Source organism: Chrysemys picta, chromosome 4 (assembly GCF_011386835.1).
Source record: "Chrysemys picta bellii isolate R12L10 chromosome 4, ASM1138683v2, whole genome shotgun sequence".
In the NCBI taxonomy this organism is placed as follows: domain Eukaryota; kingdom Metazoa; phylum Chordata; order Testudines; family Emydidae; genus Chrysemys; species Chrysemys picta.
This window is the reverse complement of record NC_088794.1, coordinates 77,089,136-77,161,224: the sequence shown is the minus strand read 5'-3', so window position 1 is coordinate 77,161,224 and position 72,089 is coordinate 77,089,136. Positions and strand designations below refer to the sequence as shown.

The 72,089-nt window shown below is 41.0% G+C and overlaps 1 protein-coding gene and 1 long non-coding RNA gene across 2 annotated transcripts; both read right to left on the bottom strand.

Annotated features, from left to right (window-relative positions):
- Positions 1 to 33,930: 33,930 nt before the first annotated feature.
- LOC101932024 (uncharacterized) lies at positions 33,931 to 51,100 on the bottom strand. The gene is made up of 5 exons (XR_010600598.1): positions 50,877 to 51,100; positions 45,006 to 45,070; positions 37,799 to 38,184; positions 37,094 to 37,195; positions 33,931 to 36,981 (listed from the first exon to the last, which is right to left on the bottom strand). It is a non-coding gene; the product is annotated as an uncharacterized LOC101932024 (long non-coding RNA).
- A 16,353-nt stretch (positions 51,101 to 67,453) lies between these two features.
- On the bottom strand, positions 67,454 to 69,985 carry LOC135983106 (uncharacterized). Its single transcript, XM_065592778.1, has 2 exons — positions 69,018 to 69,985; positions 67,454 to 68,023 (listed from the first exon to the last, which is right to left on the bottom strand). The coding sequence occupies exons 1-2, from the start codon at positions 69,592 to 69,594 to the stop codon at positions 67,548 to 67,550; spliced, it is 1,053 nt and encodes a 350-aa protein (XP_065448850.1). The 5' UTR covers positions 69,595 to 69,985; the 3' UTR covers positions 67,454 to 67,547.
- Positions 69,986 to 72,089: the final 2,104 nt, after the last annotated feature.

Sequence of the window (72,089 nt, the reverse complement as noted above, 5' to 3'; positions counted from 1 at the left end):
CTAGTGTAAAATTATTATGGTAGCAACTGGTGATGGATGAACTTTAAAAGGATCAGTTTGGATAGAATAATCATGTACAATTTTGTTCTTGCTTATCCCAACTTCTTTCTTCTGAAAATCAAGCTGAAATACATGACAGAACAGACTTCTTTTAGACCTTTCCAGTATCTCATACTAAAATAAAATAAAATAAATTAATGGAGATATCCCATCTCCTAGAACTGGAAGAGACCTTGAAAGGTCATCGAGTCCAGCCCCCTGCCTTCACTACCAGGACCAAGTACTGATTTTGCCCCAGATCCCTAAGTGGCCCCTTCAAGGATTGAATTCACAACGCTGGGTTTAGCAAGCCAGTGCTCAAAACACATTGAAAAAGAAGGGTGAAATCCTTGCCCTATTTGAATCGATGGTAAAATTCCTATTGACTTCAGTGGAGCCAGGATTCCACCTGAAATATCTAACTTTCAAATCTCAAAGTAGTTCCATGATTGTACAAGTTTTGGGTGAAGTTTTGCATAGCAATTATTTAATCATAACTCATTTGCCAATGTTAAGGAATTATTGTCTACTTGCCAAAATTAGATGTTACTTAACCCACTAATATGAAAGCTCAGCTTCAATTCACTATTTATCTGGCCTTTTGTAGAATAGAGCAGTGATTTTCAACCTGTGGTCAGAGGACCCCTGAGGGTCTGCAGACTATGTCTAAGATTTCCAAAGGGGTCCACACCTCCATTTGAATTTTTTTAGGGATCCACAAATGAAAAAAGATTGAAAACGACTGGACTAGAGTATAGAGCCATGTTGTGTCATTGTGCCACATTGATATTAGAGTTAGGCCCAAATCAAAATCCCAGAACTAAACTCCCTAAACTTTGGGGAAATTAAGATATTAATCCAAACTTTACAGCTGAGGAGTTTCACATGTCTACTGGGAATAATGCAAGTGAATTGGGACTTCCACAGAGGGTTAATACAGAGATGAAACTCAGTTGTTCCACTTCAGAAGGGTTTGTGCAAAACATCCTTAGTTGTGTTCTGCCTAAGTTCATCTATTCCTTCAGTTCTTATTGATTGGGAGTTATTTCTTTCTGCTATGGGGAGAACTAGCCTCAGAATTCAGATATATGGTGCTCTCTACTTTTTCAGTGCATAAACCCATAAATTCCATCTGTGAGATTGTTTCATCATTTTGTTTTATTTTATAGAAGACTAAAATGACTACATCATTAAACTCTGGGATAAGTAACAGTTTACTCAGTTCACATTTTTAAATAAAACCTAATATAGCACTGTGTAATCAGATCATGTCATTCTAGATGGTTTTCCCCATTGGTAGGGGTTTACTTCATGATATTTTGCATTCAAAAAGAAAACTGATGGTTTGGATTATAGTACTCAAATTAATTTCCTATTGTTGCAGTCTCAGTGTAATTAGAGTCAATTCTTAGTGTTTCAGAATAATCTCTTCTCTTTTTGATTTAGGTCTATTACTAGGTTTAATCCTCAGAATGATAACTTTAGTTCATGCGCTTTATGTTCAGTTACATCCATGCGGGATCGATTTAAACCATTTTAGATGCATCTCCCCATGTTATCGGTTCATTACACATTTCACTCCACATCTGTCCTCATGAGCTCAGTGCACATCATCTTTAATTCACTTATGACACTGCAGCATTGTTTCATATTGTCTTTGACTCCAATTCAATCACTGAGTTCATTTTCCATCATCTCTAAATCTATTCACATAATTTGATGCTACACCCATATCTGTATAATCAACCATCATCATTTTAGTTTATTTCCTTTTATCTTGGATTCAGTTATCAGCACTGTTTTTGTTCTCTTCATTTTCCACACATCTATCTTTTTTTTGAGTCAATTTCCCTGGGTCTGGATCAAACTGATATTGTTTCAGAATGTGGGTTTAGTGCCTCTCTTTCTACACTAAATTTTCATACTTATCCACTGACTGCATATTATTCAGTGTTCACATTTTCCTGTCTTAGTGCAAATACCTACCAGTTTGTGTTGTTTTATGTCATTTGGCATTCAACTTGCCACTGTTTAGGTTTAGCCTACATCAGTGTGAGTAAATCTCCTCGTTTTATAGAATTATGTCATAGTAGTCACAATTTAATTCTCCTTCTTGTAGGCTCAGCTCTCATCACTTTAGATTTAATTACCACCATTATTAAATCAGCTTAAATGCATTTAGCTTCAGTTATATCTTTAAGGTTAACTTTACATTGTTCCATATTCATTTTCTGTCCTAGTACATTTATCTAAATTTCACACCAATTAATCTTCAGTTATTCTTATTCTAGTTTCAATCTTACTGTCCTACTGTATCATTTCATATGGTTTAAGATGTGATTAGTTGTGATTGTAGAATCAATTTACATCTTTTCCATTACAGAGATGTAAGATGAGTAACTGTCCAACTTTTCAGTTTATACTCCTTAGCTGCAGCTTTAGCTCACATCAGTTAGATTTATAGTTCCACAAATATTTTCAACATACCTTTCCCTCAAAGGTAGCTTTAGAGGGAAAAAATGGTGAATCTAATTCTGCTAAATTTTCACTGTGAAATTGAAATTTATGTTCCAAACTGTGAAATTTTCCTTCCCTTTTTCATGTGGCCAGTTTCATTCCTGGTGTAATTCCATTTGCATCAGTGGATTTACACCAGAGATGAATATGACCCACAATGTATTTTTTACAGGATAGGTATGATTTTTTTTTCCAAAATGCAAAATCTGTTATAGGGTGGAGATTTACTACGTTCTGCCTCAGTGCAGGGGGCTGGACTTGATGGTCTCTTGAGAGCCCCTCCAACCCTACTTTTCTATGATTGGCTAGAACCACGTGCAATGGAGCACTGATTGTGACTGGAGTTTTTGGACACTGATGAAAGACTGCAACTAATGACAATAAGTTAAGTCTACTATTTTAGCTTCAAATCCTTTAATTTAATGGCTCAGTTAAATGCAATATTAGGTTCAATGCCTAGTTTCAGTTGTGGTTAATATAGCCTCACTTCTTAAAATAATGATGATGGCTCTGACTAGAGGAATATGAAATATTTGTAATGCAAACTGAAACAACTCAAAATCTGAATTTCTCACAATTTGCTACAAATTAAAAATGGACCAATTATGTTTGAAACTTTGTCACTTTTTAGTTTTTGTTGTATCTGAATGAATATCAGTCAACCCTATGCTGAAAGGTGACTTTAAAATTCAAAGTTTGAAATGCAACTTTGAATTTTCACAGGTTTATGCTATCCAACAAAGAAAATCTAGTTCATTGACTTTTGCAACAAAGTAATATTGTGAATATGTTCATGTTAAATTTTCCAGAAAATCTTCACCACATATGAGCCCTTAGGTATTTAATACCAAGAGGCATTTATGCATCTGTTTTATGTTTAGGGCACTTTGGCAAGTTCTATTAGACACAGCTAAGTGGATATATACAAGTAAAAGAAATAAAGATGTGAATGGATTGCAGGGCACATAGAGTCATAGGATATGTATACACTGCAATTAAACACCCGTGGCAGGCTGGTGTCAGTTGACTCGGGCTTGCGGGGCTTGGGCTATGGGACTATTTAACTGAGGTGTAGATGTTCAGGCGTGAGCTGGAGCCCAGACTCTGAGGGCCCTAATAAATAAAGTTTAGACCATGTATAATGTGTTTAAAAAATGCAGAATGAAAATAACTACATCAAGTATTTTAAAAATTTAGAAAGAGAAATAACATGAGACATAAAACAGTTATGTGGGTTTTTTGTTGTTGTGTGTATGTGTGGGTTTTTGTTGTTGTCGTCTGATTGGCTTTTGGGGTTTTTGTTTGTTTGTTTGTTTTACTTTTCTAAGCCAGCTTTATAGGTAAGAACTTAGAAGGAAATAATTTCATTATCAGTGACGCTTGAGCTTATGCTTTATAAAATTTTCTCTGTTGCCTGTCTTTGGAATTTATGAGATACCAAATCCAGTTAGGAAAGTAATTTGAAGTAGTGCTTCGGTCTTAATGCAAGGAAGTAGTAAAACCTGTAATGGCATCTTCAGTAGTAGATCAACATGACCTTCCATAATAAAAGCTAAAAAGATGTGAGGCATTTGTGCACTGCTAAAGTTAAATTATTTTATACATTACAGTATTTTATTTTTAGATATTTTTATGTAGTGATATATCTGGAGCAGATGATATACTTTCCTCTCTTCATTCAGCTAACTCAGGTCCTTTTTTAAAGGCCACGTTACAGAGTACAGTGAAGTGTGAATGACAGGGTGGGAAGTGGTATTAAGGAGAGGAACTGCCAGTCTGGTTGCATGTAGAAGCTGTATTAGAGTAGCTGGAGATCACTGGGATATAGAAAAGTCTCAGCTGAGCTAGTGAGAGACAGCAGTGTAAAAACTTGTCCAATTATTGTCCATGGCATCAGTGTATCTCTTAATGATGGAAAACATCGGAGGGCCAAACAGAGCCAGAGCCAATCAGAAGGCTCCTTAGAGCCAGAGGATTGACCAGTGAAACAGCCTGACACAAAGCCACACCATGATTGGTCTAGAGAAGAATCCCTGGTAACCATTGAGGGAAACTCCCAGCAAACCCAGCCCAGCCATTTATCAGCCTACAACCCCTGTGAATCTGTGTGAAAGGCCAGGGAAATGAATTTTCCCAATGGTATTTCCTGAGGACTTTTCACCTTTTCCCCAAATTTTGCTTTCAGTTTTAAGTCTGAACAAGCCCCTATAAAAAAAAAGTAATACTCATTATTTGTACAGTAGCACCTAGGAGACCTGTCATGGCCCAGGACCCCATTGTGCTAAGCTCGATACAAACACAGAACAAAAGGATGCCTCCCCTCCCACAACAACTTTGCCCCGACCCTCACCCCAAATCATCAATCAGCCTGGGTACACTGAAAAATTTGCAAAACTTGGTATTTCAGGTTTAATTACAAATGTTCCATCCAGTTCTATACATAGCACTATATACAGAAAAGCTCCTCACACAAGTGCTCTTGTGCTTGTTTTCCCATAGGATGACTCTACCCAGCTTCCTTTCTCATCTTAACCAAGCTTTCATATGAATACATTTATTTTTGATTATAATTTGATGAGGAAAATGTCAGCAAAATTAAATCAAATCAAGGTGGCAGTCCTTTGGGGAAATAGATATACATAATACAGTTGTTATTATTATGGTTTTCCAAAAGAGCATAAAATGTCACAAAAAGCTAATGCTTACCCTTTTGGAATATCTCACCTATCATGTTCTGTTTGCTCAGTGACTCCTCTGTGGCATTTAGCGCTATGATATTTATGAATATGCATGCTTTATTTGAGGATGGGCTACAGATATTCTGTTCAGATATAAACTACCAGCATCTCCTCTCACCATATACTATCATACTTGATTAGCAGTGGTAGTAGAATATTAGTAAAATGAAAGAGTGCATTAGCTTCCCCATGCTCCACCCCTTCTGCTGGTCTTCCTGCCGTCTTGTTATTCCCCCAGGTGACATTTATAAAAGAAAATGCAGCACTATTAACATTTCTGAAAGATCCTTAACTATCAGCATATCAGAGGTCAGTTGCTCCATCTGTTCCCCTTAATTAGTTTGTCTTTAACTTCCTAATGTTCCAATCATTGTGTGTATGTGTGTGTGTGTGCGCGCGCACACGCACATGCATACGCTCTGTAACACCTAATAAGCAGGATCATGGGTTACAGGATAGATATTGCTTTACTGAGAGAAAAAGATAACAGCTTAGAATCGGTAGCAGATTTGTCAGTGACAGAGAGCAAATGTCATCTTAAACCATGCTCCAAACTAGAGCAATACAAAATATCTTAACTGAACCTCAAAGTAAATACAAGTGAGACTTGGATATGTGGTTCTCTTAAAGCAGTTTCAAACTTTGGTCTATATTCAGGAAAGTTCAGTAACCTTGGACCCAGGATGTTTCCACAGCTGCCCAACTTGTGAATATCAGTCTCTCTCCTCTCATTCCCAAAGAGACAACCTTTCCACCTATTCAATGAGCCTCATGCCAATTTTCTTACCTCAGTTGTCATCAGGGAATGCTAGTGGCCCTGTCATCATCCAGTGCATATTGATAATAGCTATGCATTGGGTAGCTATCATCTCATCCTCAGGTGGATGCTTCCCTTCCTCATGATCCCCAACATATTCTTCAGAGATTGCAAAGTATGTGCTGCTGCCTTCTCATCTTCTAATAGTTCTTCAAAGGAAAGATGTTTCCTCCTCTTCAAATAATGCAGTGGGAGTGAGGAAGCAATCCTTCTGTTACCAAGAAGGCTCCATTAAGATGAGGCTGAGAGAAACCCCATAATTCCTAGTGTGGTCCTTAGGGAAGTCCTGGAACTGCTAAAATATTAGTGTGCCTCTGAGTATTTCCTGTGAATTCTAGCCAATAGGAACACAGCAGATTAATATTTACATTATCGTACTATCCAGAGATACCAATCATAATCAGGACCTTAATCTAAGAACTATTTTTATTAACTACTTTTATTACAGAATTTCAATACTGGGAAAAGCATACATACAATACCAATTGTGCAGATGGAGGACTGGCACTCTCTACTCACTTGTTATTATTAGGGTTGCCCATGCAGTGGCTCTCCTACGGTCTTTAAACTGGGAGAGTCCTGGTCCAAAATCTCATATAATGGCAGAGAAGACCCAGGTCCAAGGAGGAAAGATGTAGAGCATGAGGAGACCTCTAGGATCCACCTGAAGACATCTGATATATAAAGTGAGGGGTTCCTAGAGTTTACTGAAGGAAAGGGGTAAAGAATAGGGTAAATGGGTAAAGAATGCTTCCTATGATGGGAGGGGGGTGGGTGGAGACTGTGGAGGTTGAGTTTAAAAGACTAATATCTCAAAGTGAATCTGTAAGGGTTAGTTCACTTTTGACTAGGCTTGTGAGAATGGGTAATTTCTTGGTTCACTGGCGGTACAGAAATTTTTTTAAAAAAATCATTTTGGGTTGACCCAAAATGAAACTTTTGGGAATTTTTTTGCAAACTGAAAAGTTGAAAAAGAGATTAATTTTTGGTCAAACAAAACATTTAGTTCTTTTTCTCCAATGATAGTTAGCTGCCTAAAAACCTTTGAGGATCTGGGCCATAATTTTATTTTTATTTAATAAACTCCAGTTGCTTGTTCATGTAAGAAATAATTAAAATAGGACAGCATTTTTCGCTCTCTGATGTGAAATTTTATGCTCTGTACAAATTGAAAGAGAACCTTAAAATAGTAATAGGCTCAATTATATTTGAAATATGACAGATAATTGTGTAATTTTTCAATAATGAAATAATTAGTAATATTTTGCATATGTATACAGTAATTGCTTTCATCTGAGGATCTAAAAATGTTTTACAAACAATAATTAACTACGCCTCCAAACACCCCTTTGAGGTAATCATTATTATATGACTTCTATTCATGGGGAAACTGAGGTTCATATTGGTGCAGTGATTTTCTGAATATCACACAGTGAATCAGGAATGGAAGCTGTCATGGTTTTTTTTTCCCCCAAGAATACTGAAATTAATAGGGTCTTTCAGTAGAATGACTATTTAAGATTGGGAGAACAAAATAAAACAAAAATCAAGCGCAGTGAGTCTCTCTTCTGTGAAAGACTGCACTAAACTGAACACAAAAATGGCCTGCTTTCTCTCAGAATAATAGGGACCTTAGAGATTTAAAGATGCAGGATACCAAAAATAAATGCAGCTAAATAACCACAAAATCCAAGTCCTGTATTACACTCCCTTGCACTAGTCACTATGGTAACAATATATAAAATAATTTCTTGTGATCATTATTATACTCTTTCCATACAAAAAGGTGGCATATTTTAAATAGGTAGAAAAGGCTTCTGGTTTATATAATTTATTTCTTGCTCTCATTGCCTAAACATGTCTGAATACTGAAGTGTATACACCCCTACCCCAATATAACGCGACCCAATATAACACAAATTCGGATATAACACAGTAAAGCGGTGCTCCAGGGGGGCGGGGCTGCGCACCCCGGCAGATCAAAGCAAGTTCGATATAACACAGTTTCACCTATAATGCAGTAAGATATTTTGGCTCCTGAGGACAGCATTATATCAGTGTAGAGGTGTATTTCTGCATGTCAGCTTGCTAGTAAAGATATGGAACATGCATTTCTTTCTTGGAGCTCCAGAGCTTTTCTTACTGTTAGCCTCATAGCTGTGTTCTAATATTCAAAGAGTTATAGAATTAAATGTTTCTAATAGTAAAAAAATTAATTTTGAATCTGTCCCTTGGCAAATAATTTAACATACTGGCAAATAAAGTCTTTTTAAGAAAAGATGTAGCCTGAGAGAAGAAATGTATTCTACTGTGGGCAGCTTTGCATAGAACTGTCTTTGGGATATACAGGACTCAGCTGCACCACAGTAGTTATGTGTTTTGACTTCCAGAATAGAATGTGAGGTGCATTGCTTCTGTGCTGGAATGTAGGAGGAAGGTGTTGCAGCTACTAGTGCAGGAGGTATAAAGTGAGGAAGCTGAAAGGCAGTACCAAAATGAAAATTTGGACAACAGATGATGTTTGAATGTGTCAAGGGATCTGTGACAAAAAGAACATATAAAATGAGATGAGTTCTAACAAAAACGTCTGAAAAGAAGGAGAAGAAAAAAAAGTGAGACAGCAAAAAACAACAAAACAAAACAAAAAAGAACACTAGAATAAATAATCCCCTGCAGTATGTCATTAACACCAAACTAGATCCCTCAAGGATACTAGGAATAACAGGAAAGCAATTAATTTGAGCTTTATTCTCATTAAAGTCCCTTAATTACATTTTTGAGATGAAATGTATTTATGTGAGGGTCATGCACTTTTATTTTAGGTATTGTGTCCTCCAGGTTCTTTGCCTCTGGAACTATTTGTTCCCTCTTGGGGGAAAGTGATACCAGCCATTTCTAATGTTAGCAAAAGGCAAATATAAATTCACCTGGAAATGAACAAAGATTCCAAAGCCTTGAGGTGCTGCATATTTCAAAAGGGCTTGAGGCAAAGATACTTTTTTCTGAAGTGCTGAATTTTATTTGCATCTATTAAATTTGCAACAAAGAAAACAGGAAGGAAATAGATAGGGAAGGGGGCAGGGGGAAGGGTGCAGAATTTAACTCAATGATACTAATTTGAAAGATCATACAATAGCACTCTGCATTTCAAAACCAAAACAAGAAAAAAGTCATTGAACTTTCTTAAATAGATTCAGCTGAATGAGAGATTAGGTCCTGTAAAAGGAGTTTTGGTGAAAATGGGCAGGAATTACTGAGAGGACATTTCAACGTGGGGTTGATGCTAGTAAGTGGCTCAGCTTCAAAATGTCAAATTTATTTTTTCATTTAGTCTTGCTAAGAATTTTCAGTTTTATGTGCTTAGAATGAAGACTCAGACAGGAGGTACTCCAGCCTTGTAACTGTATATATCTAACCTCCCTAGTTAAAATCCAAAAAAAAAAGGATTGGAATTAAAAACAATGCAGCTTTTATTTTACATCTCAATATTTCAAACATCCATGTTTTCTTCAGCAATGTTGTTGATGGATCACTACAACAGAGTAAGGCGGTGAAAGAGTGAATTGCAATATATACAACTATTACAAACAAAAGGTTTCTTATCACCTAATGAAATGTAACTAAATATATTGGGTCTGATTCTCCTCTCACTAACAACTGTTCAACACCAATGTAACTCAGATAACTTCAGTGAATTTACTTATGATTTACCTTGGTGTAAATGAAATTAGAATCAGGCCCATATGTTGTAACAACACAAACGGCAACATAGTGGCCCAACTATCGGAGCTAGTGACCACATTTCACAGCAGGTGTCAGAATGTTTTTTAATCCAGGTACTCAAATTTGGTGTCCTACATATAATATGTAGACTGTGAGCCAAATACTGCTATCTCTTATACTGCTTTTACACAACTGTATAACTTCATTTGACTTCAGTTAATTCCTCCTGATTTATACCAGAATGAAATCAGAAACAAATGCTACGTAATATTATACCAAAATCTTGATAAGATTGTGATAATACCACCAATCATTCCATGTGGTTAACTGACTTAGAGGAAATTATTGCAGATGTAGGTTTTTGTTACTTAAACTATATTTTAGACCTGAGAAGGGCATAATATCTCTGAAGTGTCCAGGTCACTAACATATCTTATCAGACATGCCATCTCTTAGGCATAAATAACTGTTATCCTTTCCGATCAGTTCTTTTACTGGCCTCTGTATTCTCTGCATTCTAACATGTTCATCAGTGGAACTGGAAGTGTTTCAACCCAGAGATTTCACTTTAGGTTGTGTGTGCATATTTATCCATTCAGTTAGCAATATTCTGTATAGTGCTTTAGGGTCCATTTAGAAAGAGGTGATATAAAAATGAGAGATACAAATAGATGATGATGTCCAGCAGAGACACATAGGTCTTGCCTTTCCAGCAACCAATGCTCAAAATAAATAGCACCACATCAAAAAAAAGCCATTTGGCTATTCTTTGTAGTGTAAATATTTTCCAGTAGTATTTGAATGACAAAGAGAACAGTAAAAAAGCTCATAAAGTAACAAAATACAGAATAAAAGCATGTATAAGGATAATGAAATGAGGATTACTCTCTTTTGTGTGGATCAAAAGATCTCCTGCATAGCACCATTTATGTTTGCATCTAGTTAGCTAGAATTTGTGGACAAATCATTCTATCTTTCACAAATTAAACTAATGTTTCAGACTGAAAGGCTTTGGTTTATTGCAGTATCATACAGTGCAGAAATAGACTAGAAAAAACAGACAGATGGCTTAATAAATTAATCTATAAGCAGCAGAACAGCATAAGGATAGTCGGTGACATTGGCAGCATATTGTGGAAGGTGGTGGAGATGTGATATAACAATATTCATTAGGAGCAAACATATGAAGGTGAAAGTCTGGGGTGAAAGGAGGTGGAGGACATGAATTAGAGATCTTCAATTTATTATAGAGATAGGTTAGAGCTGCACAGTTGAGATCCAGATTTGTATCTAAACACCCCTGTAATGTTGTGTTGTTCATATCTAGGATTTTGTTTCAGCTCATTATGGAAATATGAACAGGCAACAAAAGTTTATATTCATATTTAGATACAGAGCCAAACTACCCCTAAATCTCAAAGTGGTCTGATCTGTCCCCAGCTCTAGTAATAGAGCATTACAACATATCTTACCATTCACAAAACAGGCTGCATTACATTATAGGCACTTAATTGCTCCAAAAGGGACATTACATTGTACTGTAGCATCTTTGGGCCTGATTTTCCTCTCACTTAGAATGATAGAAAGATAAATCAGCAGCAGGTCCAATGAATTCATGGGAGTTACACCATTGTAAAACTGTTTATGGGAGAGCAGAATCAGACCCAATAACTCTACATCAGTATAACTGGGTGAGACTGAGAGCAGGATGCCACTGTGAAGGAGATGTTCCCAACTACCCTTCAGAGAGAAACTGGAATTCCTCTCTAATTAGCAACTCATGTTCTCACCATTAGATTTTATGAACCATGAAAGAACATTGATCCAACTTGCAGGTGTTGGCCAAAAGTTCTTTCAGCACTGCCAGAACCACAGTAGGCAACTCAGGCAATGAAGATCCTTCCTGAACAGCTTCCATCTCCACAGAAAATGAATTTGTAAGTAATATTTTTCATGAACAAAAGACAGTGAAAACACCACACAGTTAAAAAACACTCAATGCTGCCACTCAGTGGAGACAGACAGGGTTATCAAGTATTCACTATGTGTTACAGATCATTGATTGAAAATCTTTCTAACGAGCAAGCCATAGATGCCCAACAAGCAAGCCTTTGCATGCCTCTCCTGCTGACAATATCTGAAGTTGGGATTCTACGTGAAAGGGCTTGTTGAGGGGAATGGGGCAGCTGTTGATGGGAAGCAAGGGAATGCTAACTGGCTTCCCAGCTGTTTGAACAAAATCAAACCTGTGATTTCCAAACTCTTGGAAACAGGTGCTGAAGTTTGCAAAAACATCAGATCTCAAATCCTAGGTTCATTGGGATTGCGTTTAAAGGTCAATACAAACATTTCACAACTATGGTTTAGACACAGAACAAAACTTGTTTTTTTCTGCATAGTTTTGTTTTGAATTTTTGAGTTCATCTAACAGCACAACTCATAATGAAACATATTAGGGACCCACCCAAACCAGAAGTGGGAGGAAAGCCTCATAGGTTACGCCCCTGTATTGAAATTTCTGTACTAAAGGGCAGTACGCAATACAGCATACACTCCCTGATATCCTTAACTGGATTTTTTAGATTATTCTGAATGTGGGTGTGTAAGAGACAGAGGCTACTTGAGGGAATGACTAAACTCTTTGTACAACAACCATGGTTATCCTATGTCTTTTTATAATGGATTCTTATTGAATTAAGTAAGTTAGAGTTAAACTTTCTAGAAACATTTTTCACTAGTTGTATTGAATGAAGAAGACTACTGTAGTTTTTCTCATTTATAATGATGTAGTTTCAAAGACCAAATGGTTACATCACAATTTAGATACTGCCTTGGAGTCCTCCTAACTTAGCAGAGAGTGACTTTGCCTGTGACTTGAGTCCACAGCTCATAAATAAAGCATGAAGAATGTGTGACGGTTAGTAAACTGTAAGTCATCTGGGAAACTCAGTATGTTTCTTTAAAAAAAAATATGTTTCTTTTCCAAAAGTGCTACATTGAGAGCCCTGGAAACTCCAGTGCTCATTTTATTCAGAGAACAGCTACAGTATTGGTTGCAGCAATGTACGGTTTTCTCACACTGTCCTCCCACTATGCCTCCATCCTAACATGTCTGAATAACCTCATGGGGAAGGGGGTTGGAAGGAGGAAAGACCCCAGTCCAGGACTCCGTTTAATTTTTGGTGTCTGCTTGAACTGCCAAAAAGGGTGTCAGTTAATGCCAATTGAGGGGGTTGTGTTAGGGTTGTGAATGCTTGTCATAGGAAATTAATTGTATTAATTAATTGATTTATTAAGATTTAAAACTACACAAAGATGCTTATCTCAGGCTTTAGGAACCCTAATAGCTTTCCTAATTTTACAATACAATGACATCCCAACACCACTTAAATAATAATTCCAAGAGGAACTCAGCTAGATATTTACAGAAACTCATTCCACCCCTTCATCATTGTACAAAGTATACTCTCCATCCTGTTCAAAACCCCAATCAAACAGGTGTCTCTCAGAGCATGCCCAGAAGGTCCCCACATTCAGGCTATTTCAGACTGACGGGAGGGGGGAAAGGTAAAACTTCTAGAGTCCTAGCATATGGCTACACATCACTTAAACACTCAAGATTTGACTTGGGCTTGCAGAGTTTGGGCTGCTGGGCTGTAAAATTGTGGTATAGCCATTCAGGCTTGGGCTGGGGCTTGGGCTTTGGGACAAACACCCCCCTCCCCCCGGGTCCCGGGCTTTAATGTCTACACTGCAATTTTATAGCCTCACAGCCGACAAGCCCAAGACAGCTGGCCCAGGCCAGCTGCAGGCATATAACTCACAGAGAACATCCTGCCAGCTGCTTACTCTCTTTATAATGTGGGGGACCCCCCCCCAGCTCAGGTGCCTCTGCTGATTGCATCTATGGCAGTAAGGCACAGGAAGAGATGCAATCCCTCAGGTAGGCCAATCCCAAGCCATGTAAGGCTTTATAGGTCATATAACCAACTCCTTGAACTCCTCCCAGAGATCAATAAGTAGCTAGTGCAGATTCCAGAGTATTAGTGCCATATGATCCCTTGAGATGGCCTGCTCAATAAGCATTCTACACCAGCTTCCATCTCTGAATAGTTTTAAAGTATAGAGCATGTAAAGCACATTTTAGTAGTCTAATGCTGAGGTAACAAAAGCATAGATACAGTGACAAGGTTTGCATCCAAAAGGGAAAAGAGAACTACTTATCATCACTTCCTAACAGGACCTGAGAGTCAATGACCTAACAGGTGAAGACTATATCCCATCATGAATCTCTTAATTAGTCCCCCACATGTATTCTCAAAGTGATTTTCCAGTCTGTGTTCTATAGACCTGTATATGACTTCTGCAGGTGAGCGACTCTTTCTCCCATAGGGTTTTGAACTGTTGTCCATCACTGTAGTATCTGACCACCTACAAAAATTATCCACCATTATTTGTTCACATTTTAAAATGAACTTACTTCAACTGTGTCCATACCATTTGTATTCACTTTCATCAGTATAATAGCAAATAAACTGGCTGGAGTTTTCCTGAAGCAGCATGTCACAAGCCAGTAGTGAAGAATAGTTATAGAAAGTGAATTTTGAATATATATATTGTGAGTATTCACATGGGAAGCCTGATTCTGGGGGTTATATTACATTCATCCAATCAGGTAACACAAACTTATATATATGTCCAATCAAAAGAGCTTGAAATTTTGAATGTCAAGTATTTAGAATGAATTGCTTGGAACAAATTACAAATAAGGGATCATCCATAGAAAATATTTGGGAAATAATTTTGAATTGTTAATAGATTTGAAATAATCACAATCTCTGTGTGAACAATTAATAATCAGAGAAAAGAAGCTAAATTCCTTGAAGAAATAATTTATTATGGATTATTTGCTCTGGTCTAATGACTGCTATAGGTTGCAGTTTTTGCTAGCCATCTCACTAGGTTGCTTCAGCTACTAAAGCCAGTAGGAGCTCATCAAAGACCTCCAAGTAGTCATTACCTGTCTACAGTATGACTCTAAATACTGGATAATTTTGGTGCAGGCTTTTAAATTGGCATTGTGTTTTGGTGAATTGGAATAGAGTCTTCATGAAGCTCAAGTGGGATGGATACTGAAACCACCTGCAGTCTAAAACTTTTATCATCACTGTCACTGAGGCATTTATCCCTTTCCTTCGAGGACATCGGCAAACAGTGTTCCAGTTATCTGGCCCATAGAGTCTCGCTAATAATCAATTGGTGATGAACTTCTCATCTAAAGCAGGGCATTTACCTATCAAGGTTAGTTTCAGCATCTCCGAATATAAAATGGTTCTGTCCTTTGTCACTTTGTCCTATTTTTGACCCTGTGCCTTCTTTTCTAAGTATAAGAGATCCATTTGGCATAAGCCCATGGACAAAACCATCATGTTTTCATTACAATTAATTAGCCACTTTTCATATATATTTTCAACCCAGAAAGGTACATATTTTCCCCTAACTGTGCTACAGGGTGATACCTGGACAGTGTGATAGTGAGTATTTACTATTATTTTCACTGAGTACAATTTAAAAACTTGGATTTTTGCCAGATGACACAAGATTTTTGATGACAGTCACGAAATTGGGCCAGTATTCTGAGTAGAGGATTAGGGTTCCGGATACCCTGAATTCTATTCCCAGCTCTGCTACAGACTATATACCCTTGGACAATTCATATCACCTCTCTGTCCAAGGAGGCACAGTTGAGAAATTTAAACAATTTAAAGCAGTCTTGAATCTGCTCTGATTTCCACCTTGAGACCAAACCAGACCCAGGATTGGGGAAGCTCTAGCTTGTGTAAATGAAAGGGAAATATAACCCTCCATATACAGTGATCACACCTAAAAAAAAACTTTCTTCCATTGGGAAGTATTCTACTCCTTTGAGAGATATCCCTATATCTAAAGTGGATCATACTTGTGAAAATACTGCTCTACCTCAATATAACGCTGTTAATTCTTACCGTGTTATAGGTGAAACCGCATTATATCGAACTTGCTTTGATCCACCGGAGTGCGCAGCCCCGGCCCCCCCGCCCCTCCGGAGCACTGCTTTACCGTGTTATATCAGAATTTATGTTATATCGGGTCACGTTATATCGGTGTAGAAGTGTAGTAATCTCTTTCTGACCCGTATGACTTTTTAACTGCACAATGTATAGAAATAGAAAAAATAGAAAATATATATACATAATCTCAGATCAGTTTATTTTGGTGGCACCATCTTTCACTGAGATTACTCTAAAATGATTTTCTCTATATAAAGGTGTTTATCTTATGTCAATTGTGAGTACCTTTTATGCACCAAAGACTCCCATGAAATCCTTCCAACTAAAATGTCATTTAGCATTTTAGAAGTTGAAATGCAGGGGTTTGCTTAAAATGCAAATGTTCTTTTCGTCAATTTTAGAGAATCATCAAAAATGAAATTTGTCAGGAAGCCTACGAGTGGGATTCTCTTCAGCTTTCCATGGGTTTTATTGCACTTCACATTCTTTTATTTCAGATGGATTGATTTTTCCTGTTTTTCCATTAGCTCATTCCTCCTCCAACCCCCAACCCTTCAAGTAACAGGGGGAAAGAGGGAGCATTTTAACAATAGATATTACAGAGAAAAATTGCAGCAATAAAGTAATTTCCCAGCTGTGTCTGTGTGCTGTAGAAAGTGAGATTGACTATGGGAAAGCAAATGCTTGGAACTTTTTTGTTTGCTCTTTTCTTTTAAACATAGTGGCAAAAAAAAGGAAAAGTATGTCTAATGCTGTTTGGACTTGATTGAAACTTTAGTGCAAGAATCATGCATGAAAAGAAGAAAGAGTTTGACATGGGCTCATCCATGGTTTTCACTTCATTTATTCTTTTTCTTTCTCCTTAGCTAGCACTTCAATTTAATTCTGAGTCCTTAAATCCACTTTAAAGCCTCAAAATAATTTTGCATGGTTTGAGGATCAGAGAGGCTTGTGAGGAATCAATTTGCAGCAGGGCCTACAGAGCATGTATTCAGAAGTGGAGGCAGTGAGATGATGGACTTTGAGACATGGTCCACCAGAAAATGTTTGCTGTCAAGCATCAAGTGATGAGATAGGGTGTGATGATGAAAAAAACCACATGCTTGAAGAGAAGGGATTGAAGGTACAGTAGCAAAGGATGCTGAAATTCAACAGAGAAGAAGGTATGGCATTGTTTTCAAAAGATACTGCATCTCCAAGTGCCAAGCCATTTTCTAATAAACAGGGGTGGGTGAACCTTACATAAATTAGATCACTTTGGATATGAAGCTAAAAGTTTGATTGTTTATCCAAATCTTACCTGACCTACCCAGCATTCCTTGACCTGCAAAATTGGTTAGAAAGTATATTGGATAAATCATGTTGCAAGATACAAAGATCAGAAAGTGTACTTTCAGTCAAAAATGGTTTTTATTTTAGATTAAGGAAACAACATGTAAGAACAAAAGTAAAACAGTGTGTGTGTTTTCCTTGGAATGGTTTGCGCTACCCTGAATACAAAATGGTTGCCTGCCACTATAAACCACAGAGTCCTTAGAGCTCTAAGCATGCAGTACACAGAAACAAAACCAGATCACTTTTCTGTCTCTTAAATTCCATAAGCACTAATTGTAGAGCGTGTAAAGAAGAGGGAAACTTGACTGAGCTCCAATGAGACCTTGGATAAAAAAAAAAGTTCTGAGTAGGATTGTCAGGCCAGTGTTTCATTGCTTTTGGAAGAGAACTGGACTGAAGGGAGTATCTCCTAGGACTAGGCCTCAGGAGCCCAATGGGGTATAGTTGCTTTTACTCAGCTGTGGACTTTCACTAGGGGCTGGGTTAGAAACTGTTAGGTTGATCTTTCATGGTACCTGTTAAACTAATTGGTCATAGGCTATTTGCACCTTTTACTTTATGGCAGCCCAATTAAAGCAATCCTCTGTTATCTCTTTGGAGTGTGTGAGTTATAATGGGGACCCACTGTTGGCTAGAGCCTGTACAGCCTAGCCTTTGGAGCACCTACAACTCTTGCCTCTGGGTTTGTGGTGCCCTGAGCACACTACCAGGTACCTGGAGGGGACTGGTGTACCACATCACTCACAGTAACACCTGCAGTGGGGTCAGTTACAGTATGTACATTAAGTATACATTTATATACTTAAACAGTGTCAGGATATTGTTGGTTTAGTATTGAGCTCTGGTTCCAGCATTGTGCTATTATTTTGTTAGTGTTTTGCAAGGGCATTTTAGAAGCTTTTCTGCATACGTTTTGCTGAGAATTAATGATTTTTCCCCCCTAAACTGGACCTTTGCATTGGAAGAAATTAGACATGGTTTACAATGTTGCTAAAAATAATTTTAAGTCCATTCCTTTAAATGATTGTAGTTAGCAATGTTTATCTCATAAAACAAAAATTTAATATCTTCTGATAATTAATTCACCCATAAGTACATGCATTTCCTTAACCTAATGTGCATGGAACGCTATATGATATGCTCTAATATGAACAAGCAAGACTTAATAAAAGCTGCATTTTCTAATGCTAACCAAATTGCTTGTAACCTTGACTTTCAAAACCCCAGGCAACTTTACAGCAAAAATCCCTACAGATAAAAGAAGAAAACAAAGGTAAAAGTTTTTATCATGCTTCATAATACTTAAAGTCTTAAAAATGACTTTTGGGTTCTTATATAAATAGAAGAAGAAAACACATACACACAGTTACTTTGATTCTCCATGAGTTGATCTCCAGAATCTCATATGTCAAAACACTTAAGGTTTCTCTGAAAAGTGTGGTGAACATGTGTTCCCACAATGGGAGGGTGGAGAAGAAGGATTTGATTGTTGTTGTTCTTGACTTACTCAAGTCTTTCTTTCTTTCTTTCTTTCTTTCTTTCTTTCTTTCTTTCTTTCTTTCTTTCTTTCTACAGGACAAAATCTTCAAAGCATAGAAACAATATCAACACAGGTCATAAGAGGTTAAGTCAAAGGTTAGGTCAACTGGAACATCAGTTCCGGGTTAGTTGTTTATCAGAAATCTAGCCTTACAAATGGGTAACAAAAGATCCAACCACCATTTCCAGAAAATTAGAGTTAATAAGCCTGATTCATATCTCATTTAGCTTAGTAAATCTGGAATAAGTCCATCAAAATAAATGCCAGTGCAATATTTACATAAGTGAGAAACAAATCAGGCCCAGTATTGATAAAATGAGGTAATAAATTATCTACAAATATCGTGTTCATGTACCAAAAATACCTGCTCTATCTATTCTTTTGTGACGTAAGGTAGTACACCTCTACCCCGAAATAACGTGACCCGGTATAACACGAATTCTGATATAACGCGGTAAAGCAGTGCTCTGAGGGTGGGGATGGGGGCCTGCACACTCCGGCGGATGAAAGCAAGTTCGATATAACGCAGTTTCACCTATAATGTGGTAAGATTTTTTGGCTCCCGAGGACAGCGTTATATCGAGATAGAGGTGTATATAAGTATTTTATTGTTATTTTATTCTTCTATTTGTTGGCCAAGTGTTCTATTTATTTAACATTGTTCACAATGCTCATTCATGTTCGGGCCTAACTTTCATTTTCAGTTCAGATTCCTCAGTGGGTTCTTACGCCTTTCCTGTTCCCCTGTGTCAGGAGGTGTGCAGCACAGTATGCTGACCACATAAGGGATTCACTGCTGGTTATTTATTATGTCGTCTGATGGGTTTCTGATGCTATTACAAATTGCTCAAGCTTTGCACTCTCCACTTATGATACCATCAAAAACCCTTGATTGATTTAGGACCTGGTAATACATCTATCCCCAATTACATCCCATTATCCAAAATGCATTGACAGTAAAAATGGCCTTCTCCACAATAAACAGTGTCAATCTAATTTCTGCAAGTGTTATTTAACCATGATTGTATTTTTCCAGTTTTAATGTAGAACAAATTACTAGTGATCTATGGTGACATGCAGCAGGTAATGCAGGTACATTAACAGCACAGCATAAGCAAAAGATTGTACACATGAAGTAATAAAGCTTTTCATTTTTATGTGCATGAGACAAGCTAATGTCATACCTCACCATGAAGATTTTAATAAATACGATAAGTTCAAAAGCAGCAGGAGATAGAATGAAAGGAGAAGGAAGAAAGGTAATTGACAGGTTACTGTGATGTCAGAATTGTGAGGAGAGAATACAAGAACCATTGTTGTAATTATTATTTTTAGAGCTCATGTGTAATGGGATGTTTTGGATTTTTCTGCTTTTCTGTTACCTGTTAAGAAAGACTATTTACTGAAATTGTCATCTATTATATTAGTGTGATTGGATCCACCCAGTCCTCAATGTGAGGTGGGGTCTAATGGGGTGTTCACCCCATAACAGGTAGAGCAGGTTAAATTAGGTCAGTTAACTAGATCTCCTGCACCTGGGCGGAATTCTAATCTTGAAGGACAAGCACTAATTGATGATGAAGTCCACCTGGGCAGGGACAGGCTGAGGTTGGATAAAGCCAGCAAGCTAAGACCAGAAGAAGAAGCAGTCCCTCTCTGGAAGAAGGGAAATGTGTTTGAGGCTACAGAATCTGTCGAGGAACCAAAGAAACGAGTAGTCTATAATTACACCCTGAGGGAGTTGAGCTAGTAAGTCCAGGGTGTAGAGGATAGAGCAAGGAAGTAGGAAAGAGTTGAGGGAAATAGTGACAGGGATTGGGAGCAAGCAGTTCGGACATGCTAAACATAGGGTCCCTGTACTGGGACCCAGAGTAATGAGTGGGCCTGGCTTTCCCTACCAGTCACTGTGGAAGTGTCATAGGACCTGGCCTTGGAGCAGAAGACTGTCTGGAATGGTGTACGGACAGCTAACCCAGAGGGACTTTGATACCCTGGAAGTGAAGGGTTATATAATGACCTGGCCAGAGAGCTGAGTCATGAATAGGGAGCACTGCATGTTCTGGAGAGTCAGGATGGATGTGGGGTGAGCAAGTTGTCACAAGGAGGGGGGTGTCAGACCTGAGTGGAGCTAATCACTAGATCAAGCTGCAAGGGTGTTTACAATGGTGAGTGAACCCCTTGACATGGAGTGATAAACCAATAAGCTCTTTGACTTAGCCAGCAGCAGCTTGTGGTTAATATTTACCAAATTTATTTCCCCACATATGTGGTGACTTTGGTTCTAGCCATCACAAGAGACATTGCAAGGAGGGTTAATAACAGCCAGTAGGGACACATAAGTAATGAATCAATGGGCACTGACAAATAGTTACAGTACAGGTCAGGTTCAGTAGCCCAAGGCACAGCATGGCCAATAAACCAGTTCAATGGCTGCATGTCACTTGTAGCTGACCTTGCAATAGAATAATAATAAATGTGTTCTGCAGTTGAAATTTACTATTGACATGGTAGGCCAAATTCTCCTTTCAGTCACATGGTATAAAACCAGAATAACTTTACTGAAGCCTGTGATGGGATAAACAAACCCCACTCTGGAGTTAGGAAGCAGCTCTGTGCCCAGATAGTACTGCCTTGCCACTCACGCAAAGCCTACACAAGCTGGGGGTGGAGTTTAAAAAGGGAAGCAAAGCCAGTCAGGGGAGGTGGGCTGTGGAAAGGAGCAGACCTCTGCTCTGAGCTCTGGGGAAGCACATCTCAGGAGCTCTGGTTGCCTGAGAGCTGGTAACATAGACCTAATAAAGCCTACAAAGGAGACACTGGTGACTGATTGTGAAAGTCAGAAACTTTATTTGTAGTTGGGGGTTCTGAGCTGCAGAAGAAAGAACAGATCACACAAGATGGAACTGTAATTGAAAAGGGGGGATTTCAGGCAGGAAACAACCTTCTGTACCCATGCCTGACCACTAGGTAGCACTGGTGGTAAGTGTTCCCCTTTACAAAGCTATTAAATAATTGTCCACAGAGGGTGGCTTACCTGCCACCCACACAATATAGTGACAACAAATAGTGCAGCTCAGTTTACAAATAGAGTGGCAGTAAGGAAGAGAATGGGACTTGTGGGAAGACCCATCCTGTGTGTCCCTTCACACTGGCCTTACAGCTGTTCCAGGTTAAAAGTTATGTCAAAGAAGAATTTTCCCCAACAATTACCTAGCATATGATTATATATCTGGAAACCTGTAGAGAACCCAAAAAGTCAACATCCGAAGAGTAAAAAAAATATTTCAGATGGCTTGACTGTCCTGCCACTGAGTCTACATCATATCTTCTGTCTGCTCCTATCTCAGCCTTCTATTTGCAAACTAAAGGAAATCAGCCGGGTATGAGGATGCTGAGAGGGAGAAAAATAAGCAGGCTGGCATATCTAAGTCTGCAACTGAGTCATATAACACTGTTATACAATGATCACAGACCGTTCTGCAAGGTTTGACATAAAAATGTGCATTGTCAACAAAGGCACTAAAATATATTTAATACTATTTGTAATTCAAATGACTGTAAAAAAACTCCAGGAAGCCCATGATTTTGGATTACCTACTTGGGGAATCAATTAGGGAAAGCTAGCTAGAGTAACTATGACTCCTGAAGGAAGAGGAGAGCTTTGCATTTATATAGTACCTTTCACCTTGAAGTGATTTACAAACATTCTATTAAACTGCTTATTTCACTGATGGTGCATCAATAGTACAGCAGCGAGTAAAGTTCAAGAACACTGACACCGTATGCCTACGTAACCAGCAGAAACCTGTGGCAGTGAGTCTCAGAGCCCAGGGCTATAGACTTGGGTTTGCAGGGCTCACTCTATGATGCGAAAAATAGACCTTCGGCTGGAGCCTGCCTACCTCCCTCTGCTTCAGAGCCCCAGAATGTCTACATCACTATTTTTAGTTTCATTATGCAAATTTGGCAAGCCCAAGTCTGTAGACCCAGGTTCTGAGACTCACTTCTGTGGGTTTTTGCTTGCTGTGTAAATGGGACTTACAGGCCAGATTCTTAAAGGTATTTAGGCATCTAAAGATACAGATAAACTCCTAGTGGGATTTTCAAAATACCTAGGCACCTGATTCTCATTGGAGTTAGTTCCCTTTGAAATCAGTCTCACTGGTGCTTTTGAAAATCCACTGGCTCCTGTCTGCATCTTTAGATGCTTAAATACCTTTAAAAATCTGTCCCTCTGACTCCTCTTCTAGTAATTGTTGTTGTTGTGCCTTGTTCTGAATATAATACTGCTCTGATGTTGCAGTCAGATCAGGGCCCCACTGTGGCAGGCACTCTACAAATGCACAGCAAGACAGTCTCGGCCCCAAAGAATGTACAGTCTAAGTTAAGAGAAGACAGAAGAAATAGGTATAACAAGCAGATGCGGAGAGTAGGGGAGGGAGAGCAGTGGGTAATAGGGATAGGAATGTGTGGCTATGTAGATTAGTTACAGTATCTGCACAATTTGTAAGGGTTTTTTAAAGATATAAGTAATCAATTGACATCACTGGTACCAGTAATCCTGGCTAGCCACCTGTCTAACTCTGCTAGTGTCTCAAAAGTGCTTCGCATATTTATTGCAATATATATATGTTCCTACATGTGTCTGAAAGTTTCCTGTAGGTAACATATAGCTTTACATATACCTTCTTTTCCAGTCTCCATACTTCTAGTGTTAACCTCTCTGTATCTCAGTTTACTTAAGTGATATGTAAAAGGTCACACATCAAGGCAGTAGCAGAGCTAGAAATGAAACCCAGGCATCCTGACTCCTATCATTCTCTTGCTTTTATGAATAGACTGCACTCCCTCCAGAATCTCAGTTTTTCATTTTCAATTCAAGTGTCCTAGCAAAAATGTAAAAAACATTAGGGGCGGGGGGCACCCCAGTACCATAAGGCATGCTGGTCTAGAATCTGATATATAGTGCTAATGGGCCAGATCGTTCCTTGCCATACAAATCCTTTGCATTCCTTATTCTCAGCTCTTGCTGTACTTTAAAGCCATCAGATTATTTTGAGTGCCTGATGATGATCCTTTTTATAGTGACAGATTTATGCCTCATATAACATGGTCCATTAGAGTATATACTATGTTACTATAGAGCTAGGGCCACTACTGTTGAATACAGAAGTTTTTGTAAAAGGGTTAGGTACAGATAATTGCCTTCTAAATAAGAATCTCTAAAGAGACTACTGGTCCCAAACTCCTCAAGGTTTTAGGACTTGATGCAAAGCACAATTCAGTAAATTGAAAGACTCCCATTGATGTAAATGATTTTTGGATCAGTCCCATAATTTAGCAAAGAGCACTTTTGGGGCAAATGGCTTATAGATATAGAATTGTTATCACAGTCCTTTCAAAAAAAAAATCTCTCCAAGGGATCATTTTGTGCTGTGATTCCTCTTCATGCATGGCATCACATGGTGAGAATTGAAGAGCTCAGTGGTGTGAGAGTTACTGATAAAGAGAGACAACAACCACTATCAACCAGGAAAGTACTGTCAAGCCAACTGAGAAAACAACTAAAATGTATTTCAGTACAGAGGGACTGGTGCCTCATACATTCAACTGCTCAGTGCTACTTTGTTGCATCATTACCTCCACTGGAGAAGAGCTTTTTGTTTGCTTGCTTTTCTAATACCTTTTATCTAATTTATATAGGAATCATAATATGCACCCAGATAAAATAGCACAAAAAGCAAAGCAGAATTTCAAGACTTATTAATTTTATTCTACTTCGTAGTAAATTTGCATCTGATAACATTACGGGCCATTATGAAATGGAGCTGTAGTGTCGTGCTACTCTTCCTTTAAAGCATTTTACAAACAATAATTGTACCTTGCAACATACAAATTGTTATGTTCATATTAACACTGCACTGGAGAATCAGAGAGAGGTTAAGATACCAATGGTGAGAAATCTCAAGCAAGATGCACTCTGCCTAAACTAATCTCTTCTAGGGCAACTTTGGACAGAAACACAAACCAGCAAACTGTCAGTTCAACTTACAACTCTCTCTATACATTTAGTCACATAATGTACAATGCCAGATTCACTGGTAAGTTTAACTGGCCAATTAAGTAAGATGTATACCTTATTTGTGTCACTGGAGCTGTGTAAAACAGCCTCAAGTGTATAGATGAATCTGGCTCATGATATCTAAACAGTCTGAGAAGCTTGATTCCCTTCTACATGCAGACAATTTGGGCTACATTCATCCCCAAGTAACTTCACTGAAATCAGTGGAGTTACAGTAGGCTGGGATGAATGAATTTGGTTCCTCATGTTCATATAAACAATTGAACTCTTTCTCAATTAATCCATGATGATCCATGACTATAAACAGTAAGGATTTTATCATTACCCAGATTTTTGATGAAAGATAAAATAAATATGCAAAATATCATGTATATGAGCTCAGTTTAACTACATTAGTAATGGACAAACCTCAGAAGCTGAAGATGTTCAGTCTGGCTGAACACCCAAAAGATTTCTTGTTTGACCTTGTTTAACCTAACTTTCATTGCACTGGTCCAGCATTATTACCTTGATATCAGCGGTGTGATTTGATTTACACCAGCTAAAGATCCTGTTTATTGAATCTGTAAACTTTGTGCTTAATCTTGCTCCCACTTAAATCCAAGGCAAAACTCCCATTGACTTCTAAGGGACCATATAAGAGTGTAAGTCTAATGGTACTTAGATTTCTAGATCCATTTTTGGAAATGGACCTTAAGCTGCTAATTCACTTTGGTGCTTTTGAAAATGTTATCCCTTGTGCTCTTTGCTACGAGGCTGCTTATGCCACAGCTCTCTTCCTTGGCTCATAGTCCAATGATATTGTCACTAGGTTATTTTATTGAGGGCTTAATCCTGCTTCAAATTACAATTGCTTATGCTGTCCCACTGACTTCAATGGGAGGTCTTGGGGCACTCTGAGTGCAGGTTTGGACTCCTTAAGGCCCAATTCTACCTTCCCTTATGGCGGTATCAATCAGGAAAAACTCCACTGACGTCAATGGAGTTCAACTAATGTAAAACTAATGTGAATAAGAGGAGAATCCGTATTTTAAACTGTAAACTTTTCAAAGCAGGGACCTCGTCTTCATACTTTGTTTGTAAAGAACATCACCTCCAATAACACATTCTACATAATAATAAGAACAGGAGTACTTGTGGCACCTTAGAGACTAACAAATTTATTAGAGCATAAGCTTTTGTGGACTACAGCCCACTTCTTCGGTATGCATCCGAAGAAGTGGGCTGTAGTCCATGAAAGCTTATGCTCTAATAAATTTGTTAGTCTCTAAGGTGCCACAAGTACTCCTGTTCTTTTTGCGGATACAGACTAACATGGCTGCTACTCTGAAACCATTCTACATAATATATACATTACTACTAATTATTATTTTTATTATTATTGCTTACTTAGTTTAATAGATATATCCGCAGAAGAAGTGAATAGGTAATTAAATGTAGGAGACACAGACCATCTTTCAGTGGGTCTGTTCCTTCACAGGATAATCTATTTAAAATTCATCCAGGTATAATGCCTATTAAAATTTGATTATCAGAACTTAATATTACAAACTACATGAGTATTAATTCTTTACTTTTATTGCTATCCAAAACCCATTGATGAAGTACTGTAAGGGTTTTTTATCTTGGTGCCCTGAAAACATTCTAAATTCACTACACAGCACAGCACCAGTAGCCCTGACTGACAGTGTATATCATGCCATGCATAATCATCCTAGAGTTTGCAAAAGAAATATGTGGGGGAAATATATAAGTCCAGGACAGCAACTATGAGTTTAAATTAAACCATGCTGAGGACATGATAAAACTCTCAGTGAAATTTGCAAATTTCTTATGCTATCAAATTTATTAATAACAAGAGGCCTGGTTCTAATCTCTCTCTCGCTGAAGTAAATCAAACTTAATTCCATTCAAATCGTGAGAGCTACAATGGTGGAATTGCTCCAAGATGAGAATTAGACCTAATATTCTTTTCGTATTGCTATAGACCACATTTGTTTTTTTCAAATATGTCTATTCTGATTAATAGGAACCACTTAAAAATACTATCACAATATATTTTAGCAGATGGAATTTTATAATGTGACATTTTAAAAGAGAGAGACTAGATTTTTATTTTGTTTATTTTGGTGTAAATTCAGATTAGTTCCAATGAAGTCAATGATAACTGGGTTATGTTAGGTTCACACCAATATAGCAGAAGTTGGCTCAATTCTCATGTTAGGCTGCCATTTAATACTGCCTCCGATATATATCCGTGTGTTGTAATATATGTATATAAACAAGCAATAAACCTTCAGATATATACACATACAGTTGAAGGTTTATTGCTTGACTTTTTAATTGTTTTTTTAAGTGTTGAGCACCCTTACACTCTGTTTATTGCCTGAATCACAGAGATTTGGGATGGGGATGGGGCCTAATGATATTCTGGTAAGGCTGGAATTTTACGTATGATTAATAATACCTTATTCCATGACTGGTAATGTTGAAGTCAGTACACCCACTCATGGAATAAGGTGCTAATTAGTAACAATAATTGTGTCAGAAAGTGACCTAGCATTTAAAGTTTGAAGAAATGTTCATGGAAATATTTCCATGTTACTAATTCAGCTGTAGAATACTGTGAAAGACATTGTATTTCCTCTCTTCCAACAGCAGTCGTTATCTGGGGACTTGCAGAGGCACGCTGAATCCATACTGTTAAGAGAGGCTTTTTAAGAAGGCTCAGTAATAACATGTATATTCATTAGGAAAAAAATCATTTAGTTTATCAGGAGGAGGGTAATCACCTTAGTATGCAGATTTTTGCAAAATGTTTTATACAGTCACAGATTAAGCTTGTCTATATTTAGCCCAGGTTTGATAGATCCATCAGGCTTACATGCAGTGGAAGGGGGGAGGGGGGGAGCCTAAAGATGAATTTGCAAAATGCCTATGCACCAGATTTACAAAGGTGCCTAAAGATCCAGATAAGTGCTTAGTGATTCTTTAAAACACATTTAAGCATCTCATTTACTTCTGGGGGCAAAAGGAGACTCTTCCCAACCTCCTTCCCACGTATCCCTCTCATAAGACCCGGGCATAATCACAATAATAATTATAATACCGAACAAAGAAAAATATTGCAGAGATCCCAACCAAGTTCAAGACCCAAGCATTGTAAGATCTTCAGACTAGGGATTGCCTTTTTTATCTTCTGTTTGTGCAGGGCCTGCCTGAAGATCTAACAATGTTAAGGCCTTGATTCTTCAGTGGAACTCTTTGTGCTTAATGTTAAGCATGTGCTTAGGTATCTGCAGGATTAGATCTAAACAGCTGCAATTTATGTGTTAATAGTGCTGGTGACAGGGACATTTAAGCAGTGATTGTTATTAGCTATTCTATTTGTTTGTTTCTATTTATAAAAAGGGCCCCAGACATACTCACATTAGAAATAGTACTCCCAACATAACGTAGCACAACAGTGTCATTCCATACTTCCAGGTGTTGTCCTGTCCTTGAGTATAAGCTAAAGTGTGGGAAAGCTCTTTTAAGCACCTCCATAATCTCTGAAAGTGTGGTCACCTCAGTATAAGGCCACCAAAATCTATTTAAACTTGTGTTTTAATTACACATAATATTTGTGCAAATAGGCTGAAGGAAAATCAAGCACTGAACTGGCCCCTACAAAGTGCCCTGAATATAAACCAATTCTGTGACTTTTGCTAAATCTACTTAAGGGATATCACTTTCTAAGGGAAGGGGGGAGGGGAGCATAACTTTTAAAAATATTTAAAGTCTCATTATATTAATTGAATTTCAAAGTAATTTTCAGATTTGTCATTGCCCATCTAACATTTTCCAGAAGTGATCATGTATGATTGTGGAACAGAACTAAACATCTATGCATGCTGTTAGAGATAAAGAGGCACATTTCATTCTAAATGCTCACAAGGCCTGTTTATACCTCTCTATCAACAGTGACTGGCATCATTTGGCTTGTGTGAATTTCTAAGGCTGTGTCTACACTAGCAAGCTTACAGTGGCACAGTTGTACCAATGCAGTTGTGCCACTGTAAGATCGCTCGTGTAGCCTCCCCGTGCTGACAGGAGAGAGCTCTCCTATCACATAATAAAATCACCTGAACAAGCAGCAGTAGTTACATTGTCAGGAAAAACACTCCCACCAACATAGTGCTGTGCCAACTGCCGCTTGTCTCGGCGAAACTGCTGTCGCTCAGGGGTGTGAAAAAACACACAAACACACCCCTGAACGACATCAGTTTTGCTGTCGTAAGTGGTAGTGTAGACATGGCCTCACTTCTATTGATTTCAAGGCTGTCTGAGGCTTTTCAGCCCTAAATTATTGTTGTCACCAACTTTAAATCAGGGCTTCTGGATAGCCTTTAAGAAGTCATATAATTGATAATATTAAAAAAATGGCTGTAGTTAGGCAGCAAGTTCACAGGTGAGGTGAAGGAACTACCCTATCAAAATGAATATTGCAGCTGATCCTTTTGGTAAGAAGGCTAAATCTATACTATATGTTGGTATAGAGTTTGTTTTGTCACACACTGAATGGATGGGTCTAGTAGAATTTGTCTCAATGTGATAGTAACTATCTGGCAGCAGTAGAATTTAAATAAGCTAAACGGATGGATAGCTCAGGGAGTTAATAATAGAATAGAGGGCCCTTCATCTCAATATTACTTGTTCAAATTTGGGCCAGGTCAATAGCACCAGAAGGGTCATTAATCTCATCTGACAGTTATTTGGTGGGCTACTTAAAATGATCCACTCATATGAGGTGATGGTCTCTTAGTTTATTTCTAAGTGTATATCAATAAATATAAAAGCACTTGTGGTCTTAGTCATTCACGTCCTTGTGCCTGTTGCAAGGAGTTTGATTGTTGCCCATTGGTTCAAATGAGAGCTGAGGCTACTGTCAGGATGAGTAAATCATAGAATCATAGGATTGGAAGGGACCTCGAGAGGTCATCTAATCCAGGCCCTTGCACTCATGGCAGGACTAAGTATTAGCTAGACTATCCCCGACAGGTGTTTGATTAACCTGCTCTTCAAAATCTCCAGTGATGTAGATTCCACAACCTCCTCAGGCAATTTATTCCAGTGCTTAACCTCCCTGACAGTTAGGAAGTTTTTTCTAATGTCCAACCTAAACTGCCCTTGCTGCAATTTAAGCCCATTGCTTCTTGTCCTATCCTCAGAGATTAAGGAGAACAATTTTTCTCCCTCCTCCTTGTAACAACCTTTTCTGTACTTGAAAACTGTTATCAGTTCCTTCCTCAGTCTTCTCTTCTCCAGACTAAACAAACCCAGTTTTTTCAAGGTCATGTTTTCTAAAATCATGTTTTCTTTAATCATTTTTCTTACTCTTCTCTGATCTTTCTCCACTTTGTCCATATGTTTCCTGAAATGTGATACCCAGAACTGGACACAATACTCCAGTTTATGCCTAATCAGTGTGGAGTAGAGCAGAAGAATTACTTCTCGTGTCTTGTTTACAACTCTCCTGTTAATTCTCCAAAGAACTTGCAACCCCTATAATCCGCAAACTTTATAAGTGCACTCTCCATGCCATTATCTAAATTATTGATGATAACCTTGAACAGAACCTGAAGCATAACTGATCCCTATGGAACCCCACTTGATATGCTCTTCCAGTTTGACTGTGAACCACTGATAACTACTCTCTGGGAATCGTTTTCCAACCAGTTATGCACCCACCTTATAGTAGCTCTGCCTAGGTTGTATTTCCCTAGTTTATTTATGAGAAGGTCACGTGAGACAGTATCAAAAGTCTTACTAAAGCCAAGATATACCACACCTATCCCTACACCCATCCACAAGGCTTGTTTTCCTCTCAAAGAAAGCTTTTAGAAAGCTATGATTTGACATGATTTGTTCTTGACAAATCCATGCTGACTGTTACTTATCACCTTATCTTCTAGGTGTTTGCAGATTGATTGCTTAATTTTTGCTCCATTATCTTTCTGAATTCTGAAGTTAAACTGCAATTTCCCGGATTGTGCTGATTTCCCTTTTTATAAATTGGCACTATATTTGCCCTTTCCCAGCCCTCTGGAATCTCTCCCATCTTCCATGACTTTTCAAAGATAATCACTAATGGCTCAGATATCTCCTCAGTCAGCTCCTTGAGTATTCTAGGATGCATTTCATCAGGCCCTGGTGACTTGAAGACATCTAATGTGTCTATGTAATTTTTAACTTGTTCTTTCCCTATTTTAGCCTCTGATCCTACTTAATTTTCACTGGCATTAACTATGTTAGATGTCCAATCACAACTAACCTTTTTGATGAAAACTGAAACAAAAAAGTCATTTAGTACTTCTACCATTTCCACATTTTGTTATTGTCTCTCCCCCCCCCCCGCCAATTGAGTAATGGAACTACTCTATCATTGTTCTTCCTCTTGCTTCTAATGTATTTGTAGAATGTTTTCCTGTTACCCTTAATGTCTCTAGCTAGTAATTTCATTGTGTGCCTTGTCCTTTCTAATTCTGTCCCTACATACTTGTGTTATTTGTTTATATTGAGTTTCAGATCATTGAAGATCTCCTGGTTATACCCGGGTCATAGGTGCCGACTCCGTGGGTGGTCCGGGGTGGAGCACCTAGGAAAAAATTGGTGGGTGCTCTGCACCCACCGGCAGCTCCTCGCACCCCCTCCCCGCCCGAGCTCACATCTGCCTCCTCCCTTGAGTGTGCCGCAGCTCACTTCTCCCCCTAGCTCCCAGCGCTTGCTGCCGCGAAACAGCTGTTTCATGGTGGCAAGTGCTGGGAGGGAGGGGGAAGGAGAGGGAACGCGGTGCACTTGGGGAAGAGGTGGGGCCCGGGTGGGAATTTGGGGAAGGAATCCAATAGGGGCAGGGAGGGGATGGAGTTGGGGCAGGGACTTTGGGGAAGGGGTTGGAATGGGGGTGAGGCAGGGGTGGGAGGGCGCAGGGCTGGAGTGGAGTCGGGGTGGGGCCAGGGTGGGGGGGTTGAGCACCCACTGGTGCTCGGAAAAGTTGGCACCTATGATCCGGGTGGTCTCTTGCCATATTTCCTATCTTTCCTACGCAGTGGGAGAGTTTGCTCTTGTACTTTTAATAATGTCTCTTTGAAAAACTGCCAACTCTCTTAAACTATTTTTCCCCTTAGCCTTGCTTCCCATGGGATCTTACCTACCAGATCCCTGAGTTTGCTGAAGTCTGCATTCTTGAAATCCATTATATTTTATTGTTGCTGCTTTTCCTCCTACAATTCCTTAGAATCATGAACTCTACCATTTCATGATTACTTTCACCTAAGCTGCCTTCTACTATCAAATTCTCAACCAGTACCTCCCTGTTTGTCAAAATCAAATCTAGAACAGCCTCTCCTGTAGTAGCTTTCTCCAACTTCTGAAATAAAAAAAAAATGTCTCCAATACATTCCAAGAACTTATTGGATAATCTGTGCCATCATTTATTATTTTCCCAACTGATGTCTGGGAAGTTGAAGTTCCCCATCACCATCAAGTCTTATGCTTTGGATGATTTTGTTAGTTGTTTAAAAAAAACACTAAGTAGTAGTTCTCACTGAGCAGTATTCAGTCTCAAAGCCCCTGAGCATCTGCTCCTTTACTCTCAAGAGCCCAGGATAGAAAATATGCAAAATGCAGATAAAGAATGGACATGTTTGAGGAGGCAGGAAACTTAATATGGAACTTGACTAAATGGTCCCCTCTTATTCATGATACAAGGAAACAATCACTTACTGGACACACAGCAGCAATTACATTCGGGACCCTTTGAGTTCTCCCATCATGGGAGAATGATAAACAGCAGGTATTAACATTAAAGGCTCAGTTAACTGGCATCCAAGAGTCTTAAGAGTGGCTGAAGAGTTTGCTGGACTATTAATGTTGTTTTTTCCATAGGTCTTAGCACACTGCAGAAGTTCTAGTATACTAGAAGAAAACTGATGTTGTGCCGGTACTTAAAAAGGGTAAACAGGATGACCAGATATAGGCCTGTCATTGATCTAACATTTATCCCAGGCAAGATAATAGAGCAGCTGATAAAGAAGTATAATATAATTAATGCAAATCATCATGGATTTATGGAAAATAGTTTGGCAGGATCTAACTTGATATTTCTTTTGATGAGATTACAAGTCTGGATGATAAAGATAACAGTATTGATAATAGTGATGATTTCTGTAAGGTATTTGACTTGTAACCGCACAACACTTTGTTTAAACTAGACGGATACACAATTAAATGGATTCCAAACTGGCTAACTGATATGTCTCAAAATGTAATTGTAAGCCAAGATTAATCATCGAGTGGGTATGTTTCTAGTGGCATCCCACAGAGATCAGTTCTTATCCCTACTTTATTTAACATTTTTATCAATTACCTGGAAGAAAACATACAATTAAACACTGATAAATTTTGCAGATAACCCCAAAAATTGGTGGAGCAATAAATAATGAAGAGGACAGGTCACTCATACAGAGCAAGCTGGATCACTTGGTAAGCTTGGTGCAAGCTAAAAATATGAATTTTAATATAGCTAAATGTAAATTATACATCGAAGAACAAAAATGTGGGTCTTATATACAGGGATGGGAGACTCTATCATGGGAAGCAATGACTTTGAAAAACATATGGGGGTCATGGTGGATAATCAGCTGAACATAAGCTCCTGGTGCAATGCTGTTTCCAAAAGGGCTAATGCAATCCTTGGACGCATAAACTGGGAAATCTTGAGTAGAAGTGGAGGGTTTATTTTGCCTCTGTATTTGTCACTTGTGTGACTGCTGCTGGAATACTGTGTCCAGTTCTGGCATCTGCAATTCAAGAAGGATGTTGACAAATTGGAAAGAATTAAAAGAAGAGCCGTGAGAATGATTAAAGGATTTGAAAACATGCATTATAGTGATTAGTGTCGAATAGCTCAATCTTTTTATTTTTAAAAAGAGAAGGTTAAGGAATGGCTCAACCACAGTTTATACCTACATGGGGAACAAATACTTGATAAGACTCTTCAATCTAGGAGATAAAGTTTACAACATGATCCAATGTCTAGAAGTTGAAGCTAGACAAATCAGTCTGGAAATAAGGCATACTTTTTTAATAGTGAGGTTAATTATCATTGGAACAATTTACTTAGGGTTGTGGTGGAAACCAATATTAGATTTTTCCTAAAAGATATGCTCTAGCTAATATTCGGAGACAGTTCTATTGCCTGTGTTTTCCAGGAGGTCAGACTGGATTATCAAGGTGGTCCCTTCTTGGTATGTATTAAGTCAATGAGAGTTGTTCCATTGACTTCATTGGGCTTTGGATCAGGCCCTGATTTAAAAACAAGTTCCTCTATGCTCCCTGTCCTGCTCATTGCATTTTATGTTGTCCTAAAGTGCACAAAACTCTACAGCTGAGTTGTGCAAGATCATGCCTTATATGTAAATTCTGTAATAGTGAAAAACACCTTTTTATGTTTCCCAAACTTTTGGACAATGGTCCAGAGCCACACTCAGAATTAATGGCTGAAATGCCTCCCAACATACTCAGAGCAAAATGCACCTCAAGTGCTGTACAAGATGCATCACCTAGAAAGACTTATGTTCCAATGGAAAAGCAACACTTCAGAAGATAATTCAGTAGCTACTGTGGAAAGTGACAGAGATAAATAGAGCTGGTGTTGCCATGTGAAACATTAATGTATGGCATTTCACAGCACTTAATATATCCAGATGCCCCTGCTGCCCAACCCGCTCCTCCTCCATATCTCCACTGCCTTTGAACAGAGAGACAACCCTAACAGGGAGCTAACCCACATGCTTTTGAGCAACTTTACAATAAAGAAAGTAACCTCTGAGCTGGACCTTTGTCAAATCCTTTCTGGATATCTGAGGATGTGATGCCCACTGCATCCCACTTTTGTCTCCCATGGTAGGCTTATCCTCAAAGAAATACAACTAGATGGTGAGGCATGACTTTCCTTTCTTAGAGGTCATCAGTCTTTGCTCACACTGTGTATTTCTAAGTACTTTTCCTGTTTTGATCTCTTAAAAGACTTTGTAAGACTTTTCCCACAAGTGAAATTTAAAATGATTGCTCTGTGATTCTCAGATGTGCCTTGAGTCCTTTGTTAATCAATGGCTCCATGATAACCAGTGGTACCTACTGAACTTCAACTAAGTCATCTTGAAAAAGTAAAATTTGTAGGAGTCTCTCTACAATTTTGATGATACTTCTCAAAGGGCCATGAGAAAAATAATAATGAATTACATTTATAATATCACACTTTGTCTCAGAAAGATCCTAAAGTGTTTTACAAACTGTACTCCTGGTCCTGAACTCATTGAATTCTGGAGGTGCAGGATCAAGCCCTACTTACGTACATGAATCACCTCATGCCTCATTGAAATGATGACCTCCTGTATGGTAAACCACAGCAGGTATTTAACAGTACAAAGAAGCATGACACAGCAGTTCAGAAAAGAATAGTGTCACATCCATTAGGAACCACAGGGACTGTTTGTAGGTAGGCAAGATGTCATTACCCAAGTTACAATTTGGCTAGGATTTGGCAAGGTTAAAACTCTGAAGCTTAGAAAAAATTCCATGAGATATTAAATAAGCACATACGGTAAAAACTTTGGTTTTAGGTCCCATTTTTCAATGTATCCCCTATCGCCAGCATTGTTTCAATACTGAGTGGGAAGAATGCTGCCCACTGAGCTGTCATTGCTGCTTCCCAAAGCAAGCAGATGTTCTGGGGGGTCTCCCATCCAGAGGCCATCAAGGCCCAACCCTGTTTAGCTTGTAAAATCTGACAATATTAAAGCTGGAAGTTGTATAGTTTAAATGATGAAACAAGGAACAATATTAGTGCTGGAAATTTAAAATGATGTCTTTAGCATCACTAACCTTTTGGTAGCCTCAGTTTCATTGTTAACACTTGTCTCATACAAGTGAGTACAGCAAATATCCATGTGGACTGCAGGGAAATTTGGGATAGTTGAAGGGTATGAATCCTAGTCCTTCATATAATATAATCTATGACATATTGTATGTATAGGTTTTATAGTATGCCATTCAAGTATAACCTCTTATGGATATACCAGAGAGAAGTCAAGCTTCATTATGTGTTTCTGAAACTTACACTGCAACTGAAATAACATGTTTTGAGAGAGCAAGCACCCAGCACAGATGGCAGTTACTGATACTGCTAGGTGAACTGTTTGCAATGAACAATTTATCTGACAAATTTAGTTCTGTACTATCTTTAGAATCAATCAGCAAACTGATCTCGGTAGCCCCAGATTTATTCACTAGTTATAATTGTACATTAAAATCTCAGCCTGCACATTATCCTTGAATTGGTCACTATGAATATGAATTTTGTTATTTTTAAGTGTGACTGGTCACCTAAATTAAATGATATTTCTATACTTTGTGAAATGACTGCTACCTAGTGCATGTCAATGCAATCCTGTTTGAAAAAGGACTAAATCAACTAGGTCTTTTTTAGTTCACACCAACAGGGTCTACACAGGGCAGTTAGAGTGCTCCATGTTAGAGCACTCTGTAATTGGCACCATCATAGACTGATCTGTGGTGCAGTGTAGACAAACCCTAAGAAAAATGCTAAGGAACAATAGAGTAGTTTGAGGTTATTTCAGACTTTGAAAGTAATTATTATGTGAAGATTGGGAATACACTACATTAAAATACATGTAGCATTTACTATAGTAAAAAATAGCCCATTCTATTACTTTGTTTCCATTTCTCTTTATTCTTCCAACGTTCATTGTCTTTAAAGGAACTAACGAGAGAGAGGGGAGAATCTGAACCAAGCCATGTGTATAATGCAGAGTAGCTTTTGTGCATTTACTTCGTGAAAATTTGAGTCTTTCAATATTGTTTGTATATCCAGTTATAATAGGGTTTGGGTGTACAAAAGAAGATTACACAGTCTAAACAGTTCAGACCTAAATTAGCTGTGTATTTTGAGCTGTCTTATTGAAACTATTTCACTGAATAGGTTGCTTTGTATTTCTGGAGAATTATATATAATGATCTTTCTCTTCCTTCTTCAGCTCAGCATGTCTACGGAAGTTAAATGACTGATAAAGTACCATCTAGAGGAAAAGAAGTAAAAACAGAGCTCTTGGTTATTTGACATAGGAACATAAAAGATATTTTTTTTGTACTGGATCAGTTTTAGAAAGTTGGTCAAGTACAATGTCTTACCTCCATTATTGCTTATCTCTGATGCTTATGAGGATGGCAGAAATCTTCATAGTCAATTTTGCAGTACTGCCCATAGATAAAAGTTCAGTGATCTTTTTATGCCTTGAAGCAAGAAACATTTTTGCCCTTAGCATAGCATTCATAACTACAAGTTTCTACGGATATTATTCTGAAAATTGTTACAATATTGTAGAGAGTGGTCTTCATTATAAAAAAATATAGTATCAGGAATACAATTCATTTTTAAATTCTATACGGTGGTTCAACGATGATATAGAAAGTTCATCATTTTCTATTAAATTCTGTAAGACTTTTCTATAAAAGCATTTAGCACTTTTAGTCTCCAATGGAATCAAGATGTACATACATGCATGAAAATGAAAAATAATAATCCAAAATATAGAAAATTTGTATTTATTATAAGGAAAGGATTGGACCAAGATTCAGATTAAGTTGTGGTCAATAATGTTAGTTCTTTCCAGAACAGTTGATAAAGCCTTAATATGTACCACCTATTACAGTGATACTCAATTAGATCTGCCCATGGGCCAATTTGAGAACTTTATGACAAGAGAGACTATTTGCACAGAAAGCTGACAAAATAAAGAAACAAAACCTTCATCTGACAATAAATAAAGACCTTGATCACAACATAAGTATTAGTGTTTCTATCTTTTAACAATGTTTATAAATCAACATTATTACCTGTCTTTGTGGCAGTCTCTAATGGGAGAGGTGACCAATGATGTCTGGCAAGTTTTGTGAAGAGTGGTTTGTAGGAAGTCAGGACAAGGTGCATGCACTGGTGGAGATACTCATCTATCAGATGATTGCAGTGTTGGGTTTTTTAATGTTCATGGTAGAAAACCCAGATTCGCTGAGGTACATTGATCTGAATATCATTAAAAGATAGATGGCTAGATTCTGGGTATTCTGAAGTTGGTCAGGATAATGAGTCCAGAAATCACAGTCTCACTTCTCTGAATTCTGTCTTCAAGACCGCTCAGCTCTGGAGCCTTACAGCGTCTAATTGAAAGGCACCTTCATCAATTGAATCAAGAATGTTCTTTGCTTCAGAAGGGCATGGTCCACTGGCAGAGACAACAAATAGATCATGAACAAATAAAAGCAAATCCTTTGGAATTTGAAAATTCTTAATTCACATTTTAAAAATTTCAGTCAGCTTGTTTAGAAATTCTTACCTCATTTTCCTCTAAATTTCATCATAGCAACAACACACCATGTGGGAAAGTGCAACAAGTCTGTGTGAAAGATTTCAAGATTCCTCAAAGGCACAAACTTTTTTGAACAGACCCAACACTGCTTGCTCGGCCTTGGAGCTACAAGTTGAGGGAATTCAAGTGATCAGGAATATCATACAGAGAAGCTACCAGTGACGTAAAGGGGACATCCATTCATAAATTCCAGGAACTCACAAGCTTGTTGGGCTTGTGGTTTGAAAGAAATGTTGTTTCTTTTTGAGCCTCACAAAACCTCTCTAACACACATCCCCTACTTAACCAGTGAATATCATTGGGCTGCAACAGATCACTGTATTTGGCTGAAATGTCTTGTAAAAGAGTTTTTAAAAGACGATGATCGTTATGTAGTTCACTAATCTCATCACAATACTATTTGTTTTTTTTTTCAAACCCCCAGACTACTTACCGCACAGGACAGTCCACTGCATCATTCACTAAAGTGTATTTAATGAAGGGTAAGTCCCTGCCAAACATGAAGCAAAGCCTTCTCATTCCCTGTCATGGAGGGGCCTCTGTCTGTAACAAGTAAGGTTACTTTCTGCAGATCTAAACCATTTTTTTCAAAAAAAGCCTTTTACCCTTTCCAAAATGATCTCTCCTGTAGTGTAGGTTTCTAATTCTACTAAGCATAAAAATTCTTCCTTGAAAATTTTACCATCATAAAAATTTTACAAACAGCGATAACTGGGCAGTGTCACTTTAATTGCTTGATTTGCCCATAGAAAGAGACATGTATTTGGTGTGGTTTTTTAATTGGAAAGCAGTGCTGACAAACAATCCTCGTAAATTACCTCCAGTCTTCATACTGCCATGGAATCAGACAGGGGAACTTGCTGCACACAGTTCACAATGTAGTCTTTATTATCTCCAGCAAAAACTCCTCCAGCTTTTCCAACATGCACTCCTTCACAAGCTCGGCATTCAGGAAAGGCTTTTTCTTTTTAGCTGGTACCAACATCATCTGAAGAGAAGCAACTGTTGCTTTTTCCTGTACAGTTGCTGATGTTATGACAATGAAATTTGAAGTGTGATACGAAGACTTCAGATTTTCAATTTTGTCACATCTTGCAACACTGCCAGCAGGATAGGCCACACTGAAGTTACTGTGCTTTGATTCAAAGTGGTTCCTCACATCGATGACCTTACAGATGGATACAGTGGTTTGGCATGTGAAACACAAAGGCTTTGTGTTTAAAAGAGGTAGCATGATAAAAAGAGAATCCACTGTTCAGTTTGGTTAAATACTCTGTTTTTCTGTTGACTTTGCAATGTTTACTCCCACTCTCATTCATTTTTGTCTCCATTTCCAACACTAATGAAAAAATGGGCAGTGTCCTAGCTCAGTCATAGCCGATGCTATCGCAAGAACTTAAGATCCAGTAAGCAGTGCTTAATTTGTGCCTGGGTTTGGTGGGGCTGAGCCCCCACATCCCTAACCTTGGCAGTTCATAACCCCCAGCATCTCTGGGCTCCCAGCCAGCAGCCTCCACTCTCTGGCCGCCCAGCTCTGAAGGCAGTGCCGACACCAGCAGTAGTGCAGAAGTAAGGGTATCAATACATCATACAATGCAACCCTTACCTCTACGCAGCTGCCGCTGGCAACACTACCTTCAGAGCAGGGTCCCTGGACAGCAGCCTCTGCTCTCTGGCTACTCAGCAGTGCTTAATTTGTGCCAGGGATTGCCAGGGTTGAGCCCCGGCACCTTTCATTACAAATTAAGCAGTGCCAGTAAGTTACTTACTAAGGAAGTCATAGGCAAATGATAGGCAGTGCATCACTTCATGAATTTAATTTTAAACATTTTTTTCCAAAGGTGAGCCAGAGGGCTACACTGAAAGCCTTGGAGGGCCACATTTGGCCCATGGGCCACCAATTGAGTATCAATGATCTATTACAACGACTCTTGGGTTTCTAATAGTTCTCATTATAGTAAGAAAAGTGAATGGAAAGCTTTTCTGTCAATAAATTACTTTCCAAAGGAAACTAGTTGAAGTAGGAATCCTTCATACAGAATGAAGAAAAAAATATATATATTAACCCAAAGGGCCCAGTGCTAATATTTCAATTAATTTGTATGCAATAGGTTTTTAAGAACTTTAAAATAGTATCTTATCTGGACAGTAAAAAGGCAGGCTTGTTCCATCAACTGTTGTAATGAGGATCCATGACAAAGGATAAGACATTAACAGTGCAGTGACAGGATATACAAGCACTGCACCAGTAAGGAAATGGTTAAGCAGCCCCATCCTGCCACACCTGGATATTTTTACTTTATCCTTTGGGAAAGAAGGGATTGGTAGGACAGGGCCGGCTCTAGGCACCAGCAAAGCAAGCACGTGCTTGGGGCAGCACATTTTTGCAGGGGAGCAGCGCCTGCACCTTGTGGCTGGGCCGGGTAGGCGCCGAGCGGGGGACACTCGGGCTGGGGGCCACTCCACGGGGCACACGGAGCCACCTGAGGGTGGCCGCCCCCCAACACGGCGGCCGGGGCTTAGCAAAGCAGGGACTGCGGCAGGGTGGCCAGAAGCAGCAGCATCAGCAGGGCCATAGAGGGCAGGGCACTGCCATGTGGGGCCAGCATCCCAGTCTCTGGGGCTCTGTTCCCTCTGGGGCTGCCCAGACGGGGTTCCTCAGCCCCCTGCCGGGGCAGTCCCTGACTCTGTCCTCCCGGGTCCTGGCTGGTCCTGGAGGCGGGAGCCCTGGCTTGAGGGACCCTGGGCTGAGGCACAGCCGAGGAGGAGCCCCGCTGCTTACCCTGACCCTGCCAGCGCCAGACCGGTTGTAGGCAAGGGGGGAGCGGGCGGAGTCAGCACTGGTGTGGGGAGCCCAGGGCTGAGGCAGCAGGGTGTGTGTGTGGGTATTAGTGCCTACCGCTGGGCCCTGGATCAGAACCCATATTTTCTGCAGCTTGCCTGATGGGTTCCCTTAACAACCTCTAGGAGGTGCAGAAAGCCTATCTCTGGTACGGGGAAGCTAGGTGAAAGGAGGCTTTGGAGACAAGAGTCAAGCCCCTGAGACTTTCACCCAGGGGAGGGCTGAAGGGTCGCACCTAATCAATAGCATTATGCAATTTCTGGATTGTTTATATATGTCCAAAGGGGTGGACATAAATGTGTGACTTGAATGGAGGGCCAAGTCATGAGGGGGCAGACTACTAGAGTCAAAATGCCTGTCAATAAGTGGTGCCAGCAAAGATAAGAGCTTACTATGTCCCATACCTGACCAGAAGGGGGCACTTTCAGTGAGTGCCCTTCACAAATATATATTTCTCAACACATATTTCTCAAGACATTCTTTGTGTCTCAAAGAAACATATCGTTATTGGTCAGTGTTATCACAGAGAAGAAACTCAGCAGTTATGGAGACCTGGGTTCATTTCCTTCACAGAATTAACTGGAGTTTGGACCTGCAAACCCCATGTGGATTTATGTGGCTGGCTGGCTTATTAACCTTGTCATTGCCCCTGAGAGAGCAGGACTGCAGGTGCCGAATTAAACTCAGACTTGCTGAGATGATCACAGTGAAATGCAGTACGAAAGAAAATGGACAAAGGCCAAGACCAACCTTGGGGGGAACCTATGTCTCCAAACTGGCTCCCCACTTCTGCCACAGTTGGCACCTCTGACCCCCTTGTGGCCTTCTTGAGCCCCCATTCAGGTAGTGGGCCTCTACTCATCACTTTTCTCAATGTTCTTTTTTCAGAGTTCTTCTCCCGCCACACCAGGATTTTAGGCTGCAATTCACTGTGATTGTCGTTTAGTTCAGCACTGACAGTTCTATTCTCTCAGGGACAGTGACAAGGTTAATCAGCCAGCAGCTTCATAACACAAAGTATTTATTTAGAACAAAAGTATTACAGAGGAAACAAATCATAAAACAATAAACAGCTTACTGCACAAGTTTACCTGGTAATACCTCTCTACAATTTAGTACATGTGGTGGGTCTCAGATCTTTAAAGTTTCTTCTTCACCTCTTGGTCATAGTGTCATATCAGTTCTTGGGTCGCGTAGTCAGAGTAACCGCTCCTCAATAACAGGCTGGCACTTTATACAGTTTTCTTCTTTGTTTGGATGGCCTTCTTTAATCAGGTCAAAGTAGTGTATACAATTTCTCCCCGGGGGGTAAAGCTCCTCTCCAGACTTGTCTGTCTGCCTAGGGATTTGCATTAATTATTCCCAGTGATTGATTTAGGTCCCCCTCTCCAACCTGGTACAGTGATTTTTAGTTCCTATAGCCTCCTTCCCACCCTCCATCCCGTATAACAAGTACAAGATACACATAACAGTTATGAAGCTGAGACATTGTTTTTTGAATGTTCTGTGATTCCATTGCTCAGTCCATAGGTTGATAGTCTTCCATAATATATTCATGCTTATGTGACATCACCCTTGCATTGCTAGTCCTATTTCCAAAAAGAAATTAACCCTTCACAGCCACAGGTAACAGTACAAGGAGGGAGGCAAAATTGAGTCCCACTTTTTTTTATTAAAATAAATAAGAACTTTCCCAGTTCTTAGAGCTTCCTGTTTTCGCCAATGGAGTCATGCTGCCATGGTTTCACCTATTGTCACTTCACCCAAATCCCTTCTTAGAAGACGGAGGTTTTCAGAGAATAGATCACAGACATCAAAGTTCATCTTGATTCAATCACTGTTAACTTTGTTGTGGAATACCTGCAGGGGCTGAAGGAAGGATGATGCCTGGAGAAAGTTTGCCCTCTTTTCCCTTTTTTGTTTAATATTTGAAACTATTGTGAAATGCTCGTAATCTCTGGCCTCATTGAAGACATTGGCATCATGAAGTCATATTCATGTTTTGCTAAAACTAACGGTACATATTTATTTTCATAATTTGCAGGGGCATCCTTTGAGTTCACACATACATGACTGTGTGTTAAAAAGACTGTAACACATCGGGTACCCGATTATCACTTGCTCCTACATATTTCCTTAGCATATGCATATTTCACATTTACATTAGCACATTGCTTCTCGTTTTGCCCCAGCTTGATTGACATTCAGCATACTAAATTACCTCCGTTCTTGAATATCTTTAACTGATTATAGCCTTGAGACACCCTCTGATAAATGGCTGTGTTCTAATTTTCAGAAGCAAACATTCTGATAATCAAAGGAACCTTCTGTTTATACTCTTCTTGTTCGGCAGCATCACTAAACTGCTTTTAAATTAGGCTGGGAGCGTTTAAAATTTATAGGCTTATAAATACTATTATCTAGTTTCATGTTTGAAGTTACAAATCCTTTTTATTCCATGTCACTTATTTTGTTTTAAATTTACCCAAATTTACATATCCTCTGATAGGCCTCTATTCCAAAACAATCATGGTTTGCGGAAATCCCTTATACACACACACACACACACACACACACACACTTCTGAAGGAGACCTAATTAGGACAGTCAGAGTCAGCTAGCAAACTGCTATATGAGTCATAAACCACTTTTCTCTAGATGAGGTGATAAGAAGACCATATAAAATAATAGATTGGTATGTTCTCTAAAGGTTTTTAAATATGTCAACCTCCTAGCTCTGAGAGTCAGACTAGGTTTTAGGGACATACTTGGTAAATTAGCTTGGAATGTTATTGGAGACACAAACGATTCTAGCATACAACTATTTCAGTGATTAGAATTAGCCAAAAATCAAAGGTGTCTAAATATGAAAGTAGGCTGTCTCCTTTTTATTGGTTAAGGCAGGGAATGTGGTGCCAGGAGTCCTGGGTTCTAGTCTTTGCTTAGAAGTGAATGGGATGAAATAGACCATTCTGTTTACTCCATTCTAGGTAGTGTTGTTGTCGTTACTGTATAGCCCAATTGTAAGTGAACACTGCAGTTGGAATGTTGTACCATTTCTGCCCTTTACGCTTTAAATAAGAACAAATAATGGATCTGGCTGGAAACTGGAATACCCATTGTGCAACAATTCAATTAAAAAAAATGTTCCTAAACAGAATGAAAAATAAAATTTTGAAATTTCCTGTGGAACAGGAATTCCAAAATTTTGTTTTGAAAAAGTAAAATTATTTGCTTCATCCCTTAAAAAAATATTTCTGAGACCCTTTGACCTGCCCCAAACCTTGTCAGCCTGCCAGATAAGGAGCTGAGCACTTTGCTGGGAAGCCAGGAGCTTGGAAACTCAGAAAGCTCCAGCTCTGGGATAATCTTCCTGGCAAGCTGACCTGGAAGACTGGGGACTCTAGTTTGCTGGGTAGCCATGAGTTTGGGAGCTTGGGATCCAGGCCTCCCAGGCAGCTCACCTGGGAGCATAGGCTGCTGAGGACCCAGGAGCTGGCTACCAGGCTCTCAGATGCCTGTCAGCGCATCAGGCAAGCTGCAGAGAATATGGGTGAGCAAGCTGGCAGGAAATCAGGTAGGTTTCAGATGGAAACCTGCCTGATTTCCACTGGAGTATTGTCAAAATTGACACATTATCACAGAACATTTCAATTTTGAATAATCTGCATTTTCCGACAGAAAAATGTGTTGTTGGAAATTTCCAACCAGCTCTAATAAATAGCATAAAACTGAAGCCAGATGTGGTTTGTATCCGCCCCTCACCTTTCAGGTCTTCTGCTTAGAGCTGTAATAAGACAAACATAAAGATAAATTATAACACCTTCAGCCTCACCTGGAAATGAAGAGCAGCATAAAGGAAAACAGATTCTCTTTGGTCTTTCCGTCTTTCCCTGTAAGCTTGAACAATGAGATACTAAGTTAAAGACAGGCAGATTACACAAAGGAATCTAATGGCTAAAAACATATCAATCTTGTGAGATTAATGAAACTGGTAGCACTGAAATTTTACCTCTGCAGATTGCAGCACAAAGAATACTCCAAATTCCAAGTCCAATCTGACCTCGGCCAATGGGCAGTAAACATGGTAGGTCTTAAATTTTGCTACTTTCAAAGCATATGCACAATTGTCACATTACCCTATGCCCCTGTCATAGTGTCTGAAGGTTTAATGTTCAGGTCAGCTAACCTTTGGCACTTTACACATCACCTTCCATCTGTGGATTGCAAAGTAATCTACATACATTAAAAAGCTGAGCCTCACAATAACTCTGTGGGGTTCTGTAGCTCAGCTACTAGAGCTTTGCAAAACATGGTGGTTTCACTAACCAGAGATTTGTGCAGACATTTGTTCAGTTTAAACCAGGTATTTCACATGATTTCAATGCCACATTCATATGAACCCTTATTGAATCTTTAGACAATCCTGGTCTGAGTTATTAGTTTGTAGCACAAATGACATGATTTGGAGGTTTCATTGAGTTGTACTGGGAGTTGTGCTGGGTGATTTAACCTGTATGATTCTATGATTAAATTGAGACACAGAGAAGTTATGTGAGTTCCCCAAGGTCACACAACGAGTGAATGCCAGATTCAGGATTACAGCCCCGGTGATCTGTCTCCGACAACACAGCCCCTGAGAGAACTATCAAAGAAAAGAATTCTCAATAGACTCATAGACTTTAAGGTCAGACGGGACCATTGTGATCATCTAGTCTGATCTCACCCAGTGCTGAAATAGAACCCTAACTTCGGACTGAGTTACTGGAGTCCTGGAATCATGGTTTTAAAACTTCAAGTTACAGAGAATTCACCATTTACACTAGTTTAAACCAACCAAGGTCAATAATAAAAATGTTAAACAAGATTGGTCCCAAAACTGATCCCTGAGGAACTCCACTAGTAACCTCCCTCCAACCCGATAGTTCACCTTTCAGTATGACCCATTGTAGTCACCCCTTTAACCAATTCCTTATCCACCTTTCAATTCTCATATTAATCCCCATCTTCTCCAATTTAATGAATAATTTCCCATGTGAAACTAGTGCTTTACTGAAATCCAGGTAGATTAGATCTACTGCATTTCCTTTGTCTAAAAAATCATTTATCTTCTCAAAGGAGGAGATCAGGTTGGTCTGGCATGATATACTTTGTGTAAAACCATGTTGTATTTTATCCCAATTACTGTTCACCTCTATGTCCTTAATTCTTTCTCTTTCAAAATTTGTTCCAAGACCTTGCATACAGTTGAGGTCAAATTAACAGGCCTATAGCTTCCTATTTCATTTTTCCCCATTCTTAAATATAGGAACTATATTAGCAATTCTCCAGTCATAGGGTACAACCCTGGAGTTTCAAATTTATTAAAAATCCTTGCTATTGGGCTTGCAATTTCATGTGCCAGTTTCTTTAATATTCTAGGATGGAGATTATCTGGGCCCCCTGATTTAGTCCCATTAAGCTGTTTCAATTTGACTTCCACCTTGGATGTGGTAGTTTCTACCTTTATATCCTCAGTGCCATTAGCCACCCTGCCACTACCCTTAAATTCTTCATTAGCCTAATTAAAATCCGAGGCAAAGTATTTATTTAGGTGTTGGGCCATGCCTAGATAATCCTTTATCTCTACCCCTTGCACAGTGTTTAGAGGTCCTACTTCTTCTATAGCCATATAAATAGGAAGAAAACGAGGAAAGAACCTTTTATTATTGGTTTTAATTCTCTTTGCAAGGTCCAACTGTGCTTGGCTTTTGGCAGTTCTCACTTTATCCCTACACTTTCTGACCTCCAAGAGGTAGCTTTCCTTGCTGATCCTTCCCATCTTCCATTCCTTGTAAGCATTCTGCTTTCTTTCATCGCCTGTTTAAGATGCTTGATCATCCAACTTCGTTTGCAACCCTTCCCTATGATATTTTTCCCCTTGCTTGGGATGCGGGCTTCAGATAATTTCTGCAACTGTGACTTAAAGTAATTCCAAGCATCCTCCACATTCAGATCCTTGAGTTCTTTGGTTCAGTCCACGTCCTTAAGTAATTCCCGTAATTTTTTAAAGTTAGCTCTTTTGAAATCAAAGACCCTTGTTGCAGATCTATTTTTATTTATCCTTTCATTTAGTTTCGACTGAATTAGCTCATGATCACTTGAACCAAGGTTGTCTTCTACAACCAGTTCTTTTATGAGGTCTTCACTGCTCACCAATACCAAATATAAAATGGCATTACCTCTTGTTGGTTCAGCAACTATTTGGTGAATAAATCTGTCAGCCATCACATCCAGGAAAATCTGGCACCTACTATTGTGAGTAGCACTTGTCTTCCAATCTATATCTGGGAAGTTAAAGTCTCCCATAATCACACAATTCCCTGTAGCATTTATTTAATTAAAAAAAAATTGCAGAGGTCTCTATCCATATCCAATTTGGATGCTGGTGGTCTGTAACATGCCTCAAGCACTATATCGGGAACAGGGCCAGCTCCAGGCACCAGCCAACCAAGCACGTGCTTGGAGCGGCACCTTGGGGCAGGGCGGCGCTCGAGTTTTTATTTTATTTTTATTTTATTTTTTTGATTTGGCGGTGTGGCGCTTGGTGGGGCGGGGGCTTCGGGCGGTGCTCAGGGGGCGGGGCTTCGGGTGGCGCGGTGCTAAGAGGGGGCGGCGGGGCTTTGGGCGGCGTGGTGCTCGGAGGTGGGGTGGGAGCTTCGGGCGGCGCGGTGCTTGGAGGGGCGGGGCTTCAGGGGGCGTAGTGTTCGGGGGGCGGGGTCTTGGGAGGGCAGGGGCTGGCGCGGTGCGGCGCTCGGAGGGGGGGCGGGGGCTTCGGGCGGCACGACGCTTGGAGGGGGTGGGGCTTCGGGTGGCGTAGTGCTGGGGAGCGGGGATTTCGGCGGCGCTCGTTGGGGGGGGGGGTACGGCGGGGCAGCGCTCTTCTTTTTTGCCTGGGGCAGCAAAAAAGTTAGAGCCGGCCCTGATCGGGAACCTCTAGTAGCTTTCTTCCCCAAAGTGATTTTGGCCCAAACAGACTCTGTTTTATCCATTCCATCACTTCTAATTTCATTACTGTCTACCTCATCATTTAAATACCATGATACTCCACCACCTTTGCCTTTATTTCTGTCTTTCCTGAACAGCACATACCCTTCAGTACCTGTACTCTAGTCATGACTACTACTCCACCATGTGTCTGTTATCTCTTTAATATTTAGTTTCACTTACTGCACCAGTAGTGCTAGTTCTTCGATTGTTAGTTCTTTGCATATGTGTACAAACATCTTACCTATTGCTGCTTGGCTTTGTTCAAATTCTTTGCCTGATTCAGTAAAGTCATTCTACTGCCGGTATTGCCTATCTGACTGGTATCAACACTATCCTTCCTCTTAATGTCCATTCTTCATTGCTGTATACATTCTTATTTGATTTCCTCCCTCTCAGTGTTAAAATTAGGCATGGAGATTATATGAGCCTCTCCCAACAGTCTCTTCTGAGTTCCTAGTTTAAAGCTCTTTTAATGAGTTGTTCCAACCTCCATCCCAGAAGTCTATTTCCCTCCCTACTCAGGTGGAGTCCATCTCATGAAACTGTCCTCTGTCCATGAATGCCTCCCAGTAGCCAAAACTTTCCTTATATCACCACTAAAACTTTCCTTATAGCACCACTGCCTGAGCTATCTATTGATCATCATAATCTTGTCTCACCTTTGTTCTCCTCCTCTAGGGAACCTGAACCTCCATTTCCTTAAGCATCTTCCCCAACCTGACATAGTCTCCCTTGATATATTTCGGTGAGAATCTAGCTGTGTCATTTGTTCCCACATGGAGGACAAACAGTGGGTTCTTTCCTGCTCCCATTAGGATCCTCTTCAGCCTCAGGTCCACATCCTGTATTTTAGTTCCCAGCAGACCACACACCTTTTTGTTCTCCAGATCAGCTCTGGTGACAAGCCTATCTGTTGTTCTTAGTAGGGAGTCCCTAGTCACATAGACCAGCTTTTTCCAGTGATGGTGTATTCCATATTTTCTTTCTTCTGTTCTTTCTGGCTGTCAGTTCTCATGTCTTTTATTCTCCTTTACAATTTTCTGCAAGTCATTCTGTACCCTCCTGAGCTTTGAACTATGCGTATTTCCATTGGCTCTTCCCCTCTTCTTACAGAACTAGCTGCTCTTCTCTTCTTCCTTGTCCTCCCTCCTTCATTTGCAGACTTTCTTCATTATCCAACAAAGTAAACCTGTTCCTGAGCATTATTTCTTCTTCACTGGCTTCTCTTTTCCTCTGTCTGGTTCTTGTAGTCACATGCTTCCAACACTGACCACTTTCCTCACCCAGCAGTCTCCAGTCCCTGAGTTCTACAGTCCAGCTTGCACCTGCAAGAAGTCTTGACTTTTTCCCTTCAGCCTCCTCTTGCCTTTGCTCCATCATCTGCTTGAAACCCCTTTGAAACTCCACCATAGTTTCTACCTGCATCTTCAAGTCTCAGACCTTCTCTTCCATCAGCTCTATCAGGTAACACTCCTAACAAATGAAGCTCTTTTCAGGTACCCACTCTAGCATTATGTACAGTTTACAGCTTCCACATCCTGTCATATTCATTGTCTCTTCCATGGCTTTGGTCACTACCACTACTGCCTCTGTACCTGTCACAGCCTTCCTGCCTGAATTCCTGACAAGGGAGAAAAACAAAACCCACAACAGACCCAAACAAACACCGAAAGAAAACCAGAACACACACACCCCTGCAAGTCCCACTCAAACGCCCCTGTTCACTGCTCTGTTTGCTGCTCCTCTGCCACTGGCTGACTGTTTGGATGCCTTTATAGTTCCCCTAATCAGGCAAGCCCCACGTCCTAATCAGGGCTCTGTTTCTATCACAGTACACTGCCCCTACCTCCCTCTACAAACTGAACAAGGCGAGAAAAAAAGCCACCGACAAAAAACAGACCCACACAACACCCACAAAAATAGACTATGCATCCTATCTTGATCCATCTGCCCACACCAAGTTGAAGGCTCCTTCTGGCACATTGAGTTATATTTAGGGAAGCAAAATTCTCAGAGAGTAATGTCCCTGGGCTCCACACATTTAATAATACATTGCATGCATCCACCACACTTCTTTTTCTTCCAAAGATCTCAGAGTGTTTTACAAAGCTGGGTGAGCCCATTTTTACTGACAGTGGTAGTGTAACTAAAGCACAGAAATAAAGTGACTCGCACAAGGTCACAGAGCAAGTTAGTGATTGAGTTGGAACAGAACCCAGGATCCCTGGTTCCCAAACATGTGTGTAATCCAGTAGGTTATGCCTTGCAGCAAGGCTTCAATATAAAGAAAGGATTCAGCACATGCCTTTCAAGGATATAATTCAAAGCACACAATAGTATGGAACTACTGAATACAGAATTACAGAGATGGAGGGGAGGAAAATTATTGGGTCTTCTAGTCTGTCTTTCAGCAAGTACAGGATTGTTTCCGGTGCATTTGACAGTGCTTTGCTCAGTCTGCCTTTAACTGTTGATCTTCTCAAATGGCAAACAAATGAAATGATCAAAACGTGGGTCTCATATTTGTGGTGTACTCGCATCCCACCAACGCAGTCCTTTTTAACACTGAATTTCAATACCACTCAGGATACCTTAGCATTCCCCTTTTCAAACCCAAACCACTATCCACACTGGCTGGAATGAGTATATTCAGCTGATAAACTAAAACCCCACATACCTCACACCAGGAATTGGAAGTGGCTGCTAGCTTTGCTGCATGTTGTCATGTGGTGGTGGTGTTGTTGACAGATGACACCTTCTATTACATCCTTTGAGTCCAGCTTCTATCCCTTGCCGCTAAAAACAATAGCAACAAAACAACAAGCAACCCCCCCACCCCACCTGCCCCACAAAAAAACTCACTAATTCTGATTTACTGGTATCAGCCACGAACACAGTTTGAGAAATAATTCTGTCTCTTTCTTTCTAAAGACCTTTACATGTATTTACATCTTCAATGATACCCAAGGTCAGATGACTCTCTGCAGGCTGCTCCTTGACAGTCTTTTTTTCCAGCAATTTTGACAGCTGAGTGGAGAGCAGAGATGCTTAGCCCTCACAACTGTAATTTGAAGTGTTAATTGGGAAACACCTCGGTGACCTTGGGATCCCTTGTCTCCCACAATTTGTGACAGTATGGCCCAAAGCAATCCCCGTGGAAGCAGATTAGAGGGTAGAGTGGGGAAAAAGCAATGGAGCACTTAACAATATGCTCATCTTTTACTAGCAGTTTGACTTACATTTGCATGAAGGAAATAATAAATGAGATGTAGCCGTGCTGATAATGCCAATAAACTAAGGGCTAGATCTTACCCTTTGCAAGAGGTGGGGTTGCCAAGTGACAAGGTTGCAGCTAATATCTGTGGATTCTTTTGGGTTGCCCACAGATCACAGCTCATCCCACCCTTCTATGCCCACTTCAAACAATTCATACCTGTGAGTCACCTGCTTCACCCCCCATCTGTAATAAAGGTGTGACACACAGGAGTGCTAGTAAGAGCTTGTAACCATGCCTTACTGAGTCATAACTGAGAATGCCAAATTCAGGACAAATTGCTGAGAAATAGGGCAAACACAGCCCAAAATTGGTGATTATTCTTTTATAAGATATATCAAACCAGCCACAAAAATAAACTCCTGTTTACCATGTTGGCCAACAAGAAAACATAAAGGCAGTTTCCTCAGGTATTCCAGTTCTTATATCACCACCAAAACCACTGGACTCAGAGATGAGTGGTTCTTTACAACCCGTTTCATCAAATAATAGGTTCTTCTGATCCCAAAGTCACCCAGGTCAATATAAAACTTAGATCTTACCCAACAATCACACTGATGCCAATCCTTTAGTATCTAAAATTTAAAGGTTTATTTATAGAAAGAAAGAAAGAAAGAAAGAAAGAAAGAAAGAAAGAAAGAAAGAAAGAAAGAAAGAAAGAAAGAAGTGAGAATTAAAATTAGTTAAAGGAATCAATTACATACAGTAATGGCAAAGTTCTTGGTTCAGGCTTGTAGCAGTGATGGAATAAACTGCTGGCAAGACTCTGGAATACATCCACAGCTTGGATGGGTCATTCAGTCCATTGTTCAGAGCTCCAATTTGTAGCAAAGTTCCTCCAAAGGTAAGAAGCAGTATTGAAGACAAATTGGATGTGTTTCCAGGGCCTTTTATAGCTTTTGCCATGTGGAGGGCATCCCATTGTTCTTACCATGGAAAATTACAGCAACAAGATGGAGTTTGGAGTCATGTGGGCAAGTCACGTGACCATGCATTTCACCTAATCAGAGCAGGAAATTTCATTAAGTGTAGATAGGCATCTCCCATGGTCCACTGTTAGTTAAATGTTCCTTTGATGGGCCACTCAATTTGAATAGTCCCTCCAAGATGTGCTGGCTAATTACTTCACGGGCATTACCCCAGGAGCAAACATTTGAAATCCAGGTATAGAGCCAATACTTATAACTTTACAAAAAGGATACATGCATACAGATAGCATAATCATAACCAGCAAATCATAACCTTTTCATGGACACCTCACTCAAGAACCTTTGTACAAGATTTGTTGCAAATATATAACAGTGGTTGCAACAACAATCTATATGTTCAGATAACGTCACAGAGCTTGATCTTTATTTCTTGCCACCGGTCACCTGACATGAGTCCGGGATGCAAAAGGGGATATGGTTAAACTAGACATATTGTGGCTTGCCCCTGGCTTTTTGTATCTTCTTGCTCCACCCTTGCACACACATGCAAGGGCCAGCTATTCTTTTAACTCTAAATCAGCATGCTAAGCAATGTTGGATTAGACCAGATTCCATCACAGCTGCGTGACAGTAATTCAAGAAGGCGCCTTTAGTAACTCGTGGCAAGATCTCACACTAAAGAAATGAGACCCAGAAGTTTTGAAAAGAGTCCCAGTACCTCCCCTGAGAAGAAGATCAGGATAAGTGAAAACAGGGCAACCTTTGTTCTAGCAGCTCAGTTTCTCATACTCAAAGTTTTGCTCAGATGATTCCAATATAAAAATCCTCCTCGTAGCCCTTCAGCTTTGAAAAGTTTCCCCATTGATAGAGATGACTTAATCCTGATAAGGTTGGTGGTTTTGTTTTGTTTGGATAAGTGACTGTGTATTCAGGTGCTTATGCAATTCTTGTGAGCCTGTGTGCTTCAGATTTTCTCATGATAAGCTTTATTGTGAGATTTCACATATGTCCTGTTTCAGCAATGGACAGATATTCTATGAAAACATCCTTTCCTGCGATATGGTGTCACTTATGTCTCAAGTCCTGTCAGGGACAAAAAAGTACAGAGAAAAGACACTATGAAAAATTACAATTTTTTACAAAACTACAGAATAGTGACATCCAGGTTCAGTTTGAAAGTCGGATGAAGGTCAAGATCAAGTTTACTCACTATGAACAAGTCCTGGTCCCATTAAAATTTCTAGGAATTTTGCCATTAAGTTCAGTGGAACAATGTCTATTGCTTCTATCACTCAGAGATTTTGAGCAGGAGAGATTTTTCTTAGGAGAAAAATATTCTTAACTAAATAATGTATAGCTCAAACCCATGTTCAGGTTGCTCCCTGAATATAGGCTCACTCCTGCCTGGAGGTAGAAGAAGTTGTATTAGAAGAACTAATTAAGGTCACAGAAGCCACTCAACTTTCTGTGGTTCTACTTGCATCCAGGGGATTTGGTGTGGAGCAGCTAAGGCCTGGTCTACACTAGGCGTTTATGTCGAAGTTAGCGCCGTTACATCGAATTAACCCTGCACCCGTCCACACCGCAAAGCTATTTAGTTCGACATAGAGGTCTCTTAAATTCGACTTCTGTACTCCTCCCCGACGAGGGGAGTAGCACTAAATTCGACATGGCCATGTTGAATTAGGCTAGGTGTGGATGGAAATCGACGCTAATAGCTCCGGGAGCTATCCCAGAGTGCACCACTCTGTTGACGCTCTGGACAGCAGTCCGAGCTCGGATGCTCTGACCAGCCACACAGGAAAAGCCCCGGGAAAATTTGAATTCCTTTTCCTGTCTGGGAAGTTTGAATCTCATTTCCTGTCTGGACATCGTGGCGAGCTCAGCAGCACTGGCAACGATGAAGAGCTCTCCAGCAGTGATGGCCGTGCAATCTCAGAATAGAAAGAGGGCCCCAGCATGGACTGATCGGGAAGTCTTGGATCTGATCGCTGTGTGGGGCGATGAGTCCGTGCTTTCCGAGCTGCGCTCCAAGAAACTGAATGCAAAGATCTACGAGAAGATCTCTAAAGACATGTCAGAGAGAGGATACAGCCGGGATGCAACGCAGTGCCGCGTGAAAATCAAGGAGCTGAGACAAGGCTACCAGAAGACCAAAGAGGCAAACGGACGCTCCGGATCCCATCCACAGACATCCCGTTTCTACGAGGCACTGCATTCCATCCTAGGTGAGGCCGCCACCACTACCCCACCACTGACCGTGGACTCTGAGGATGGGATATTGTCCACGGCCGGTTCCTCGGACATGTTAGCGGACGGGGAAGATGAGGAAGGAGATGAGGAGGACGAGGCAGTCGACAGCGCTTACAACGCTGATTTCCCTGACAGCCAGGATCTCTTCATCACCCTTACAGAGATCCCCTACCAACCGTCCCCAGCCGTTAACCCGGACACAGAATCTGGGGAAGGATCAGCCAGTAAGTGTTTTAAACATCTAAACATTTATTTTTAATAGAACAGGAATATTAAGAATAACAACAATGGGTTTCTCATGATTAGTTTGCCCTAGGCGCTTAACGTTTCAGTCCTGGGCAGTGCAACTATTGAAAAAAAATCTAACAATGTCCGGTTTAGCATGATTGTTCTGCCCAAGCCACTCTACTGTTTAGTCCCTGCCAGTGCAGCTACAGTAAAATGCGGTCTATATGTCCGGGGATAGAGCAGAAATCCTCCTGGGACATCTCGAGGAAGCTCTCCTGGAGGTAATTGGAAAGCCGTTGCATCAGGTTCCTGGGGAGAGCGGCCTTATTGGGTCCTCCGTAGTATGACACGTTTCCACGCCACGAGACAATCAAGTACTCAGGGATCATTGCCCTGCACAGCAGGGCGGCATACGGCCCTGGTCTTTGGAGGCTTTCCCGAAGCATTCTTTCTTTATCGCTGTCTGAGATCCTCATCAGGGTGATGTCGCTCATGGTGACCTGCTTTGAATTAGGTAGGGGAATGTTAGTGTTGGGACTGCTTGCCCGTTCCTTTACAGAACTGTAACCGCTGGTTTGCAGCCACGCGGTGGAGGCGGGAGAGGGGCAGCCTACAGGGATCGTTCCCGGGGACAGCCGCGAGGGGGTGGGACAGGGGCAGAGTTCCTGCTTGCCGGATTGCTGGCAGCAGGGACTGACATTGTTTTCAATGTGAAAGGAGGCCAGTGCTAATATTAAAGTTTTAAGCTGCCACAAGTCTACGGCTTACCATGTCTGCCTGCTACACAAATTCCGGTGTCCTGCCCCGCTTCTCAGATCTGCTGTGCAAGACCCCAGGCACTGAATGTGAAGGCCGAGAATTCGACCTTGTCCTGAGTGCGCATGTGATAGGTGCTGTGCATGGTCTTGTTCACAGAGAAAGACTATGTTCTTTGTTCACAACTACATTTATCTTTCTGAGGAATTCACTCCCTTTTTCCCATTCCCACAGCCACATCTGCGACTGTCTCACAACCTAGCCTGGCATCACACTCCCAGAGGCTAGCGCAGATTAGGCGTAGGAAGAAAAGGACATGGGAGGACATGTTCTCGGAGCTTATGGGCTGCTCCCGAGCCCAGGCAGCACGGCAGACCCAGTGGCGGGAGAACTTGTCCCAAATGCACCAAGCACACATGGAACGGGAGGAGAGGTGGCGGCAGAAAGACCAGCAGGCGACTCAAACGCTGCTTGGACTAATGAGGGAGCAAACGGACACGCTCCGGCGCCTTGTGGATGTTCTGCAGGAACGGAGGCAGGAGGACAGAGCCCCGCTGCAGTCTATCTGTAACCGCCCTCCCCCGCCACCAAGTCCCATACCCCCCTCACCCAAAGTGCAAAGAAGGAGGGGCGGCAGAGTCCATGCAAACTCTCACTCCACCCCTGCAGACAGCTCTAGTAGTAGAAGGCTCTCATTCCCCAAAATTTGACAAGTTCTTTCCTTCCCGCCTCACACAAGCCCCCGTCCAAGTTTCACCTCCCAGTTCCATGTGTAGTTGATAATAAAAAATACGTTTCTGTTAATTACTGTTTCCATCATGTTCTTTTGGAGGAGGGGGGGAAGGGGGTTGGTAATTGGACAGGACAGTCACCTTTGGCAGGGTACATAGGCGGGGGCAGGTCCAGCAGCAGGGCACATTCACAGTGCAGTCACTAGTTACCGTGGTCAGTCTGGGAGGTGGTTTTCATGTTCTCTGGTGCGGGGTGGGTTGCTCTGTGACTTTGTGGCGGGGGAGGGCAGTTACAGATCTTATGCGGCGGTCCTTATCCTGGATCACAGAGCCACGCAGCAGGGGATCTGTAACCGTCCTCCCCCTGCCACAAAGTCACATAGCCCCCCCCATACACACAGTCCCGATCAGGAGGGGTGACAGGCTCCATTGAAACAACCAGTCCACCACAGCGGAGCCTGTCAATCCTGGAGTTTAGAAGCGTCATTTGCGTCACTACACTACACCCGCTCCCCACCACAGTCTGCGTCCCAGGTTTAAAACATTCCCGCGAAAACAGTAATAAAGAAAATGGTGTTCATTAACAAAGTAGAAGTGATTTTATTTCTAAACGTGTGTTGGAAGGGGGGTGAAGGGGGTATGTAACTGGAGAGGATAGTCAACATTAACTGGGTAAAGAAACGGGGGCAGGTTCAGCTTCTCTGTACACTAACTTAAAAGTCACAGGTTACCCTGCTCAGTCAGGAACCTAGCTTTCAAAGCCTCCCGGATGCACAGCGCGTCCCGCTGGTCTCTTCTAATCGCCCGGCTGTCTGGCTGGGCGTAATCAGAAGCCAGGCTATTTGCCTCAACCTCCCACCCCGCCATAAAGGTCTCCCCCTTGCTCTCACAGAGATTGTGGAGCACACAGCAAGCTGCTATAACAATGGGGATATTGGTTTCACTGAGATCACAGCGAGTCAGTAAGCTTCTCCATCTCCCCTTGAGACGGCCAAAAGCACACTCCACCACCATTCTGCACTTGCTCAGCCGGTAGTTGAAGAGTTCTTTTTCACTGTCCAGGGCGCCAGTATAGGGCTTCATGAGCCAGGGCATTAGCGGGTAGGCTGGGTCCCAGAGGATGACTATAGGAATCTCCACATCCCCAACAGTTATTTTGTGATTCGGGAAGTAAATACCTTGCTGCAGCCGTCTAAACAGACCAGAGTTCCTGAAAACACGAGCGTCATGAACCTTGCCCGGCCATCCGACGTAGATGTTCGTAAAACGTCCCCTGTGGTCCACCAGTGCTTGCAGCACCATGGAAAAGTAGCCCTTTCTGTTAATGTACTGGCTGGCCTGGTGGTCCGGTGCCAGGATAGGGATGTGAGTTCCATCTATGGCCCCATCGCAGTTTGGGAATCCCATCGCTGCAAAGCCATCTATGATCGCCTCCACGTTTCCCAGGGTCACTACCTTTGACAGCAGTACATCAACGATTGCCTTGGCTACTTGCATCACAACAACCCCCACGGTAGATTTGCCCACGCCAAAGTGGTTCGCGACTGACCGGTAGCTGTCTGGCGTTGCAAGCTTCCAGAGGGCTATGGCCACTCACTTCTGGACAGTCAGGGCTGCTCGCATCCGGGTGTCATTGCGCTTCAGGGCAGGGGACAGCAACTCACAAAGTTCAAGGAAAGTTCCCTTCCGCATGCAAAAGTTTCGCAGCCACTGGGATTCATCCCAGACCTGCAGCACTATGCGGTCCCACCACTCAGTGCTTGTTTCCCGGGCCCAGAATCGCCATTCCACGGCATCAACATGACCCATTGCCACCGTGATGTCCTCGGCGCTGGGTCCCGTGCTTTCTGAGAGGTCTGTGCTACTCTCAGACTTCAGGCCCTCACCGCAGTGCCGTAGCCTCCTCGCCTGACTTATCTGCATCTGCCTCAGGGAAAGGTGGATGATAAGCTGTGAGGCGTTGAGAACGGCCACAACTGCAGCGATGGTCGCAGCGGGCTCCATGCTCGCAGTGCTGTGGCGTCCGCGCTGTCACTGACTAGAAAAGTGCGCGAACTGATTTCCTGCCGGCGCTTTCAGGGAGGGAGGGCGGGAGTGATGGAGGGATGACGACAGTTACCCAAAAGCACCCTCGACACATTTTTTTTACCCAGAAGGCATTGGTGGCTCCACCCAGAATTCCAATGGGCAGCGGGGACTGCGGGAACTGTGGGATAGCTGCCCACAGTGCACCGCTTCCAATGTCGACGCTTTCCCCGTTAGTGTGGACTCACAAAGTCGAATTACTGTCCTTAGTGTGGACACACACGTTCGACTTTGCAATATCGATTCCAAGAATTCGATTTAAGTAAAATCGAACTACTCTCGTAGTGTAGACATACCCTAACAGAACTATAAAATCTAGCAGGGCAATCAATTTTTCATATCACTGTCTGTTGATCTCTTTAGTTCTGTACTGTGAGACACCCTCAGTTTCCATCCACAACATCATCTCTTTTGAAGGTTGTTCACCACTTTGGAAGGGTGCCAGCTCACTCTTCAGAGTATCATATGTTGTTGTTTTTTCACCACTGCGTTAACCACTACATACTACACATGTTTTGGGCTCAGAAAGTATGCAGCTTTGTCTAATAGTTAAAAACAGTGAGTGAAATCCTGACTTATTGAAGTCCAAGTTTTCACTTACCTAGCTCCAATTCTGCCCTCAATTCTGCACTTCCATTGACTTCACCTGATGGACTTGAGCAATATTTTTTATTTATTTACCAAGACCGTATTTTCTTCTGCTGGGATTTTATTGGCTAAACTTGGGAACTAAGAACCCCAATTATTAACTCCTATCCAAATGGAAGACAGTGTCCCCCAAAGTCTGACTACTTTAATGTTGTTAAGCGTAAAATCAAATGCCCACTTTTGCAAAACACATTGCACATGTGACAGGGCTTTGAGTTGCTGTGCCATTACCTTTGTGCTGAGAAACCCATTATGAAGTCCCACAAGGTCTTGTTAATGAAATTAACAAAATAAGAGAAAAAGAATGACTAATTCAGAAAGACAATTTGGTCTATCATTATATAAATGAAGGTAATGACAATTCACAATGTGGACTCAGATACCTATTCAGAAATTGTCAGTTTTGCACATTAGTGAATAATTGAATGAACACAATAAACATACATGTGGGATGATGCATTGCAAAGTGTAGTTCGTTCAATTATTCTGACAATTGGGGAGAATTTACTATAATAACTTCATAATATATTAGTAAATATTTTACAGTATAATTTATGAAAATAATAATGCCTTACAAATACTGCAAAATCACACTACAGCACTCTGCCATCACATTTAATGAGAAGCAGGGAATATACACAGGTACTTAGAGTGCAAATTATAAAGCCTGCAGATTAGTAAAGTGCAGGCTCTACTATGTAATTTTTAGACTTTCACTCTGAAGTTTAATAGTGGAATCAGATTCAAATCTAAGCTTTTCTAAAGTTTTATAGATTGCTTAGATTAAAGGTGTGAAATCCTGACCTTACTGAAGTCAATAGGAAAACTCACATTGTCTTCCATGGGTCATGATTTCAACCAAGGTTCTGTTTCAGCCATGGTAGACATAGGGCCAAGCTATGAAGTTTTCATCTACATTTTTCCAGATTTTGGTAGGATTCAGGTATCAGATGGAGTACTCAGTCCAGGACTATTTAGAATAAATATGCTCTGTTCACATATATTTCAAACATTGCCCTTTCTTTATCAGATGGAATCACATATCTGGTCAAATCTGTGGGATCATGTTACCTTCTTGTGGCTAAAGCTCTAGAGGCAAAATAAACTACCCAAGCATGACTCTCTCATCATTTATACTGGGTTTTGACTTGTGTCCTCACCACCATTCCCATGTGCTGAGATGGCAGATGTTAAAAATATATATATGAAGGTTTTAGATTTTAGTTTTAAGTTAAGATTGCTGGAATGAAAGGGGAAATGAGAATATCACTGGATATTGTAGGCTTAAATGTCAGAGAATATGGCCAAATTATTTTCAGAGATTTGTTAATTTGTTTTATATGATGGAACAAAGGTGTTTCCAAAGTGAACTACAAATAAAGTAGTGAAAATAACTAACTTCCTTTTTTCTTTCACTGGAATGAGGATTAGATCAGATACACAATGCATCAAACAACTGTGCAGGTTTTTTGAAACAAAGCAACTTTATACACGCGGAAAGCATTCTTTATGTGAGTGATTTATCAAGACAAAATGAAAATAGAATAAAAAAAAATCCTCCTAGCATTTTATTCTTTTATTGCTCTTTATCTGACAGAGAAAACTCTCTCTGCATAATAACTATTTGAAATAGAACCTTTTACTATGCAATGTTATTTTAATTCACTTTTTATAGAAATTCAAATAGATTTGGAAAATGAAGGTACTGTACCATCTTTGGAACCATATCTGGGCAGAAACTGTGTCAGAGCTACGCAAGCTACTACTTTATAAAGGAAAATGCCTCCCTTTTGTAGCTCAATTGTTAAATACTTTGCTGCCCCTGGTATTGTGCTGCAATTGGTTCAGCAAAGCTCTTAAACACATGCTTTAAAGTCAATGGAACTTAATTGTTTACTTAAGCTTAAGGGCCTTGCTGAAACAATGTGTTGGTGACTACTTACATGAAGACCAGAAAAATTGGGGGCCTAAATATCAGAAACAACACAGAGACAGACGAAGAGAATGGCCAATCTATGAAGAAGAGTGGAATTAAAGCCCCATAAGAAAATAAAAACTTAAAAGTTTATGACCAGCTTAATATGTAAAGCTAAGCTAATACATGTTTAACTCTTTTAATTATTCTTCATGAGCCAATCCATCCAGGTCTCTAGTCACTCCAGTTACTCCAGCCACATAAGTTTAGATGTTTCGATCAAAAGTTTATTTGAATCTCTTGGGTCTGCGAGGTTTAGCTGGAGTTCACATGAGGAAAGACTCTCATATGAGAATTCTTCAAATTCTGTTTGAGATGGAAAGACCACAAAAAAACTGTTTTTTCCAATGTATTTTTACATTCTGTTTCTGGTGCCAGCCATATCACAAAGCTGAGTTAAGATACGGAAACAATTGCAAAAAGAGTTCAGCTCTGGTTTAGCCTAAATTTTGGATGACGATTCTTATTTTACTTGAACCCGTTAATCTAGCCTTAGTTTAAAATAATTTCTGACAAAGTGATAAGACAGCTGCTTCTCCCTTTCATTGTCTACTACAGGAGCTCATGTAGAATAAAAATGGACCTAAGCCATCCATTTTGGAGCAAGAACTAAATTTCAAGACGTTCATAAACAGTGATTTGGTTTGGATTCATGTTCTAGAGATGGCCCTGGATCACATACTTTAGATACAGATACAAATTTCCCCCAAATTAGAGGGATCACAAAGTTTATATCTGGTTCAGATCAAACTTTAACATTATTTGAATATCCCATAATTATTCAGATACTCAAACAACCCTACTCTATGCACCCTTTATTTTAACTTGTTTTAGGAGACATCAGGAAGTCAGTTATCTTGAAGGTGTTGTAACAAGTAGTTGATATAGCATAGCTGGTAGCTCTCTGGGTTGATACTATGGCTCAGGTTAAGACTTCATTTTTTTCAGTGCTAACTAGTTCAAAACAGGACTTAATAGATAACATTACATCAATTTCAGAAGAGGTTTCCAAACAACCATAATCATTTATTTTAGACTTTCTATTTAGCAGAAATGAAATTGTGCCACTTTTTTTAAAACACTCTGGGAAGGCCAGATCTGGCAGCCTCTGTGAAAGATTCCATCTGTTTTCTCCCAGCAGAGCTTTGCTTCATCCAACTGCATTTTATATTAGGAAATTACTGTGTTTTCTTTTCAATACATTTGTTTGCTTAGATTTCTGCTTCTTCAGCACAGAAGTGTTGCTCTTTCCATTTCTGCTATGTGAAGTGTTTACCATTTCCTTTGTTTTGCACTTTTTCTTTGTTCTTGGTTTACATGATTGCATTTCACTTGAGCTAACTGAAGATTCCTGTTTTAGAATACAATAGTGGGCCCCAATCTTGCATAACATATCCTAAAACTCCCATTAGCATCAGAGTGCAAGGCATGCTGGGTCATCGCCCTTGATTAGGTGTTTTTAAAAAAAACAAAACAAAAAACTGGGTTTAGGAAGTGGAGAAAAACACATAAAAAAATTGGGTGAGGGAGATAATGGATTGCTGACAGTCAGAATGGAAGAGTAAAAAGTAGGATAGGGACACATGTCAACTTTCTTTCCTTTCAGTGACTGCACTGGAAATTGTTTTAAGTGGGTAAAGTTAAAAAGCTATTTAAAATACCTCCAGAATTCAGTTTTAAGGTAAACTTGAATTAATTACTGATTAGACAAAGACTCAGCCAGCATTGCTCAAAAAACAAATTGACTTTCTATTAATCAGCCAAAATTATTAGTAAGCAAAACAATTACTAATCACATGCAGCAAAGTGGCTGCAAACTACCCCCCTCAAGAGGGCAGCTCAGTCTGAAAAGTGAAGAGAGCTGGCAGTTGCTTGGGAAGCTGGGAGACTATAAGGATTAGCAGTTGCAATCCTACTGTAGTCCCCACCAGCAAAGCTGCTATGGAATCCAGGTACAGATACTTAAATTTCCTGTGTGTAAAGCCTGCCTGCCTGATTTCCCTGCACCATAAATCTACTTTTCAGCACAGGGAGCTGAATTCAGAAAGAGTGACTCCAGCTCTGGCTGTAATTTAATCTCATGAAATATGCTTCTTTTTCTGATTTTTTTTTTTAAGAAAACATCTATTTTAAAGGAAAGGAGTAAAAATCAGCAGCACAGCCATTGGCAGAAAACAAATGTAATTGGCATATTCAAGCCAGCTGGTCCCCCATTCACATTTTGTATCCCAGCCTAGTCCTAAATCATCACCAAAGCAAGGAACATGAGTATGATCCATCCAGCACTAAATTTCCCCACTGTATCACAATTACAGAGTAGAACTGCACTGAATAATTTTGTTCTTACCCTCTGAGTAAAATCACAAAGATCAATGCCCCCTAGGGTTTCTCATTTTTTTCCTGATGGCATAGTGGCCTAGCAGCTGCACATTTGTCCAGTAATTCCATCTATCTCCCTCCTGGTTAAATACATAGCCAAACAATTATTCTTCCAACCCTCTCTGGCCGGGCATGTTTTCACACAGTGACCTAAAACACAGATACCTCACACAGTGAGTGGATACAGACAAATTCATTATTCAATTCCAGATGGCACTAAAAGAAACTTCCAAGTGTGTGGTACTAAGAACATTGTTATTTCTTATGGCTTAAATCAGGAATTAAAGGATATAACTTCAAAAGGAAGGCCTCCAATTTTACTGTAACTTTGTGCCTGCCTTTGGATTGTGGAGACAGATCAGAGGACTTGGGTCAGGTTCTGCTCTCAGTTATACTTGTGCAATTATTATTTATTTATTTTATTTATTATCCCAGCACTTCAATGGAATTACCAAGGTGTAAGGGCTTGATTTTTATTTCCACTGAAGCTAATGAGAACATTTCCATTAATTTTAATAGAGGTAGGATTTGGGCATAGCCTAGGGCAGAAGTTTTAGTCCTTATTCCTATAACTAACTGATTTGATACATGGTTCGCAGGAAACAACCTAGAACTATGAACTCTCATAGTAAAAGGCAAGAATAGCAAATTCTGAAAGCACTTTGTAAACATAAGTGTATATATTGTACATTGTGTGGCTTTGTTTGCCTGTTGCATAAATCAATAATCAGTGGCTTTCTTATTAGAAAGGTAAAGACCTCAAGTAGAGAGATGATTGACATTAACCCTCTGCACTTAGCTTGTTTACAATGATTTATTGATATTACAGGAACCTGCTCTTGCTGTTTCCTTCACAGCTAAGAATATGAATGTTCATTTACATCTCAATTATCAATTCATTTGTGATAGAGTCTGTAATGAATGGTAACAGGTAACAGATCATTGGAGACCACTAGTCTTATAGACATAAGGATTGTGCCTCATCCATATACCACAATATTGTTTACCAACAAAACAGAATTTTACAGATTGTGTTCCCAGAATCGCAGCCTGGAGCCCCGGAACTAGAGTTGTTAATTTAACATAAGGCACTGGACATGGACTCAGGAGACCGATTTCTATTCCAGCCTCTGCTCAAGGACTCTGAACCTCTGGTTTTCATTTCTGATTCTTTGTCTTCCTTGTTTATTTAGATTGGAACATTTCAGAACAGGGACTATTTGTCACTGTGTGGATATACAGTGCTTAGCACAATGATCCTAATTTCATTTGGGGTTCTAGGTGACTACACTGATACAAATAAAAATTACAATAATTAAGCAAAATATATGTGTGTATGTAAATATACCTTTCATAGCTAGGATGGGGCAAACCCACTGGCTAGAGACCTTTCACAGAGAAATTAAGTAACCCAGAGGATGATCTCGTCACAACCTTTGTGGTTAAGAATATGGATGAAATTACTATGCCGGGTTGTGGTAAGAAAATTAAATGTAAGCCTGACTCCAATTGATAATACCATAACAACCTAAATGTCTTGTAATGCTATCTTAGGCAAGGCTTGACTCTAGTAATCTGGAAAAGAAAAAAAAAAGTTTAAAATGTCCAAATTACTTAATCCTGGCCTAAATCTTCCCATTTTCACAAACTTCTCCCAAGCTTTCTCTGAGAGAATCTAAGGCCTTGTCTACACTACGAGAGTAGTTCGATTTTACTTGCATCGAATTTTTGTAATCGATATTGCAAAGTCGAACGTGTGTGTCCACACTAAGGACAGTAATTCGACTTTGTGCGTCCACACTAACGGTGATAGCGTCGACATTCGAAGCGGTGCACTGTGGTCAGCTATCCCACAGTTCCCGCAGTCCCCTCTGCCCATTGGAATTCTGGGTGTAGCCGGCAATGCCTTCTGGGTAACAAAATGAGTCGAGGGTGCTTTTGGGAAACTGTCGTCATCCGTCCATCACTCCCGCCCTCCCTCCCTGAAAGCGCCGGCGGGAAAACAGTTCGCGCGCTTTTCCAGTCATTGACAGCGCGGACGCCACTGTACTCCGAGCATGGAGCCCGCTGCGACCATCGCTGCAGTTGTGGCCGCTCTCAACGTCTCGCAGCTTATCATAAAGGTTTCCCTGAGGCAGATGCAGAAAAGTCAGGCAAGGAGGCTACGGCACCGCGGTGATGTCCTGAAGTCTGAGAGTAGCACAGACCTGTCAGAAAGCAGGCGACCCAGCGCCGAGGACATCACAGTGGCAATGGGTCATGTTGATGCCGTGGAACGGCGATTCTGGGCACGGGAGACAAGCACTGAGTGGTGGGACCGCATAGTGCTGCAGGTCTGGGATGAATCCCAGTGGCTGCGAAACTTTCGCATGCGGAAGGGAACTTTCCTGGAACTTTGTGAGTTGCTGTCCCCTGCCCTGAAGCGCAGTGACACCCGGTTGCGAGCTGCACTGAGTGTACAGAAGCGAGTGGCCATAGCCCTCTGGAAGCTTGCAACGCCAGACAGCTACCGGTCAGTCGCGAACCAGTTTGGGGTGGGCAAATCTACCGTGGGGGTTGTTGTGATGCAAGTAGCGAAGGCAATCGTTGATGTACTGCTGCCAAAGGTAGTGACCCTGGGAAACGTGGAGGCGATCATAGATGGCTTCGCAGCGATGGGATTCCCAAACTGCGGTGGGGCCATAGATGGAACTCACATCCCTATCCTGGCACCGGACCACCAGGCCACCCAGTACATTAACCGAAAGGGATACTTTTCCATGGTGCTGCAAGCACTGGTGGACCACAGGGGACGTTTTACCAACATCTACGTGGGATGGCCGGGCAAGGTTCATGACGCTCGTGTTTTCAGGAACTCTGGTCTGTTTAGACGGCTGCAACAAGGTATTTACTTCCCGGACCACAAAATAACTGTTGGGGATGTGGAGATGCCTATAGTCATCCTCGGGGACCCAGCCTACCCGCTAATGCCCTGGCTCATGAAGCCCTATACTGGCGCCCTGGACACTGAAAAAGAACTCTTCAACTACCGGCTGAGCAAGTGCAGAATGGTGGTGGAGTGTGCTTTTGGCCGTCTCAAGGGGAGATGGAGAAGCTTACTGACTCGCTGTGATCTCAGCGAAACCAATATCCCCATTGTTATAGCAGCTTGCTGTGTGCTCCACAATCTCTGTGAGAGCAAGGGGGAGACCTTTATGGCGGGGTGGGAGGTTGAGGAAAATAGCCTGGCTGGTGATTACTCACAGCCAGACAGCCGGGCGATTAGAAGAGACCAGCGGGAAGCGCTGTGCATCCGGGAGGCTTTGAAAGCAAAGTTCCTGAGTGAGCAGGGTAACCTGTGATTTTATAGTTTGTGTACTGAGAAGCTAAACCTGCCCCCGTTTCTTTACCCAGGTAATGTTGACTATCCTATCCAGTTACATACCCCCTTCACCCCCCCTCCAACACACGTGTCGAAATAAAAATAGTTCTACTTTGTTAAAGCACACCGTTTTCTTTAATACTGTTTTAGCGGGAATTTTTTAAAACTGGGACGCAGACTGTGGTGCGGGGCGGGTCTAGTGTTGTGATGCGAATGCAGCTTCTAAACTCAAGGATTGACAGGCTCCGCTGCGGTGGGATGCTTGTTTCAACGGAGCCTGTCACCCCTCCTGATCGGGACTGTGTGTATGGGAGGTCTATTTGACTTTGTGGCAGGGGGAGGACGGTTACAGATCCCATGCTGTGTGGCTCTGTGATCCTGTCTAAGGACCGGCGCTTAAGATCTGTAACTGCCCTCCCCCGCCACAAAGTCACAGAGCAACCCACCCCCCCCAACATTACATCAAAACAACCTCCCAGACTAACCGGGGCAACTAGTCACTGCATCACTGCACTGTGTATGTGCCCTGCTGCTGTGCCTGCCCCCGACTATGTACCCTGCCAAAGGAGACTGTCCTGTCCAATTTCCAACCCCCTTTCCCCTCCTCCTCCAAAAGAACATGATTGAAACAGTAGTTAACAGAAACGAATTTTTTATTATCAACTACACATGGCATTGGGAGGTGAAACTTGGACGTGGGCTTGTGTCAGGCGGGAAGGAAAGAACTTTTCAAATTTTGGGAAATGAGAGCCTTCTGCTACTAGAGCTCTCTGCAGGGGTGGAGTGAGAGTTAGCAGGGACTCTGCCGCCTCTCCTTCTTTGCACTTTGGGTGAGGTGGGTATGGGACTTGGTGGCGGGGGAGGGCGGTTAGAGATGGACTGCAGCGGGGCTCTGTCCTCCTGCCTCCGTTCCTGCAGAACATCCACAAGGCGCCGGAGCGTGTCCGTTTGCTCCCTCAGTAGTCCAAGCAGCGTTTGAGTCGCCTGCTGGTCTTCCTGCCGCCACCTCTCCTCCCGATCCATGTTGGCTTGGTGCATTCGGGTCAAGTTCTCCCGCCACTGGGTCTGCTGTGCTGCCTGGGCTTGGGAAGAGGCCATAAGCTCAGAGAACATGTCCTCCCGTGTCCTCTTCTTCCTACGCCTAATCCGCGCTAGCCTCTGGGAGTGTGATTCCAGGCTAGGTTGTGAGACAGTCGCAGACGGGGCTGTGGAAATGGGAAAAAGGGAGTGAATTCCTCTGAAAGATAAATGTAGTTGTGAACAAAGAACATAGTCTTTCTCTGTGAACAAGACCATGCACAGCACCTTTCACATGCGCACTCAGCACAAGGTCGAATTCTCGGCCTTCGCATTCTGTGCCTGGGGTCTTGAACAGCACATTTGAGAAGCGAGGCAGCACAACGGAATTTCTGTTGCAGGCAGACATGGTAAGCCGTACACTTGTGGCAGTTTAAAACTTTTATATTACCACTGGCCTCATTTCACATTTAAATCAATGTCAGTCCCTGCTGCCAGCAATCCGGCAAGCGGGAACTCTGCCCCTGTCCCACCCCCTCGCGGCTGTCCCCGGGAATGATCCCTTTCGGCTGCCCCTCTCCCGCCTCCACCGCGTGGCTGCAAACCAGCGGTGACAGTTCTGTAAAGGAACGGGAAAGCAGTCCCAACACTAACATTCCCCTACCTAATTAAAAGCAGGTCACCATGGCCGACATCACCCTGATGAGGATCTCCGAGAGCGACAAAGAGAGAATGCTCCGGGAAAGCCTCCAAAGACCAGGGCCGTATGCCGCCCTGCTGTGCAGAGCAATGATCCCCGAGTACCTGATAATCTCGTGGCGCGGCAACGTGTCGTACTTCGGAGGACCCAATAAGGCCGCTCTCCCCAAGAACCTCATGCAACGGCTTTCAAGTTACCTCCAGGAGAGCTTCATCGAGATGTCCCAGGAGGATTACTGCTCTATCCCCGCACATATAGACCGCATTTTACTGTAGCTGCAGTAGCAGGGAATACACAGTAGAGCGGCTTGTGCAGGACAATCACTGAAAACCGGACATTGCTAGATTTCTTTTCAAAACTTGCACTGCCCCTTACTAAACCGTTAAGCGCCTAGGGCACACTAATCATGAACAACCCATTCTTTTAATTGTTAATATTCCTGTTTTGTTAAAAATAAATGTTTAGATGTTTACAACACTTACTGGCTGATCCTTCACCAGATTCTGTGTCCGGGGTAATGGCTGGGGACGCTTCGTAGGGGATCTCTGTAAGGGTGATGAAGAGATCCTGGCTGTCGGGGAAATCAGCGTTGTGAGAGCTGCCAACTGCCTCGCCCTCCTCATCTCCTTCCTCATCTTCCCCGTCCCCTAACATGTCTGAGGAACCGGCCGTGGACAGTATCCCATCCTCAGAGTCCACGGTCACTGGTGGGGTAGTGGTGGCGGCAGCACCGAGGATGGAATGCAGTGCCTCGTAGAAACGGGATGTCTGGGGATGGGATCCGGAGCGTCCGTTTGCCTCTTTGGTCTTCTGGTAGCCTTGTCTCAGCTCCTTGATTTTCACGCGGCACTGCGTTGCATCCCGGCTGTATCCTCTCTCTGCCATGTCTTTAGAGATCTTCTCGTAGATCTTTGCATTCCTTCTTTTGGATCGCAGCTCGGAAAGCACGGACTCATCGCCCCACACAGCGATGAGATCCAAGACTTCACGATCAGTCCATGCTGGGGCTCTCTTTCTATTCCCAGACTGCACGGCCATCACTGCTGGAGAGCTCTGCATCGTTGCCAGTGCTGCTGTGCTCGCCACGATGTCCAGACAGGAAATGAGATTCAAACTGGCCAGACAGGAAAAGGAATTCAAATTCAAATTTTCCCGGGGCTTTTCCTGTGTGGCTGGTCAGAGCATCCGAGCTCGCACTGCTGTCCAGAGCGTCAACAGAGTGGTGCACTGTGGGATAGCTCCCGGAGCTATTAGCGTCGATTTCCATCCACACCTAGCCTAATTCGACATGGCCATGTCGAATTTAGCGCTACTCCCCTCGTCGGGGAGGAGTACAGAAGTCGAATTAAAGAGACCTCTATGTCGAACTAAATAGCATCGCAGTGTGGACGGGTGCAGGGTTAATTCGATTTAACGGCGCTAACTTCGACATAAACGCCTAGTGTAGACCAGACCTAAGTCCTTGTGACTTGACCACTCCACCTGCTCTTTAAAACAGTTACCCTCATCTGCTCAGGGAAATGAAATGATACAATGTGACCAAAAATGAGCAAACAGACATCTGAGTGTAGTCTGATTACATTCCAAAACCCTTGGATCCAGTTCCTGCACTATCATGCTTTCTACTGTGTTCTTCGAGCAGGTAACTCCTGTTTGCTTGCAGTTTTAGTCCACACTGTATGTTGTATAAACAGTTTACATCCAATGTTTTGGGATCCCCAAATCATTTCTGAACTGGCTGCCTCATTTGTAGTTTTCAGAGGCAAAAGTGCTGCCTAGCTGACCAATCATCTTCCAGAATTCAAATTATACACTGTGAAAGTCTGAAGTCTCTGTAGAGCAAAAATGGTTTCTTGCATTTTTCCCCACTTTGCTTCTCAGTAGGATAGATACTTCTATCCCTCGCTGCTCTCTGACAGTTCCAATGAAACTGTGAATTCTAAGCACAGAAAAGTAAATTCAGGAAACTCTACATATCATATTCATGACCTACTGCTTACATGGTAGCCTGGAGATTGCAAAGCAAAAAAAAAAAAAATCTATCAGAGCTCTCAAACTAATGTTGGTTAGAAGATGAAGATGTAGCTGTGATTTAGCCAGGCACTGAAGAGTCTGATGTGTAAATATGTAGGTATTTAATTCATGGAAGCATTATACTTTAGCAACTGTTGCATTGCTATTAAATTTCCTGTCATTTCCCCTCCTTAATCAAGGGATAAGTATAATTGAAATATACCCATTTTTGTGCTTGATCTTATTGTAATTAGTGGACATTAAACACTCAAATTAATAACTCTTGAAATGCACTGTTATCAAATGCTTCCATACACACTCGATGCCAGCATTCCATGGGAGCATATGCATGTCCTGAGTAGCAGTGTTTGAAATGCTGCCACGCTGTACTGTCCGTGGGGACAGAAAACCTCTGCAATTAAGCCTCATTCCGTGCGTAATTCTGTAATGGAAAAGAGGGGATGGGCTACATATAAACTAATATGTTTCCATTTTTTAAAAAAAAATACTACTTTTAAATTAAATACTACTTTAATTTTTAAATAATTTAAAGAATAAAAAAGAATTGAGTAGTAATATAACCAAAACTGATCTTATTTCCCCACCACCACTTCCCTAAAGACCTTTACAGCTGACTACAGAGAAAAAAAGACCTTTTTTATTTCCTGGTCACTGAAGACCGCTCTTTTCCACACCTGATCCATTTGTTCACTTGTTCATTCCTTTGACCTGGAACACAGTGGAGGAACTTTTTAGACAGTGTGACATTCAGGTCGCCTAAAACATTTTAATGTTCTAACTTGTGGAAGAATCAATTGGCCATGAAAAGGCTAATCAGATTGAAGTACTTCCACTGCTTTCAACTGACAGGTATGTAAGAGTCACCAGGGCATTTTTTTTACATACACACACACAAAAATAAAATATGGGAGCAGGTCTGGAAATATCAGCAGACAGAATTTCAAATGCATTCGATGAGACCAAGCATATACTTCATTAATGTATGTGATCAATTTAAGCTTCAGCTAAGGTTTCCGTCTGCAGCTGCTGCAAATTGTTCTTGAAGGTGACAGTTGGATCTCTGAGATCTTGGGGTTTTTTTTGGCCATTACATGTTCAACCAGGCTTAATGCATTCCTGATAGCAGCAAACCTGGGCTAGTAAATATCCAGCTTCCTCCAATTATTTTTTTCACATGACAGCAGCCTTTGGTCTCCAGTGTGACACTCCCCAGGGTTGTGAGGCATCTCACTACCAGCTGCTCTGAGCTTGAGGAAGTCTTGCCTGTACCTGCTGTGGCTCAGTTCCCTGAAACCCCCAACCTCTGGGATTGCAAGTACTACCTTCCAGGCATCTGCAGGCCTCACTCTCTCTGTGCAGGTTAGCGATAGGCACACGCCAATACTCAAGTTCTCTGAGTGCTCCTTTTAGTGTCCAGCTCTTACCCACTGAACACTCACAGAATTACCAAGCCTTCTGTTCCCAAAGGAACAGTGCACACCAGCTTATTAATTATACCTTTCAACGCAGCTCTGCTAATC

Bases quoted from the DNA above. Each gene is read 5' to 3' on its own strand.
- LOC135983106 (XM_065592778.1), bottom strand. From the start codon at position 69,594: ATGCAGAGCTCTCCAGCAGTGATGGCCGTGCAGTCTGGGAATAGAAAG. The intron at 68,024-69,017 runs GTAAGTGTTGTA...CCATTTCCACAG, and splicing joins ATCTGGTGAAGGATCAGCCA to CCCCGTCTGCGACTGTCTCA.